Source organism: Oncorhynchus masou, chromosome 20 (assembly GCF_036934945.1).
Source record: "Oncorhynchus masou masou isolate Uvic2021 chromosome 20, UVic_Omas_1.1, whole genome shotgun sequence".
In the NCBI taxonomy this organism is placed as follows: domain Eukaryota; kingdom Metazoa; phylum Chordata; class Actinopteri; order Salmoniformes; family Salmonidae; genus Oncorhynchus; species Oncorhynchus masou.
Genome location: NC_088231.1, coordinates 22976848 through 23048936, shown reverse-complemented (window position 1 = coordinate 23048936; position 72089 = coordinate 22976848). Strand labels below are relative to the sequence as shown.

At 39.6% G+C, this 72089-nt stretch overlaps 3 protein-coding genes across 3 annotated transcripts in view; all 3 read left to right on the top strand.

The window, feature by feature from the left end:
• Positions 1-2405, top strand: part of LOC135506593 (C-type lectin domain family 4 member K-like) — a 29914-nt gene extending 27509 nt beyond the window's left edge. Inside the window, exon 5 of the mRNA XM_064925928.1 lies at positions 997-2405. Coding sequence (XP_064782000.1) covers positions 997-1150 — 154 coding nt within the window. The 3' untranslated portion in view covers positions 1151-2405. The remainder of the gene's footprint in view (positions 1-996) is intronic.
• A 1701-nt stretch (positions 2406-4106) lies between these two features.
• On the top strand, positions 4107-16575 carry LOC135507182 (prostaglandin reductase 1-like). Its single transcript, XM_064926769.1, has 9 exons — positions 4107-4350; positions 6093-6246; positions 9951-10054; positions 10505-10672; positions 11144-11261; positions 12315-12470; positions 12690-12795; positions 13829-13947; positions 15990-16575. The coding sequence occupies exons 2-9, from the start codon at positions 6139-6141 to the stop codon at positions 16098-16100; spliced, it is 990 nt and encodes a 329-aa protein (XP_064782841.1). The 5' UTR covers positions 4107-4350; positions 6093-6138; the 3' UTR covers positions 16101-16575.
• Positions 16576-35669: 19094 nt separating this feature from the next.
• Positions 35670-65926, top strand: LOC135507176 (interferon-induced very large GTPase 1-like). The gene is made up of 8 exons (XM_064926763.1): positions 35670-35732; positions 36184-36586; positions 36730-36788; positions 42905-42995; positions 56730-56785; positions 57013-57096; positions 57813-57888; positions 58210-65926. Exons 1-8 carry the CDS (start codon positions 35697-35699, stop codon positions 62892-62894), a joined length of 5490 nt encoding a protein of 1829 aa, XP_064782835.1. The 5' UTR covers positions 35670-35696; the 3' UTR covers positions 62895-65926.
• The last annotated feature ends 6163 nt before the right edge of the window (positions 65927-72089 follow it).

Here is a 72089-nt window from a genome sequence, read left to right as displayed (position 1 = left end):
CGTGCGGTCTCTGACCAACTCTCTCCCAACCCGGGCACTCAGTTCTCCCACCTCTGGTCTCTTGGCCCTCCCACCTTTTACGGAAGCCCAGTCCAATCTCTTCCACCTGAAGCTAGGACAACGATCTTCCAAAAAACATCTGAAAGCCGACATCTTCAGAAATGAGCTTAAATCATCCCACATAACCCCCCACCACCACACCACACCCACCCACCCAGAAGCCTTTCATGAACTAACACTAACACTCACTAACACTTGACTTTTTCCACCCTTACTAGCTCTTACCTTACTAGCTCTTACCTTACCTTACTAGCTCTTACCTTACCTTATTAGCTCTTACCTTACCTTACTAGCTCTTACCTTACCTTACTAGCTCTTACCTTACCTTACTAGCTCTTACCTTACCTTATTAGCTCTTACCTTACCTTACTAGCTCTTACCTTACCTTACTAGCTCTTACCTTACCTTACTAGCTCTTACCTTACCTTACTAGCTCTTACCTAACCTTACTAGCTCTTACCTAACCTTACTAGCTCTTACCTTACCAGCTCTTACCTTACTAGCTCTTACCTTACTAGCTCTTACCTTACCTTACTAGCTCTTACCTTACTAGCTCTTACCTTACCAGCTCTTACCTTACCTTACTAGCTCTTACCTTATCTTACTAGCTCTGACTTTGCTGATTGATAGCTACTTTACCGAGGAAAAATGTACTTACTATGACTGTGATATGTGGTTGTCCCAGCTAGCTATCTGAAGATGAATTCACTAACTGTAAGTCTCTCTGGGTAAGAGCGTCTGCTAAATGACTCAAATGTAAATGTCATATGTGTTGGATGTCTTTTTACCTTCTGTTTCCCTGTGGTGTTCCATGTGACTTTTTACTGTCTGACTATCTGTGGTGTTGTTCCATGTGACTTTTTACCGTCTGACTATCTGTGCGGTAGCCTGTTTGATTGCTTTTTTGACTACTTTTTGCCATCTGTTTTGTTATAGGTATTGGAGGGATGGGGAACCAAACGATGCAAATCAGGGTGAAGACTGCGCTCATCTCACAAAGATGGCATCAGACCCACTAAAGAGTTGGAACGACGTACCATGCACAACGAATATCCACTGGATGTGCGAGAAGACAACGTCCACATTGTAACTATGTGTTTAGAGTTTTGAAACATGAGACATTTTGATGATCTGTTTTAGATTTTTGTGTTAAGCTCATTCTTGTGAAAATTTGTCAAAGTGATTGGGGGGAAAAAACATAGGTAAATTGACCCTTATCTGAGCATGGTGGGCTAACACAGTCTGGTCTTGCACATATGACCCTGGTTCAAATCCCAGCTGGTGACATAAACAGCCTAAAATGATCATTTGGATATCCAATGTGACTAGATTATGTTTTATTTTGTAATGAAATCCCAACATTATATTATCAGAAACTGTTATGGAGTTAAGTGGACTGGCGAAGCTGCTTAAGTAATAGAAATCCTGATGTATTAGCAAAGAAACGTAACAGCTTATTATTTAACAGTACAAAGTCAGTATAGACCATGTATGCTGTACTGGTAATATTTTAGCTCAGTAGACCATGTATGCTGTACTGGTAATATAATATGTTATTATAGACCATGTATGCTGTACTAGTAATATTTTAGCTCAGTCGACCATGTATGCTGTACTGGTAATATAATATGTTATTATAGACCAAGTATGCTGTACTGGTAATATAATGGCTCAGTATAGACCATGTATGCTGTACTGGTAATAATAGTGCAAAAGCCTTGGTGTACGGGTGTGTAGAAAATAATTGATACTTTGTCTGGACTACTGTCGCCACCTGGCGAAATAGATTGGAGCTTGCACTTCAGTTCCTCCTTCCATCGCTCTGGTCCAGAGCGTTAGTGCGCATTCTCTTATATCTTACGCGTTGAACACACTGACTGTGACCTTGCGTTTTGGGACACCAGAAGTCCATTAATTTCCAATGGAACGCTGCGTTGCCTTTGACAATTGCTTTGCAGAGGCTGTTTCAGTGCGTTCTGTGTGGTTTATACGTTGGATTTATCGAACGCATACGTCAAACTGTATGCGTTAACGGGTTGACAGAAATGGTAACATAAGGTGAATGTTGAACTTTTGTTGCACACATGTTTAGATGACGCAGCGAACTATTTTGCGCAGGGACAGTCGGTGTGTTCAAAGCGTAATCTATGAAGTGAAACGCGCACTAACGCCCTGGACCAGAGCTAGGCCTATGACTATCAGCTACTATGAAAAAAAGTGATTAATCGATTCATGTTGAGGTGGAAGAATAAAATGAAAAATTTCCTACAATATGCTGCCAATATCCCTATAAATAGTATGCCTTAATGTGTGATATTAATAAACATTTAAATAAAAAAATACAATATCCAAATGTAAGTCAATATCATGAACATCATAAATACCACCTTCCCACCACTTTAATGCCCCTTCAACTCGTAATTACTAGTGGGAAATCCCTGAGCTCCAACTTCTCCCACATGTTGACCTCTGATGTCACCTACTAAGGAAATGATCTCGATAAGTGCATTCTAGGCAGTTAAATTTAATACAACATTATTTATAAAAACAATCTACTAATATGTTTTTTGAACACTAATTGGCTTACTCTTGGCCTTCCAAGTTGGCGCAGCGGTCTAAGGCACTGCAGCTCAGTGCTAGAGGCCTCACTACAGATACCCTGGTTCGAATCCAGACTGTATCACAACCGGCTGTGATTGGGACCATATCCCGGCGCACACTTGGCCTAGCGTCGTCTGAGTTTGCCGGTGTGGCAGTCATTGAAAATAAGAATTTGTTCTTAACTGACTTGCGTAGTTAAATATTACCTAGCAGCTTGTTGGCCATTATCTTATCGGCATTTCTCAATGAGGTCAAAGCATGCGAATGCATCCAACTGGTATTTACCACTCCACAACTGTTCATTACACGGCCATCCTCATATTCGTGATCATATCTGTACGTTGATATTCGTGCTTGTAAAAACGTCAATGTTTAACGTGCCTGAGTAGATGTTGGCAAATACCTATCTCCCTGCACGTTTATAGACCAAACAACCTGCAGAGTAGGAGCCGCGGAGGGGTGTGTGTTCCACCTGTGTCTCCTCAACTTGCAGTGGGCGGACAATTTTGCTCTCAGTCAGAATGCGAGTTGGCGTTTCATCTTTTTTTCCTACCCTCACCCGTTTGTTAGATATTAAGCACATTGATAGCTTGATAGCAAACGTCCTTGCCATGTGATTTATCATAGCAGCAGACTAACGTGAATGACCACACCGAAACCACACCGAAACAGAAATGAATGTGATCGGGTGAAATTATGAAGCGACTGGACAGAGATACACAGCTTTACTCTATCCAATCAGAACAGCAGGATCAATATACAGCCCACCCTTCTCTTTACAGACAGGCAAACTAGCCAGTTGAGCTATTTAGATGATGTAGCAGCTCCTCACTTGACTGACTGACAAGAGAAAGATGCGTTTCCGATCACGGATAATAAAGAAAGACTCGGATCATAATCGTATCAAGAGAATTGCTCATTTCCTTCACCATACTTGCTTGTTCGAATACTCGGCACACCTCTAGTAATAACCACCTCCCACTTGGTTATGAATGCAGCATAAATTGACGGAGTAATGCTGCATTCATGTCAAGTGGTAAGTACCAGTTGTGAAGTCATAATGCCAGTTGATGCATTCACATGCTTTGAACTCTTTGAGAAACTGCAACTGGCTAAAAGCCAACAAGCTGCATCAACCATGGACATCAACCATGGACAGACACCATGCTTGTAAACAAATTATAATGTTACAAAACCATATAAATAGATTACTTTTTATAAATAAGGTTTTGTTGCACTTAACTGCAGAAAATGCTGTTCTGGAAGTAATTTTCTTAGTAGATGACGACAAAGGTCAGCATGTGGGAGAAGTCTGAGCTCAGGGATGATAAACGTGTTTTCCTCTAGTAATTACCAGTTGGAGGGGACGTTCAATAAGATGTTTTTTTTCCCAGTCGTACATGGCAAATACAACCTTTCCACGTGGTTATGAACGTAGCATTAGCCTACAACTTCTGTCATCGCACTGTTCAATGATTCTGCTTTTTCGGTCGGTGAGGAAATATTAGGGTGAAAGGTTAGGCAACGTTATAACTCCAATGCCAGTAACAAAGCCCACAGTTCCCTTCCGGACACTGCGACAGATCGGTTACTATACCCAATCCTGAGATCCACCGACGAGCCAACTTTCTCCAGCAGACTTGGGCGAGCCTGAACTGAAACAGCAGACGCGCAAGTACGGACCAAACGGTAAAGTAAACAGACATATCCACACTTTCTACCCTAATATTCAGTGTTTGTCTAGTACAAATGTTTATCGAATTTACAAGTTCCGCGTTTATGAGACGTTGGCCTACACTCATTCAGCCGATTTCGCGGTGGCTTAATTACGCGTTTATTAACGGATGTCGTGCGAGTGAGGATTCGCTTTCGCTAAAAGTAGGACTAGTTCCATTCCGTTATCTGGCTGCTTGGATGAGATGCTTACCAGCACGCATGTAGTTTACGGGCAGGGTTCCTCCGCTCCTCGCCTTTTTGTTGTTGTTGCTGAAGTAGATCTATTCCGCATGTTGACGCCTGAGAAACGTTGAATTAATAACACATATTGATCATTTTTACATTAAAGCATAACGGCTAGCATAGAATAGCTTGATCGTCTGTTTTAAACCAAGAATTCAACTTCAACCACAAACAACGACTATAGGAATAGGAGTTGGTTGCATGTTGGCTACAGTTGGCATACAAATAGATCTGGGACCAGCCTTGGGTTGAGTTGTCTTGTCTGAACACGTGCATATATTGCATTCCATAAAAGCCCATTCATCACAACTATATTTCATTCTGAACGGCTGCTTTAGTTCATTGCTGGAGTGTCATTTCTCTGTATGAAGTGGACATTCGAGATCAAAGTCGTTACAGCCACCTATAAAGTAACCCATAGCAACACTGTTGCAAAGTAGCTGAAATGAAGCTGTCTGAAATCCACAGTGGCAATGCTTAGATCTATTCCATTCAATTACCAAATACTTTAATGGAAAACATAGATGACAATATTTAATCACCTCTAAATATAGCTAGGTAAGGAATGTACTCGATGTACATGGGCTGCTGAGTGGTGCAGCGGTCTAAGGCACTGCATATCAGTGCAAGAGGTGTCACTACAGTCTCTGGTTCAAATCCAGGCTGTATCACATCAGGCCGTGATTGGGAGCCCCATAGGGCGCCGCACAATTGGCCCAGCTTTGTCCGGGGTAGGCCATCATTGTAAATAAGAATTTGTTCTTAACTGACTTGCTTAGTTAAATAAAGGTTCAGCCAGAAAATAAAATGTAGAGTGTGAAGACTAGGATAGCTGGACATACTTCTGTTTTATCAGGGGCGCAACTTTCACTGGGGAGGGGGGGGGGGGCATGCAGATATTTCAATTTTTTCCACCCCAGTTTTATAATTGGAAATGTGATACAAAACGAGGCAAATGTGTGCTTTAGGACCATGTGGACGCCTCCGAGCGGTCGGGTAGGCTGGTAATAATATATGTATTGTTATGCCCCCCCACTTCTAAAACCAAAGTCGCGCCCTTGAGTTTCCGCATATTCAGGTAGAATCAAGTAGAATCATTTGATGTACAATAATAATACTTTATTGTCCGTTATCTTGCAGGAGTGAATGAAAATGTATTTTGCTCCCAACCCAAAGTTGTTTTATGTCACCTGCCCTGCGTAAACATGGCTAAACAATAGTTTTCATGACCTGCCCTGAGTAAACATGGCTAAACAATAGTTTTCATGACTTGCCCTGAGTAAACATTGGGACAAAGTCGTTTTCATGACCTGCCCTGAGTAAACATAGCTGTGATAGGGTTTATTAGCATATGCACAAAGGAATGCAAATATTTACGCTGTGATTTCAACCCAAGACACACAACACATGTTCAATATCTCCCTCTGTCTCTCTCATACACTCAGACCACTGTCTCCTCCTCTTCCCTCCAGCCAGTCTCTACAGATCTACTGTTTTCGACCAGAGGAACAGAGCACCATGGTTGTGTCCAAGGCCTGGACGTTACGCCAGCACTTCCAGGGTTTCCCCAAGGCTAGTGACTTCCATCTGAAGGAGGAGACGCTGCCGCAGCCCAAGAATGGACAGGTGAGGATAGGATAGACTTTGAAGGGCAATTCCACCATTTTCCAACCTTATATCTCCATCATATGCAGCACAATAACAGCGTCTACTACATATGTGGAAATTCTGCATTTCTATGTTTTGTAGAAAAAAAGTTCTACTCGATGACATCATCAAAAGTTAATCTAGAAGAAAAAGAAACGCACACCTATTTAGGCGAGGTGCTGGCTCGCGGAGTAGAAAACTTGAAAATAAAAGAGAGCCGCACACTCTAGGAGCTCAGATGCAAAAATGTAATTACCAATGTTTCGACAGCCAAGCTGTCTTCATCAGGGTATAATCACAAACACTGCAGGATGACTCGTTTATATAGTGTCAAAAGACACAGGTGTCTGTAATCATGGCCAAGAGTGGCCTAACATCATTGGTTAATTTTCAAATATTAAAATGGCACACAAAGAACAACATACAAACAACAAATGGATAGCATACGATCATAAATTCAATTGACTACACAAGCTTACAAACAATTACAATGGCAAAGTCACAATAATCACAAGAATGGCTTCAGATCAAAGTCTACGTTGAGACCGAAGTGAGCAAGGGTCTTTAAGTTAAAGATCCAGGCAGCCTCTCGTTTTAACAATAAATTATTAAGGTCACCCCCTCTTCTAGGGAGGGTGACATGTTCAATGCCAATATAACGCAGAGACGAAATCGGGTGGCCTGCCTCCAAGAAGTGGGCCGCAACTGGGTAAGTTTTTATACCTAATGGTGCTACGATGCTCTGAGATACTTACTTTTAATTTGCGCTTTGTTTTACCCACATCATTTTTACCACAAGGACAAGTTATAAGATAAATAACTGCCTTAGTGGAGCACGTAATAACACCTTTGATTGGGATCGATTTCCCTGTTTGTGGGTGTTTGAAGGATCTACATTTATAAGTGCCATTGCATTGTGCACAGCCATTACATTTGTAGTTTCCATCCAGTAGCGGCGCAAATAGACGTTGTTCAGGAATATCTTGGGTTGGTAAATCAGTGTACCAACTGGTCTCTGAGATTTCTGCCCCGCGAGAATACGACCAAGGGAAGGTCTGAAAACACATTCCCGAGACGATCATCGGATTTTAGAATGTGCCAATGTTTGTGAACGATTCCCTTAATTTGTTCAGAACGTTTTGAATAGCGGGTAGTTAGAACACAAGAATGTGTCTTTTTGCGAGACTTGAAAAAGGTCATGTCTCGTTTTGTTTAGAATTTTCTCAATTGCAATATAAATATGACCATTCTTGTAGCCCCTCTCCTTGAACTTTCTTTGCGTCTCAGCCAATTATCTGTCGAAATCTGATTGTGTTTTGCAAATTCTTTTGATTCGACAGAATTGGCTGTAGGGCAAACTATTTTTCAAGGGAAGTGGGTGACAACTATCAGCCCTCAACAAACTGTTATGATCAGTAGGTTTCCTGTAAAGATCAGTGTATAGAACATTATCTTCACACAAGATCAGAAGATCAAGAACACTGATTAGACGTGTGTCAGATTGCATCGTAAATCTCAGATGCTCAGAACAGGAGTGAAGAAAAGCATGGAACGCCTGGAGCTGTTTAGCATCACTCCTCCATAGAACAAAAATATCATCAATATACCGTTTCCAAATAATGATGTGAGGCAAGAAAACATTTTTGAGAGGATTGAAAATAGACTGTTTCTCCATGTAACCCACATACAAATTAGCATAGTTAGGAGCCATGGGGGATCCCATAGTAGTACCCATAGTTAGGAGCCATGGGGGATCCCATAGCAGTACCCATAGTTAGGAGCCATGGGGGATCCCATAGCAGTACCCATAGTTAGGAGCCATGGGGGATTCCATAGTAGTGCCCATAGTTAGGAGCCATGGGGGATCCCATAGCAGTACCCATAGTTAGGAGCCATGGGGGATCCCATAGTAGTACCCATAGTTAGGAGCCATGGGGGATCCCATAGCAGTACCCATAGTTAGGAGCCATGGGGGATTCCATAGTAGTGCCCATAGTTAGGAGCCATGGGGGATCCCATAGCAGTGCCCATAGTTAGGAGCCATGGGGGATTCCATAGCAGTGCCCATAGTTAGGAGCCATGGGGGATCCCATAGCAGTGCCCATAGTTAGGAGCCATGGGGGATTCCATAGCAGTACCCATAGTTAGGAGCCATGGGGGATCCCATAGTAGTGCCCATAGTTAGGAGCCATGGGGGATCCCATAGCAGTGCCCATAGTTAGGAGCCATGGGGGATCCCATAGCAGTACCCATAGTTAGGAGCCATGGGGGATTCCATAGCAGTGCCCATAGTTAGGAGCAATGGGGGATCCCATAGCAGTACCCATAGTTAGGAGCCATGGGGGATCCCATAGCAGTACCTTTAATCTGAATAAAGAAGTCATTTAGAAACATGAAGTAGTTGTGTGTGAGTACTATTTCAGCCAATGTTACAATGCAGGCACTGGAAGGTAGTTCATTAGTGTCACGTTGCAGAAGAACATTTTCCATAGCTTCGAATACCGCCCTCGTGTGGAATATTAGTGTATAATGACTCAACATCAAAAGTAACCAACAAGGTATTCTCAGGGAGAGGATCAAGAGATTCATTGATAGAGATCATACTGCTGGTGTCCTTTACAAAGGAGGGGAGCTGTTCTGCGAGTGGTCTAATAAAAAAGTCAACAAAAGTAGATAGAGGGGCCGTTACTGCATCAATGCCCGCTACAATAGGAGCCGTTACTGCATCAATGCCCGCTACAATAGGAGCCGTTACTGCATCAATGCCCGCTACAATAGGGGCTGTTACTGCATCAATGCCCGCTACAATAGGAGCCGTTAATGCATCAATGCCCGCTACAATAGGGGCTGTTACTGCATCAATGCCCGCTACAATAGGAGCCGTTAATGCATCAATGCCCTCTACAATAGGGACTGTTACTGCATCAATGCCCGCTACAATAGGAGCCGTTAATGCATCAATGCCCTCTACAATAGGGCGCCCTGGAGGTTTTGTAACATTCTTGTGTAATTTCGGCAAAGTATAGAAAGTGACTAGAATAAACCAATGATGTTAGGCCACTCTTGGCCATGATTACAGACACCTGTGTCTTTTGACACTATATAAACATGTCATCCTGCAGTGTTTGTGATTATACCCCGATGAAGACAGCTTGGCTGTCGAAATGTTGGTAATTACATTTTTGCATCTGAGCTCATCTGAGTGTGCGGCTCTCTTTCATTTTCAATTCATCAAAAGTTAAAAACATTTTTAAAAACAGTGTTTTTCTAACGCTGAGATTTGCAGTGACGTGGGGAGCAAGAAATCACTGTTTTAATTCTACCCTGTGATGTCACAGAGAAAACTTTTTGAGGACCTTCTTCTCTTTTTAACCACGGATCACAGAAACACACTGTTTTCACATGTAGACCCTGGATTGTTGCTGGAGATAAAGAATATGAAGTTGAAAGTGGCGGATTTGCCCCTTAATGTCCCAGAGGGGAAAATTGTCTTTGCGCCCTACCGGAAACTGCATCATTGTTCCATGGCATGTGAAATGACTTGATATCTGTGTTAAAAAACACGTGTTTTCTTTGCAAAACGGTGTCCACTAATGAATATACCCCTTAACAAATTATACATTTTTTTAGCAAAATATTTTCAGTTGCAAAATGTGTGTACTAATGAATAGACCACTGTTCAGGTGCTGTTGGAGGCTGTGTTCCTCAGTGTGGACCCTTACATGAGACCCTACAGCCAGACAATGATGAAGGAGGGAGACGTTATGATTGGATCACAAGTTGCCAAGTAAGGGTACATTATGGGGGAGGGAGGTGGGCATGTGGATGCAAACACATACTAGACTGACTGACAGTCATGTTGACACTATAGACTGACTGACACTCATGTTGACACTATAGACTGACTGACACTCATGTTGACACTATAGACTGACTGACACTCATGTTGACACTACAGACTGACTGACACTCATGTTGACACACTATAGACTGACTGACACACATGTTGACACTATAGACTGACTGACAGTCATGTTGACACTATAGACTGACTGACACTCATGTTGACACTATAGACTGACTGACACTCATGTTGACACTACAGACTGACTGACACTCATGTTGACACACTATAGTCTGACTGACACTCATGTTGACACACTACAGACTGACTGACAGTCATGTTGACACACACACTCACCTCTCTCTGTCTCTATCTCCCCCCTCCCCTCTCCAGGGTGATCCAGAGCTATAACCCCAGCTTCCCGGTGGGCTGCCATGTGGTCAGTGATTGTGGATGGAGGAGTCACTGGGTGTGTGATGGGGCAGAGCTGACCCCTGTGCTTCCCGACTGGCCCCAGGACATCCCCCTCTCCCTGGCCCTGGGGGCCATCGGCATGCCTGGGTAGGATGGATGGATCTCTCTCGATAGATAGATAGATATGCAGACTGCCCTGTGTGGTTGAGAGGTGTGTGATATACAGTAGTGGTTATAACAGTGCTGATGGTGATGATGATATCTCTCTAGTCTGACAGCTCTGTATGGACTAGAGGAGGTGTGTGATATACAGTAGTGGTTATAACAGTGCTGATGGTGATGATGATATCTCTCTAGTCTGACAGCTCTGTATGGACTAGAGGAGGTGTGTGATATACAGTAGTGGTTATAACAGTGCTGATGGTGATGATGATATCTCTCTAGTCTGACAGCTCTGTATGGACTAGAGGAGGTGTGTGATATACAGTAGTGGTTATAACAGTGCTGATGGTGATGATGATATCTCTCTAGTCTGACAGCTCTGTATGGACTAGAGGAGGTGTGTGATATACAGTAGTGGTTATAACAGTGCTGATGGTGATGATGATATCTCTCTAGTCTGACAGCTCTGTATGGACTAGAGGAGGTGTGTGAGATAAAGAAGGGGGAGACTCTTCTGGTGAACGCTGCAGCAGGAGCCGTGGGCTCAGTGGTGGGACAGATCGCCAAGATCAAGGTACAACATTCCCCCAACGTTCCCAGAGCATTCCCAACAACGTCTCAACAGTGTTAGTTACTTCCTGAAGATGAGTTGTGTTCTACATTCCATGTGTCTCTGTGTGTTACCAGTGACTTTCATAATGTATAGTGAGTCTGTGTAATAAGGTCTGTGTGTAGCTGGTGTAGAGAGTCAGGCGCATTGAGTAAAACACATATTTACTCATAATATTCACAACATACAACATAATAAACCGAGCCCACAATAACGGACCGTAATACAATAAACAACAACTCACAAACAAAACATTTTTATTTCATTTTTCTCCCCCCTTTATTTAACCAGGTGGGCAAGTTGAGAACAAGTTCTCATTTACAACTGCGACCTGGCCAAGATAAAGCAAAGCAGTTTGACACATACAACAACAGAGTTACACATGGAGTAAACAAACATACAGTCAATAATACAGTAGAAAAATAAGTCTATATACAATGTGAGCAAATGAGGTGAGATAAGAGAGGTAAAGGCAAAAAAAGGCCATGGTGGCAAAGTAAATACAATATAGCAAGTAAAACACTGGAATGGTAGATTTGCAGTGAAGGAATGTGCAAAGTAGAAATAAAATAATGGGGTGCAAAGGAGCAAAATAAATAAATATAGTAAGGGATGAGGTAGTTGTTTGGGCTAAATTATAGATGGGCTATGTACAGGTGCAGTAATCGGTGAGCTGCTCTGACAGCTGGTGCTTAAAGCTAGTGAGGGAGATAAGTGTTTCCAGTTTCAGAGATTTTTGTAGTTCGTTCCAGTCATTGGCAGCAGAGAACTTGAAGGAGTAATTGGCTTTGGGGGTGACCAGAGAGATAAACCTGCTGGAGCAGAGGTTAAATAATGAACATGTAATTGGGGAATAGAAACTAGGTGTGTAGAAAACAAAGACAAAACAAATGGAAAATGAAAAGTGGCTCAGTGGTGGCTAGAAGACCGGTGACGTTGACCGCCGAACGCCACCCGAACAAGGAGAGGGACCGACTTTGGCAGAAGTCGTGACACTGTGTGTGTGTCCGTCCTCAGGGCTGCAGAGTGGTGGGCTGTGCGGGGACAGATACCAAGGTGTCCTATCTAAAGGAGCTGGGTTTTGACCAGGTCTTCAACTACAAGACTGCCACCTCTCTGGAGGAATCACTCAGGGAGGCCGCGCCACACGGATACGACTGCTACTTTGAGAACGTGAGGTCACTGCACCACTCGCACACACACACTCTTTGTGTGTGTGGACATGCGTGTGTGTGGACATGCGTGTGTGTGTGTGTGTGCGTGTGTTCGTGTGTGTGTGTGTGTGTCCACTAATGAATATTCCACTTAACAAATTATACATTTTTTTAGCAAAATATTTTCAGTTGTGTGTGTGTGTGTGTATCAAAGCTCAATCTCTCTCTCTCCGTCCAGGTTGGGGGGAAGTTCTCCAGTGCAGTGATGCCTCAGATGAGAGAGTATGGCAGAATAGCTGTGTGTGGAAGCATCTCCATGTACAACGACACCACACCACAGACAGGTATACTGTCCACACTACAGACAGGTATACTGTCCACACCACAGACAGGTCTACTGTCCACACCACAGACAGGTCTACTGTCCACACCACAGACAGTTATCCCGTCCACACCACAGACAGGTCTACTGTCCACACCACAGACAGGTATACTGTCCACACCACAGACAGGTATCCCGTCCACACCACAGACAGGTCTACTGTCCACACCACAGACAGGTATACTGTCCACACCACAGACAGGTATCCCGTCCACACCACAGACAGGTCTACTGTCCACGCCACAGACAGGTCTACTGTCCACACCACAGACAGGTCTACTGTCCACACCACAGACAGGTCTACTGTCCACACCACAGACAGGTCTACTGTCCACACCACAGACAGGTCTACTGTCCACACCACAGACAGGTCTACTGTCCACACCACAGACAGGTATCCCGTCCACACCACAGACAGGTCTACTGTCCACACCACAGACAGGTATACTGTCCACACCACAGACAGGTATACTGTCCACACCACAGACAGGTATCCCGTCCACACCACAGACAGGTATACTGTCCACACCACAAACAGGTCTACTGTCCACACCACAGACAGGTCTACTGTCCACACCACAGACAGGTATACTGTCCACACTACAGACAGGTCTACTGTCCACACCACAGACAGGTCTACTGTCCACACCACAGACAGGTCTACTGTCCACACCACAGACAGGTCTACTGTCCACACCACAGACAGGTATACTGTCCACACCACAGACAGGTCTACTGTCCACACCACAGACAGGTATACTGTCCACACTACAGACAGGTATACTGTCCACACCACAGACAGGTCTACTGTCCACACCACAGACAGGTATACTGTCCACACCACAGACAGGTTTACTGTCCACACCACAGACAGGTCTACTGTCCACACCACAGTTATTTATTTATATTTCAGGGCCGTATGTACACACCCATATGATCTTACTGTATCTGTGGAACTGGTTAATATTTGGCTACTGTATGTGTTTATATTTCAGGGCCGTATGTACACACCCATATGATCTTCAAGCAGCTGAGGATGGAGGGCTTCCTGTGTGCTCGCTGGAAACACAAACACCAGCAGTCACTGAGGAGGCTGATGGCCTGGATGACTGAGGTACAGAGAGAGGGTTCTACTAGCAGGGTTCTATTACTATTGTTCTATTACCAGGTTTCTATTACCAGTGTTCTATTACCAGGATTCTATTACCAGTGTTCTACTACCTGGGTTCTAATAAGTGTTCTATTACTAGTGTTATATTACCAGGGTTCTACTACTAGTGTTCTATTACCAGGATTCTGTTACCAGGGTTCTACTACTAGTGTTCTATTACCAGGATTCTGTTACTAGGGTTCTACTACTAGTGTTCTATTGCCAGTTTTCTATTACTAGTGTTCTATTGCCAGTTTTCTATTACTAGTGTTCTATTACCAGTGTTCTATTACTAATGTTCTATTACCAGTTTTCTATTACTAATGTTCTATTACCAGTGTTCTATTATTAGTGTTCTATTACAAGTGTTCTATTACCAGTGTTCTATTACCAGTGTTCTATTACCAGTGTTCTATTATTAGTGTTCTATTACCAGTGTTCTATTATTAGTGTTCTATTACCAGTGTTCTATTATTAGTGTTCTATTACCAGTGTTCTATAATTAGTGTTCTATTACCAGTGTTCTATAATTAGTGTTCTATTACCAGTGTTCTATAATTAGTGTTCTATTACCAGTGTTATATTACCAGTGTTCTACTACCAGTGTTGTATTACCAGTGTTGTATTACCAGTGTTCTATAATTAGTGTTCTATTACCAGTGTTCTATAATTAGTGTTCTATTACCAGTGTTCTATAATTAGTGTTCTATTACCAGTGTTCTATAATTAGTGTTCTATTACCAGTGTTCTACTACCAGTGTTCTATTACCAGTGTTGTATTACCAGTGTTGTATTACCAGTGTTGTATTACCGGTGTTGTTTTACCGGTGTTGTTTTACCGGTGTTGTATTACCGGTGTTGTATTACCGGTGTTGTATTACCGGTGTTGTATTACCGGTGTTGTATTACCGGTGTTGTATTACCGGTGTTGTATTACCAGTGTTGTATTACCAGTGTTGTATTACCAGTGTTGTATTACCAGTGTTGTATTACCGGTGTTGTATTACCGGTGTTGTATTACCGGTGTTGTATTACCAGTGTTGTATTACCAGTGTTGTATTACCAGTGTTGTATTACCAGTGTTGTATTAGCAGTGTTGTATTAGCAGTGTTTTATTAGCAGTGTTTTATTAGCAGTGTTTTATTAGCAGTGTTCTGCTACTAGTGTTTTATTAGCAGTGTTGTTTTACCAGTGTTGTATTAGCAGTGTTCTTCTACTAGTGTTTTATTAGCAGTGTTGTTTTACCAGTGTTTTATTAGCAGTGTTCTGCTACTAGTGTTTTATTAGCAGTGTCCTGCTACTTGTGACAATATTGGACTGGATGACTGATGTACAGGGGCAGGGTTCCATTACCAGTGTTTCAATACCAGTGTTCCATTACCAGTGTTCCAATACCAGTGTTCCATTACCAGTGTTCCAATACCAGTGTTCCAATACCAGTGTTCCATTACCAGTGTTCCATTACCAGTGTTTCAATACCAGTGTTTCAATACCAGTGTTCCATTACCAGTGTTTCAATACCAGTGTTCCAATACCAGTGTTCCATTACCAGTGTTTCAATACCAGTGTTCCATTACCAGTGTTCCATTACCAGTGTTCCATTACCAGTGTTTCAATACCAGTGTTCCATTACCAGTGTTCCATTACCAGTGTTTCAATACCAGTGTTCCATTACCAGTGTTTCAATACCAGTGTTCCATTACCAGTGTTCCATTACCAGTGTTTCAATACCAGTGTTCCATTACCAGTGTTCCAATACCAGTGTTCCAATACCAGTGTTCCAATACCAGTGTTCCATTACCAGTGTTCAGGATACAATCGAAACCAATCCAGTTAAGATTCCTTGTGAAGGTAGTTTTATAGAGTCATGTGAATCCATGAAAATAGTTGTCAAACATTGTGTAAGCATGATGATGATGAGGAATAATAGTGATGATGGTGATGACGGTAATGATGATGCTGACGACGAGGAGGAGGAGAATGAAATGTTTGTGTTGATCCTTCAGGGCAAGCTGAGATGCAATGAACACATCACCATTGGTTTCAACAACATGCCTGCTGCCTTCATGGGCATGCTACAGGGAGACAACACCGGCAAGGCTGTGGTCAAGGTGTGATGACATCACAATCAACATTACACTCCTCCAGAACATCTGGCTAAAGCATTCCAGAACACTCAACTTCATACACTCCAGGTTCTAGAACCAGAATCTGTTTCACCTTAACATTCCAGTATCCTTCCTGAAAATCACACTCTAGTGCTCTGTTCCATGTTTATTCATAGACACGTTTAACAGACAGCTAGACAGGTTTTGGTCCAGTGTAATTCAACAGACAGCCAGACAGGTTTGGTCCAGTGTAATTCAACAGACAGCTAGACAGGTTTTGGTCCAGTGTAATTCAACAGACAGCCAGACAGGTTTGGTCCAGTGTAATTCAACAGACAGCCAGACAGGTTTGGTCCAGTGTAATTCAACAGACAGCCAGACAGGTTTGGTCCAGTGTAATTCAACAGACAGCCAGACAGGTTTGGTCCAGTGTAATGCTATTAACTAAATAAACATGTCTTCACAATATAATGTTTATAATAAATCCAGCCTACTGATGATTTACTGTTTCTACACCAATAACATCATATTTGACTAATTACCAGACAGTCCCCACCACCTGGTTAATACTGACCTTAACCCAACACCTAGCAACCTCATAACCTGGTCTATACTGAGTTTATACTGTAGTGACCTTAACCCAACACCTAGCAACCTCATAACCTGGTCTATACTGTAGTGACCTTAACCCAACATCTAGCAACCTCATAACCTGGTCTATACTGTAGTGACCTTAAACCAACACCTAGCAACCTCATAACCTGGTCTATACTGAGTTTATACTGTAGTGACCTCATAACCTGGTCTATACTGAGTTTATACTGTAGTGACCTTAACCCAACACCTAGCAACCTCATAACCTGGTCTATACTGAGTTTATACTGTAGTGACCTTAACCCAACACCTAGCAACCTCATAACCTGGTCTATAGTGAGTTTATACTGTAGTGACCTTAACCCAACACCTAGCAACCTCATAACCTGGTCTATAGTGAGTTTATACTGTAGTGACCTTAACCCAACACCTAGCAACCTCATAACATGGTCTATACTGAGTTTATACTGTAGTGACCTTAACCCAACACCTAGCAACCTCATAACCTGGTCTATACTGAGTTTATACTGTAGTGACCTTAACCCAACACCTAGCAACCTCATAACCTGGTCTATACTGAGTTTATACTGTAGTGACCTTAACCCAACACCTAGCAACCTCATTACCTGGTTTATACTGAGTTTATACTGTAGTGACCTTAACCCAACACCTAGCAACCTCATAACCTGGTCTATACTGAGTTTATACTGTAGTGACCTTAACCCAACACCTAGCAACCTCATTACCTGGTTTATACTGAGTTTATACTGTAGTGACCTTAACCCAACACCTAGCAACCTCATAACCTGGTCTATACTGAGTTTATACTGTAGTGACCTTAACCCAACACCTAGCAACCTCATAACCTGGTCTATAGTGAGTTTATACTGTAGTGACCTTAACCCAACACCTAGCAACCTCATAACCTGGTCTATAGTGAGTTTATACTGTAGTGACCTTAACCCAACACCTAGCAACCTCATAACATGGTCTATACTGAGTTTATACTGTAGTGACCTTAACCCAACACCTAGCAACCTCATAACCTGGTCTATACTGAGTTTATACTGTAGTGACCTTAACCCAACACCTAGCAACCTCATAACCTGGTCTATACTGAGTTTATACTGTAGTGACCTTAACCCAACACCTAGCAACCTCATTACCTGGTTTATACTGAGTTTATACTGTAGTGACCTTAACCCAACACCTAGCAACCTCATAACCTGGTCTATACTGAGTTTATACTGTAGTGACCTTAACCTCAAAATAATTTCTGATATGTTGTCAGTTTATTACGTAAAACCCCACATGTATATCCAACACAACTCCATCAGATAACCTTAATAAAGGGTCAGTCTGGGAATCAAACAACAAAGCGACCAGACATCCTGTCAGTTAGACAATCTGACCCTTCTTTAACCATGGACCCATAACCATTACAACTAGTGTTCAACATGGATGCGTGTCTGGTTCTGCAAACCCAGTTGATTGTGTCTGGTTCTACAAACCCAGTTGATTGTGTCTGGTTCTACAAACCCAGTTGATTGTGTCTGGTTCTACAAACCCAGTTGATTGTGTCTGGTTCTCACAGACCCAGTTGATTGTGTGTCTGGTTCTACAAACCCAGTTGACTGTGTGTCTGGTTCTACAAACCCAGTTGACTGTGTGTCTGGTTCTCACAGACCCAGTTGATTGTGTGTCTGGTTCTCACAGACCCAGTTGATTGTGTGTCTGGTTCTCACAGACCCACTTGATTGTGTGTCTAGTTCTTACAAACCCAGTTGATTGTGTGTCTGGTTCTCACAGACCCAGTTGATTGTGTGTCTAGTTCTTACAGACCCAGTTGATTGTGTGTCTGGTTCTCACAGACCCAGTTGACTGTGCGTTTCGTTCTCACAGACCCAGTTGATTTTCATAGTGCTCCCTACACTGTTCCAGCTCGTCAATGGATCTGATGACCTTTAGGTGACAATAGCACAGTCCTCCAAGCCAAAGAACAAATTTGGTTTGTTGTTCTTCCTACACATGTAGGTAAAACAGAATCAGCTCTAAAAATCATTCAGTATTAAAAATCATTGTTAGTATTTTATAATTGCTCATGAAGTGTACATGCTATTATTACATCATTATTTTATTATTTGTTAGCATTAATGAAGCACTTCTAAACAAAACATCCTAAACATTTATAACAAATTAATTTATAAACCATTTATAATCGCCTATTCATGAGAGTTGTTGTAAAGTTTAAGCAAATCATGTGGTTGAACAACACAGAGAACCAGGTGGTCCACTCTCTGGGCAGTAAGGGGCTCATGCACACCAGAATCGCCAACAGACCTGCATACAATCACATACACAACCAACACACACAATAAAACCAGTCATTCCAACCTCCAGCCCAGCTGAAGAGAAGGCTTGCTATGTGAATGCACATATAGTTGTAACTGTTCAGAGGAGTGCTAATTGTGCAGGGATGGGTGTATTCTGATTGGCCAATGTCTAGCCTGGTTGATGGACCTCGGATTCCCCCAACCCACACACACTCTAGTCCCTCGAGGAGACCCCCTCTTCCCCAGTCAGACTCACGTTATGGTGCCAGAACAACACTATTATGCCCCCTCTCTGATTGTTCATAGTCAATAACCAACGCTCAGAGCAGACGCTCCCTCTCTGATTGTTCATAGTCAAGAACAAACGCTCAGAGCAGAGCAAAGAATGCTGTGTGAAGACAGATTTAGACATTGCATATCATTTAACAGTATCATTTCACCTCACCTAATTTATTATCATTTACTAGTTTCTCGCAATTATTTATCCCGCGAAAATGGAGTGGGTGTCATGCCTGCTCTCCTGCTCTCCCTCTCTGGCGCTCACACACCTGTCAATATCGTTATGCACACCTGTCAATATCGTTATGCACACCTGTCACTATCGTTATGCACACCTGTCACTATCGTTATGCACACCTGTCACTATCGTTATGCACACCTGTCACTATCGTTATGCACACCTGTCACTATCGTTATGCACACCTGTCACTATCGTTATGCACACCTGTCACTATCGTTATGCACACCTGTCACTATCGTTATGCACACCTGTCACTATCGTTATGCACACCTGCGCTTCATCACCGGTCACCATCACGAGCAGCAGCGCATCATTGGACTCACCTGGACTCCTTTAATTTGTTGATTGCCCCTCCTATATCTGTCTGTTTCTTTGATTAGATCCCTGTGTCAGCATTAACGTTGTTGTGTGTTCCTGTCCAGACGCTGTCCTGTCCCATGTCCGTTGTTAATTACATGTTCACTCCCTGTACCTGCTTCTCATCTCCAGCATCATCCTTACAGTGGGTTGGGCGGAAAATCCCGGTTACCTGGTTCCCGCCATTAAACCAACTAGCATTTCCAGGCAAAACGCTGATAGGTGCAGTATCTGTATCGGCTGTGAATTACAGTAAAAGATGAAAGACAAGTGTAATATTTGCACATTGTTACAGTGCCCTAAAGTATTCACACCCTTTCAGTTGAACCACATTTGATCTGTCAGGGCCCTCAGTCAAGCAGTGAATTTCAAACATAGATTCAACCTCAAAGACCAGAATACAAATATTTGAAAACATGCAGCCTTTTTGCAACTATGGCACTAAAGTAATACTTCAAAAAATGTGGCAATACAATTAACATTTTGTTCTGAATACAAAGTGTTATGTTTGGGGCAAATCCTATACAACACATTACTGAGTACCACTCAATATGTCCAAGCAGTGGTGTCTCCATCATGTTATGGGTGTGCTTGTAATTGTTAAGGACAGTGTGTGTTTAGACAGACAGAACCTCACCCAGAGAGCTGTACATGTCAGTGGTGTCTCCATCATGTTATGGGTGTGTTGTAATTGTTAAGGACAGTGTGTGTTTAGACAGACAGAACCTCACCCAGAGAGCTGTACATGTCAGTGGTGTCTCCATCATGTTATGGGTGTGTTGTAATTGTTAAGGACAGTGTGTGTTTAGACAGACAGAACCTCACCCAGAGAGCTGTACATGTCAGTGGTGTCTCCATCATGTTATGGGTGTGCTTGTAATTGTTAAGGACAGTGTGTGGTTAGACAGACAGAACCTCACCTAGAGAGATGTACATGTCAGTGTGGACAGAACCTCACCTAGAGAGATGTACATGTCAGTGTGTTAGACAGACAGAACCTCACCCAGAGAGCTGTACATGTCAGTGTGGTTAGACAGACAGAACATCACCCAGAGAGATGTACATGTCAGTGTGTTAGACAGAACCTCACCCAGAGAGCTCTACATGTCAGTGTGTTAGACAGAACCTCACCCAGAGAGCTGTACATGTCTGTGTGTTAGACAGACAGAACCTCACCCAGAGAGATGTACATGTCAGTGTGGTTAGACAGACAGAACCTCACCCAGAGAGCTGTACATGTCTGTGTGGTTAGATAGAGAGAACCTCACCCAGAGAGCTGTACATGTCAGTGTGTTAGACAGACAGAACCTCACCAAGAGAGCAGACAACTCCTTCAATTTGGGCAACTAGACCATAGAAAGAGAAATGCCATTCTAGTTCTGGTTAGACAGCTGAAGTTGTATTCTACAAACAACGGAGGATGATTTGTTAGGTCAACTGTAGCTACACTGTCTTTATAATAAATATTGTAACATGAACACATCCATTGATTTTTAGTTGTTGTGTCGACACTCAAGCTGGGCGATGTTTGTGCAATGTCCACATGTAGCCTACACCTGTAGGGATATTAGTTCTGGGACTTGTCTCCCGGACATAATGAGAGACGAGATGAGACAAAACTAGCCAGTTATAGAATATTGTGTTGTAGAACAGCTGAGCTGGCTGAAGACTGCGGGAATTCAACTCGCAATTGTTTATATACTTTCCACGCACAGGTTGCTGGTGGCACCTTAATTGGGGAGAACGGGCTCATGGTAATGGCTGGAATGGAATCAATGGAACGGAATCTAACACATCAAACAAGTTTTCCACGCGTTTGATACCTGTACATTTACTCCATTCCAGCCATTATTACGGGCCGTCCTCCCATCAGCTGCCTCCACTATAAACATGTATTTACATGCGTTTGATACCTGTACATTTACTCCATTCCAGCCATTATTACAGGCCGTCCTCCCATCAGCAGCCTCCACTATAAACATGTATTTACATGCGTTTGAAACCTGTACATTTACTCCATTCCAGCCATTATTACAGGCCGTCCTCCCATCAGCAGCCTCCACTATAAACATGTATTTACATGCGTTTGAAACCTGTACATTTACTCCATTCCAGCCATTATTACGGGCCGTCCTCCCCTCAGCCGCCTCCACTATAAACATGTATTTACATGCGTTTGATACCTGTAGATTTACTCCATTCCAGCCATTATTACGGGCCGTCCTCCCCTCAGCAGCCTCCACTATAAACATGTATTTCCATGCGTTTGATACCTGTACATTTACTCCATTCCAGCCATTATTACGGGCCGTCCTCCCCTCAGCTGCCTCCACTATAAACATGTATTTACATGCGTTTGATACCTGTACATTTACTCCATTCCAGCCATTATTACGGGCCGTCCTCCCATCAGCAGCCTCCACTATAAACATGTATTTACATGCGTTTGATACCTGTACATTTACTCCATTCCAGCCATTATTACAGGCCGTCCTCCCATCAGCAGCCTCCACTATAAACATGTATTTATCGTAACTGCGTTTGAAACCTGTACATTTACTCCATTCCAGCCATTATTACGGGCCGTCCTCCCTCAGCCGCCTCCTCATGTATTTACCCTTTGATACCTGTAGATTTACTCCATTCCAGCCATTATTACTCCACAGCCTCCATAAACATGTATTTCCATGCGTTTGATACCTGTACATTTACTCCATTCCAGCCATTATTACGGGCCGTCCTCCCCTCAGCTGCCTCCACTATAAACATGTATTTACATGCGTTTGATACCTGTACATTTACTCCATTCCAGCCATTATTACGGGCCGTCCTGCCATCAGCTGCCTCCACTATAAACATGTATTTACATGCGTTTGATACCTGTACATTTACTCCATTCCAGCCATTATTACGGGCCGTCCTGCCATCAGCAGCCTCCACTATAAACATGTATTTACATGCGTTTGATACCTGTACATTTACTCCATTCCAGCCATTATTACGGGCCGTCCTGCCATCAGCAGCCTCCACTATAAACATGTATTTACATGCGTTTGATACCTGTACATTTACTCCATTCCAGCCATTATTACGGGCCGTCCTCCCATCAGCAGCCTCCACTATAAACATGTATTTACATGCGTTTGATACCTGTACATTTACTCCATTCCAGCCATTATTACGGGCCGTCCTCCCATCAGCTGCCTCCACTATAAACATGTATTTACATGCGTTTGATACCTGTACATTTACTCCATTCCAGCCATTATTACGGGCCGTCCTCCCATCAGCAGCCTCCACTATAAACATGTATTTACATGCGTTTGATACCTGTACATTTACTCCATTCCAGCCATTATTACGGGCCGTCCTCCCATCAGCAGCCTCCACTATAAACATGTATTTACATGCGTTTGATACCTGTACATTTACTCCATTCCAGCCATTATTACGGGCCGTCCTCCCATCAGCAGCCTCCACAACAAACATGTATTTACATGACGTTTTGTAACGTTGAAGCTAAGTTGCAAGCTACTTTCGTTGAAAGGCATTGTAGAATGAGTGTTATGAAACACATTCCAGACACTGGCTATCTTGCCATAACTGATTTAACATAAATATCAGCTAGCTTGGACAGCCAGTTGCAGCTATCACCCAGTTATGCTAGCTAGCTGCTGTCAGCTTGGCTAAACACAAGGTCAGCGCAGTCTTAAGCCTGGTTTTCAAAAACTGTGGGCGGCAATCTGCCATCACCCTTCACCCTTTAATAATGGGAATTGATGGGAATTGGTGGGAAATGATGTAAAATATATCCCTAGCCACTTTAAACAATGCTACCTTATATAATGTTACTTACCCTACATTATTCATCTCATATGCATACGTATATACTGTATTCTATACCATCGACTGCATCCTTATGTAATACATGTATCACTAGCCACTTTAACTATGCCATTTTGTTTACATACTCATCTCATATGTATATACTGTACTCGACACCATCTACTGTATCTTGCATATGCCGCTCTGTACCATCACTCATTCATATATCTTTATGTACATATTCTTTATCCCCTTACACTTGTGTGTATAAGACAGTAGTTTTGGAATTGTTAGTTAGAATCCTTGTTGGTTATTACTGCATTGTCCGAACTAGAAGCACAAGCATTTCGCTACACTCGCATTAACATCTGCTAACCATGTGTATGTGACAAATAAAATTTGATTTGATTTGAGTTCTCTAGCATTAGCTTCGCCCACAACTGCCTGATGTGAACTACAATACCGACTCTGTGTTTTAACATTTACAAAAAACAATAATCAACCATTATCATCACTTGCATTTCATCAGCGAGAAAGAATTCTTAAAATAAAAAATTGTACACTTACAGTTTAGCAGAGATTGATTCAGCGATGTGCGCCTCCATCTGACAAAACTACTCTTCCCGAGTTATGCTTACACACAGGTGTTCAGAGCGCGCCACATAGCACAGGTGGTCACTTCTTGTCTTCTGTCTGTTTTCTGTAAACTGCTGTAACATGGAGATGTTTCCGTCTGGGAACACTAACCCTAACCTTGAACCTTGTGTATCAATGCCTCCCCCCTCCCTATCTGATATGAAAGATAAGGTCCTTATGCTTCCAAAACCGTACCTCAAGCAATGCATGTTAATGTTCAGACCGAGTGTCTGTTATCTTAACAAAACTCCCCCCTACAGAAGATGCCTTCGTCCAATGACTCTTGTGTAATATAATGGAACTGAGAGTCATGATCATGAACTAGCTTTAGCCTACACATAGAACTGAGAGTCATGATCAAGAACTAACTAGCCAGCTTTAGCCTACACATAACTGAACATAAGACCAGCTTTAGCCTACACATAGTCATGATCAAGGACCAGCTTTAGCCTACACATAGAACTGAGAGTCATGATCAAGGACTAGCTTTAGCCTACACATAGAACTGAGAGTCATGATCAAGGACTAGCTTTAGCCTACACATAGAACTGAGAGTCATGATCAAGGACCAGCTTTAGAACTGAGAGTCATATCACATAGAACTGAGAGTCATGATCAAGGACTAGCTTTAGCCTACACATAGAACTGAGAGTCATGATCAAGGACTAGCTTTAGCCTACACATAGAACTGAGTCATGATCAAGGACTGATACACATAGAACTGAGAGTCATGATCAAGGACCAGCTTTAGCCTACACATAGAACTGAGAGTCATGATCAAGGACTAGCTTTAGCCTACACATAGAACTGAGAGTCATGATCATGAACTAGCTTTAGCCTACACATAGAACTGAGAGTCATGATCAAGGACTAGCTTTAGCCTACACATAGAACTGAGAGTCATGATCAAGGACTAGCTTTAGCCTACACATAGAACTGAGAGTCATGATCAAGGACTAGCTTTAGCCTACACATAGAACTGAATTAGCTGACCATCTTGAGATGGCAAGTCAGTCGGGAGGAGAGAAGTCCTCAACATTGTTCTCTCCATAGCAAAGCTATCTTATTAATTTACCTCGCTGTACTCACTACCGTACTTGTTTGTTGTGATTGAATGGTAGTCACACCCAAGAAGCACCCACGTCTAACCACACCCCCGACACAAATCTCATTTACCTTCAGTCATGGCCGCTAGTAGTTCTTATTGAGCATTGATGGAAAAAAAGCCAAAACAGGAAGTGCAATTGCCCTTTAAAAAAGGTCAGATTGAATAAATAGAAACTAGTCGATCTCAGAAAAGTTACAGCAGTATGAGAATTGACCACTAGATGGTAATCAAATCAAATTTTATTTGTCACAAACACATGGTTAGCAGATGTTAATGTGAGTGTAGCGAAATGCTTGAAAATCTTATTTTCAGTGACGGCCTAGGAACAGTGGATTAACTGCCTGTTCAGGGGCTGAACAGATTTGTACCTTGTCAGCTCGGGGATTTGAACTTGCAACATTCCTGTTACTATCCCAACGCTATCCCAACGCTCTAACCACTGGGCTACCCTGCCGCCCCGTAATCTTGATATGTCATCTGTGGACATGTGACCAGACCAAGTGGGCCTTCAGCAGGATGCAGTGTTTTGGAACATTCAGATAGAAATGTGCTATGTAGAACAAACATGCCTCTCTGACATGTAGAAAAGAAGGAATCATGTCCACTTTACTCATAGCATTTCTATCTGCAACTTAACATCACGTTTCACTACTGAACGTGGCCAGAAACTCTTTATCAATTGTCTAAATATCCATCTTCTCCTTGTCTCCTCTCCTTCATCTGCACTAATTAGAGAAATGTTCACAGGTGAAAACAATATGGTGGAAGGAAGCTCATCATTAGACTGGTTTACCTTTCACCTGGTCAGCTCTTTCAGATCAGTGAAGGAGAGGGACAAGTTTTAGACGACTGAGTAAGAGCCCAAGTGTAAGAAGTTAGTGTTGTGTTGAATTAAGAAGGTAGTCCATTATTCTATAGTTTACAGTACATCTTCATTTACACTACTTCCCTACCAACACCCATTTGTTTTTAGTCAGGTAATACTTTTCTTTTATACTGTGTTTTTTAAATTCCCTGTTTTTTAACTCGTTCAAGTCCTGACAGTGTATAGTTATCAGAGGAACGACTTGTCAACTTGGAATAAGAACTTGGGAATGTTAGCAAAACAATTTATAGTGTTCAAAAAACATAGTTATGTTTAATTTGATAAATCAAGTTTTGTTGTTATATTTAGCTGCAGAAAATGCTGCCATCAAAGTCATTTCTGTGGTAGCTGATGTCAGAGATCAGCATGTGGGGGAAATCAGGGTTCAAAGATGATAACTGAGTTTCCAACTTATGTTTAGGACCTGGAACTTGTTATGAACGTTTTTCTAAGTTGGGATCTGATATTTCATATCAAATTGTATTTGTCAAATACGCCAAATACAACAGGTGTAGACCTTACCGTGAAATGCTTACTTACACGCCCTTAACCAACAATGCAGTTCAAGACATAGAGTTAAGACCTCTACAGGATTGGTGGGTCCTCCGCGGGACGGTTGAGCTAACGTAGGCTAATGCGATTAGCATGAGGTTGTAAGTAACAAGAACATTTCCCAGGACATAGACATATCTGATATTGTCAGAAAGCTTAAATTCTTGTTAATCTAACTGCACTATCCAATTTACAGTAGCTATTACAGTGAAATAATACCATGTAATTGTTTGAGGAGAGCACACAGTTACAAACTTGAAGTTATTAATGAACCAATTAGGCACATTTTGGGCAGTCTTGATACAACATTTTGAACATAAATGCAATGGTTCATTGGATCAGTCTAAAACTTTGCACATACTCTGCTGTCATCTAGTGACCAAAATCTAAATTGCACCTGGGCATTTCTCTTGCATTTCAAAGATGATGGTACAAAAAGAACACAAAAAACAGTTGTTTTTTTCTTTGTATTACCTTCTACCAGATCTAATGTGTTATATTCTCCTAAAATTAATTTCAAATTTCCATGAACTTCAAACTGTTTACTTTCAAATGGTATCAGGAATATGCATATCCTTGCTTCATATCCTGAGCTACAGGCAGTTAGATCTGGGCTATTTTAGGCAAAAATTGAATAAAAGGGGTGGATCCTTAAGAGGATTTATTAAGCAAATGTTTACTCAATAATCTAAAGTAAAAAATAAAATGAAATGTAACACAATAAAATAACAATTACAGGGCTACGTATAGGGAGTACCAATACCGAGTCAATGTGCTGGGGTAGTTCGTCAAGGTGATTTGTACATATAGGTAGGGGTAAAGTGACTATGCATCGATAATAAACAGTGAGTATCAGCAGTGTAAAAACAAAGGGGCGGGGGGATTAAAGTACAATTACTCAACAAGCTCAAGGCCCTGGGCCTGGACACCACTGTCTGCAACTGGATCCTGGACTTGCTAAATGGCAGGCTGTGAGGATTGGAAACAACACTTACTCCACAATGACTCTTAACACAGGGCCCCCCCATGGTTGTGTACTCAGCCCTCTGCTGTACTCCCTGTTCACCCATGACTATGTGGCTTTGCACGACACCAACTCCATCATGAAGTTTGCTGATGATTCTACGGTTGTAGTAAGGCAACTGGCAATGTGGTGCCAGGACAATAACCTCTCCATCGACGTCAGCAAAACAAAGAGGTTGAATGTCGACTTCAGGAAGCAGAGGACACACCCCGATCCACATCGATGGGACTGCAATGTAGTGAGTCAGCAGTTTTAAGTTCCTCTGCGTCCACATCACCAAGAACTTGACATGGACCAACAACACCTCCACTCTTGTCAAGAGGGCGTAACAGCGCCTCCACTTCCTAAGGCGGCTGAAGAGATTTGTCATGACCCCCTCCCCGGGTCCTCTCCATATTCTACCTCTGTACCATCGTTAGCATCCTTACTGGCTGCATCATGGCCTGGTATAAGAAGTGCTCTGTTCACAACCACAAGGCCCTCCAGTGGGTGTAGATGACCTAGTACATCACTGCTCTGCTCCCATCCCAGTCAGGACGTGTACTCAAAGCGGTGCCTGAGGAAGTCCTCCAGCATCATCAAGTACCCCAAACGAACAGAGACCATTTCTATCGGCAAACCATCAGAGTGAACACTTGAACTAGACTGACCAACTGCACTCACTCATTCACACACCCACAAATACGCACACACACACACACACACACACACACATACACACACACATTCACACACAACCACACATTACCCCCCCCCCCCCCCACACACACACACATACAAGCTAAATGGCATCATGAACTTTACCAAGTACCAGAACATTTTAGCCAAAATCCACAAAAAATCGTTAATTGACAATGGCCATCTCAGTCTCCAGACTCGAACCCCATTGAAAACCTGTGCTTTGAATTGAAGAGGGCAGTCCATAAAACAGATGAAGGATATCAAGGATCTGGAAAGATTCTGTATGGAGGAACAGTCTAAGATCCCTTCCAACATGTTCTCCAATCTCATAAAAACATTTTAGAAAAAGGCTCAGTGCTGTTATCCTCGCAAGGGGATAGAGTATTGAAAACAGGGGTGCCAATAACAATGACCCCTATCTTTGAGTATTTTTAAAAAATACATTAAACAATGTATACATTAAAGAATGTATTTCTTTCTCTGAGAAATTCTATTAGTATAAAATTGTATAATTTACAATGTTTTCAAGAATACAATATAACTAAGTGTTTGTATTACTTATTTTATATAGTATTTTTTTGCTCATCTTTATCAAGGGTGCCAATAATTATGGACCTGACTGTACATTCATCCTAGACACAACTGCTGCTACTGGACTTTAGGTTATACTTTCTCACCAATCCCCTTGCCTGACACACGTGTAAATGTATTATAAATTGTTGAGCGCGTGTCTGTATTTATACATGCTAAATAATTATTATATTCTACCTAGCCCATTGACTTTAAATGTTTTATTTGTATATTTTATTATTTCTTAATGGTGTCACGTTATTGAGTGTGAACCTGCAAGTAAGTATTTTGTTGAATGGTGTATACCATGTGTATCCTGTACGTACAACAAATACACTTGAACTTGAAATCTAATAGGATGTGAATGCGGGGTATGTAGCCCTAGATACTAATGTTCCACATAGGCCTACAGCTGATGAGTGGGTTATTGTGTGTTCTATGCATACCCATGGGATTGTACACAAGGCTTGAACTTATTTATTTCTTTAGCATCATGCGTGATTCAAGAGTGGGCTTTGAACCTTCAGAGGACTTTGGACCATCTAAAGGATATGGGCTTTTCTATCAGCCTATTCCTTGTCTATCACAGGCTATTACCAAGTTTATGATGTGACCGAGCCTGAGTACGTGACTGTTTCTGCAATTATTAACCTACCTGTTATACTGTTTGGAAAGGTACGTTGGGTAAAGCAGTAACAAACTGTCACCCAGGCTTTTAAAAACAAACCTAATAAATTAGATAATGTAAAAAATATATAATATTAATAATAAGTGCATTTCATTCCTGGATTAAGATAAATGGACAGTCATATTGCACTGGATAATTTCTCAGCCAAATTTGCCTTGAATTGCTGGAACTGTCACTTTCTAAATCAAGTGTCAAATCCGGGACATGCTTCTGTGCAAATCAAACTGTAAGGGTCCTGTGTGTAGCTGGTGTAGAGAGACAGGTGCAGGACAGCAGATATGAGTAATCAATGTTCTTTTACTGAAAAAGACAAATATACAAAGTATCACCACCAGCCCACGAATACGGACCAAACTACAACAAACAATCACCCACAATCAAACATGGGGAACAGAGGATTAAATAATAAACAGGTAATTGGGTGAGTGAAACCAGGTGTGTAAGACTAAGACAAAACAAATGGAAAAATGAAAAGTGGTTCGGCGGTGGCGAGAAGGCCGGTGACGTCGACCGCAGAACGCCGCCTGAACAAGGAGAGGGACCGACTTTGGCGGAAGTCGTGTCACAAACTCACTTTTGAACGTCATTATCTGCAATGGATTGAATCCCAGCCTTTTATTTTTTGGTGATTATAATGTAAGACAGTTGTACTAATCTCAGTAAAGTGGCCATCAAATATATTGATTAATAACTTCGTCCGAGTGTCATAACCTTGGCTAAACAACCCATTTAAGCAGTAACTAAAGTATTGTTATGGACACGATGAGCTAAGTGTACTTTAAAACATTCTAGATAAGGGTGACCTATCACACTACCATGTCATAAAGTACAGAAGTGGGCGGGGGGACCATTGGGCGATGTGAACATGGCGTGGGAGCTTGAACAGGACGGGACTTAAGTTGGGGGAATCTGAACTTTATGCAAATACTTTGCGATATCTTGGCACGATTGACCAGTAAAAGTTCACTATGGATTCCAGCACCAACTGGATTGGCTGTTGATATCTAGCGCTACCTAGCATGCTGTGGGTTTGCTAGCAGCCACATTACTAGCCACTCTGGCCGAAGCTAGAGTAGCTGGGCGAAGCATTGCTGTATATGGATAATACAGCCATAATTTTTCAGTTTGAGTCACCTAAAATGACCTTGGATAAACAACCCATTTAATCAGTAACTAAAGTATCATTATGTAACTGTGGAGAGCGTGATTTACAAGAAATCCCCTGACTGACTAGAAAGGAGCAGAGTGAGCTATATGTGTCTGTTATAACATAAATGTAAGATGGTTATCCGGATGTAGTGGTGTTTATGTGTAACTGTTACCTGTGTGCCTGTTGGAGATGTGGACTCCAGTGACGTGACCAGAGTACCACCATACATTGATGGCAATTCTGTTGCTGAAAGCAGAGAATCACATCGGTTTATATGGTTTATATGGGAAATTACCGTAGAAAAAGTATGTTCTGCCTAGTGCCGCTGCATCGACTGAGCACTGTCCTATATTCATCGACCAAGCCCTGTACTATATTTCCAACGCGTGTCGCTTGAAAATATGTGCCCTGAGCAAGAGTTTCCATTCATGTTTATCTTCAGCCAATCACAGACTTCTCAACACGCATGTTAGTGGGTAAAAAACAACACTCAATTCTAATTGGAGATTCCACAATGTCAGACAAACTGTAGCTGTAGTATCTACTCTGACCCCTCTTGCACTGAGATGCAGTGCCTTAGACCGCTGTGCCACTCAGGAGACCATGATTTGGATGGTGTTATTGGTAATGATGATTCAAAAAATATTTATTTCATGATCTGTGAAGTTTAATATGTAGGTGTATGTCCTGTACTAGTCAGTTGCAGATTCAGGTATAGGCGACATGGGCATCCGCCCAGGGCGGCATCTTGCCGGGGGCGGCACGGGCGTTCCCACAAAAAATTTGGAATGGTGACATTGGTTTTCTATCACTCATTTGCACGTCACGTCAATGATATCATGTCACCGTGTGGGACTGTGGGTCAATTAACCTTGTCGGAGTGGGCGCCCTGATTCTAGTTTGTGAGCTAGGCAGGCTACTGCCTGGGAAGGTCTCCCACTCAGAAGTACGAGATGGGGAGGGGGGCGGGGTAGGTTGACCTCAGGTCTCCCCACTGGAAGCCCGAGGGAATTTATCAAATAGCGCACCTCTAACTTTGTACAGTACTAATGCAATTTGTAAATTCATTCACACTACCAAATGCTACTTAATAAACCACAATTCATTCATAATGCTGTGAATATATAGATTCAGACATATTGTTGCATTTTTTACTGGTTTATGCGAAATCGTTAAGAACAATATAAAACCAGTCTGCACACCAACAAGGTGAATTGGTTTTGTCTTGACTCTTGGTTGACAGTGTTGGGGGATGAGTAATGTAGTCTTGACTCTTGGTTGACAGTGTTGGGGGATGAGTAATGTAGTCTTGACTCTTGATTGACAGTGTTGGGGGATGAGTAATATAGTCTTGACTCTTGATTGACAGTGTTGGGGGGTGAGTAATGTAGTCTTGACTCTTGATTGACAGTGTTGGGGGATGAGTAATATAGTCTTGACTATTGATTGACAGTGTTGGGGGATGGGTAATATAGTCTTGACTCTTGATTGACAGTGTTGGGGGATGGGTAACGTATTGATGCTCGAGTGCCAAATCAACACAAATGGATAAGAAAAGGTCTAAGCCATCAGGTGCCCAGTTTAGGAAAAAGAGGAAAGAAGAAGATGAGAAAGGCACAAAAGATAAAGGTAAGCAGCTATGTCAATTCTTGATAAGTATAATATTATGCATATAATGAAATAGGGTGGTAAAAAACTTGTGTTTGTTGGCCTATGTTGCTATGTTGCTTGCTATGCTATCACACATAGGGCGACAATGTTCAGTTTTCTGTCCAACTAGCTTCCATAACATTGGATATAATTTCACACAGTTTCATCATGATAATGTGTGTGGCCTGCAGCAGAACGATTACATCCTAATGTGCACATTATTGATTTGGTTAACTTTCATTGAGGTGACATCATAAAGGTTTTCGGTGATTCTATTGACTAGGTCCTGAGCTCAGTAAGGTGGGGGCACGCTGAAGTGGGGGTTTGCCCAGGGAGCCATACAAGCTAGAACAGCCACTGGTACTAGTAGTCACTACTAGGAGTCCCACTGCAAGGAAAACAGAAAATATAACCTACATTTAAAAATTCCATTCAAAACCCAATATTAGGGACTTGACCTGAGCTCAGGAACTTGAGACTTGCCCATTATTACTTGGGGAACTTGACTCGAGACTCTTCTCTTTTAATTTTACCAACAAACAAAATCACTTATAGTCTAGTTCAGTCCCATGTGAAGTGCATTCGGAAAGTATTCAGACCCCTTCCCCTTTCCCACATTTTGTGATGTTACAGCCTTGTTCTAAAAATGAATGAATTATATTTATTCCTCAATCTGCACACAATACCACATAATGATAAAGTGAAAACAGGTTTTTATACATTTTTGCAAATTTATATGTATAAAAAAACAAACAGAAATACATTATTTACACAAGTATTCAGACCCTTTGCTGAGTCTCGAAATTGAGCTCAGGTGTATTCTGTTTCCATTGATCATCCTTGAGATGTTTCTATAACATATAAGGTCCCACAGTTGACATTGCATGTCAGAGTAAAAACCAAGCCATGTGGTCGAAGGAATTGTCTGTAGAGCTCTGACACAGGATTGTGTCGAGGCACAAAAAATATCTGCAGCATTGAAGGTCCCCAAGAACACAGTGGCATCAATCATTCTTAAATGGAAGAAGTTTGGAACCACCAAACTCTTCCTAGATCTGGCCGCCTTGTCAAACTGAGCAATTGGTGGAGAAGGGCCTTGATCAGGGAGGTGACCAAGAACCCGATGGTCACTCTGACAGAGCTCCAGAGTTCCTCTGTGGGGATGGGAGAACCTTTCAGAAGGACAATCATCTCTGCAGCAGCACCAATCAGGCCTTTATGGTAGAGTGGCCAGACGGAAGACACTACTCAGTAAAAGGCACATGACATCCCACCTGGAGTTTGCCAAGAGTCACCTAAAGGACCCTCAGACCATGATAAACAACTTCCTCTTCTCTTCTGGGTTCCCATTCTGGTCTCATAGACTTGACGTAACACAGTAAATGTAAATCCGGGACACACAAATTAGTATGATATGTTACGTTTGGTATGGTTACATATGACAAAGTTACTTAATAAGTCAAAAACTAAATGAGGGTGGGTGGGCGTATAACGCGGACGTCTAGCAACCCAAAGGTTACATTTTCCAATCTCATGGACAACTTGTGCATTTGACCTAAATAGCAACTTTTCAACTACTTACTTATTTTTAGCGACTTACCTACTAATTAGCATGTTAGCTACCCATTCCCCTAACCCAAACCTTAACTCTTTTAACTAACCTTAACCCTTTAAACTTACTCGTAATCTTAACCCTAACCCATAGCCCAGCTAATGTTAGCCAGCTAGCTAATGTTAGCGTAAGCCACCTAGCTAACTTTAGACAGCAAATTACAATTCGTACCATATCATACGTTTTGAAAATTCGGAACATATTATTTGTTTTTCAAATTCGTAACATGTTATACAAATTGTCACAAATTACAATCTATCAATACATTATATATTATTGTCTTCATGATAGTAGAAGCTGTTATTTCTCTTTTTGCATCTGTTCTCTCTCTGCTGTCAGGTTTGTTTAACTGGTCTTGAACTGACCTTTCTCCCTGCCTCCCACTGCTGGCTTGCTCCCGAAGCTAAGCGGGGTTGGTCCTTGGATGGGAGACCAGATGCTGCTAGAAGTGGTGTTGGAAGGCCAATTGGAGGCACCCTTTGCTCTGGTCTAAAAAACATATCCAAGGCCAGTGATTGGGGACATTGCCCTGTGTAGGGTGCTGTCTTTTGGATGGGACATTAAACGTGTGTCCTGTAGGGGTGTTAACGTTGGTTTCTTGGCTAAATTCCCAAATTGGCCCTCATACCATCACCGTCACCTAATCATCCACAGCTTACAATTGGCTTATTCATCCCTCCTCTCCCATGTAACTATTCCCCAGGTCGTTGCTGTAAATGTTTTGTCAGTCAATTTACCTGTTAAAATAAAAAGTCACCCATCGCTCCTTTATCTGAAGATCAGAAATAGCACAACACAACAACACTTATGTAAACACATGTACTACCTAAACATGTATTGAATCATACACATCCAATATATGTTACTTTATTGAGTTTAAATAATATTTTTTCTATGTCAGTTTGAGTCACCTAAAATGTCCTTGGGAAAACAACCCATTTAATCAGTAACTCATTATGTAACTCATTATGTAACTCTAGCAGTGAGCATGATTTACAAGAAATCCCATCATTTACTAGAAGGAGGGGAGGGGGGGGGGGTCTGAGCAAGTCAGTTTCTAGTCAGTCAAGGGATTTCTTGTAAATCATGCTCTCTGCTGTATTTAGTACCAATAATTTACTGATTAAGACAAGATAACCTTATTCATATCACTGACTCATTGTCACTCACATCATGACATATGGCATATATTATAGGAATACTGTTTGTGTTCTACTTGTAGCCCTGGTTGTCCTGAAAAGAAAATGGTAAAATACTTAATTGTGAAGCTAAATATGAGGGCTTTACTTGCAGATAAATGAAAGTCAGATAATTGAAAATACAGTTTTTGCTGGCATCTCAGTACTGATAAGGTTAGTCATGTTCTGATGACGTTGCTTTTGACCTTTGATTACACCCACATCTTTATAAAACATCAGCTGCATCTCCACCTGTAGACATATGACTGTAGGTCCCCAACTCAGCAGGCAGGCAAAGGTAAGGACATCTAGAACTGTACTATCTCAACACCAATTATATTGGTGTGTGTGGAAATACAAATGGCTATTTTTTGTATTTCCAAATTGACGTTAAAAAAAGTTTACTTCATTTTATACAACTACTTCTGTAATAAGTTGTATGAGTAATATGCGTAATGAGATGTTATGTTCATTGTAACAAGAATAACTGATGTAAACGTGTCATTTCTATATTATTAAAATAATATAGGCAACACATGCAATATGATGTAGGCATTTTGTCCATTCATCAAATGGACAAATGGGATCGGTGTCCCATCCATTTGACTAATTTTAGATCTGTTCTTAGTGTTGGTTGATCATCCACTCATTTTCTTTTTTTTTGTGAGAGAGTAAACCACTAACAATGTTTTTTCTTTTTTACCTTACTTTGAGAAACTGTAAAAACTATATTATGTTTCCCCTGTCAGACTTTAGAAGACTGCTGCAGCCCGTCCATCTTTAGGTGGTGGGATTCCCCTTCTGGTGGGGCTAAAGTGATGGAGAGGCCTGAAGATGAGGGGTCACCAGGTGCAACAGGTGGTGAAGGGGATGGAAGAGACACCACACCTGTTCACAACACTGGTACTCCTGATGGCATGGCAGCACTAGGAGTCATGCTACAGGGCTTCATGTTAAATCAACAGCAGTCAATGCAACAGCAACAGCAGTCAATGCAACAGGCAATGCAATCCATGCAGCAACAGATGCAGCAGCAGATCAGCCAGTTACAGGAGGAGGTGCAGAAAGGAAAGACAAAGCAACAGTGTGTTGTGACCCCTTTACAAGCAGCAAACACAGACACTCTGTCAAGACCAGCTCCTCAGTCTCAAGGTGAGTTGTTCATCAAAAAGATGCAGCTCTTTGAGTATAAATATACAATACACAACAATTCAACAGTTCATAAGCAGTCTGCAAACTTGCCACTTTCTGCATGTATGCTGATCTACAGTACTATATCTCAACCTCCATTCTAGACCCAGCAGAGGAGGTGTTAGGTGAACACGTTGACAAGAAGGAGGAGACAGCAGAGATGGTAAGACACAATTAGAGAAAAATAAAAGGTCCTAAGAAAGTATCACATTATGATGTCATCTAAAGTTATAACTGATATTTAAAACCCCTTATGAATTTCCATCCAGGGGCCTCTACATGTTTGTGAAATTCATGGTAATTGAGAGATCACAGGGTTATACTTTGTATTTTTTTTATTTAACCTTTATTTAACTAGGCAAGTCAGAACAAATTGTTATTTTCAATGACGGCCTAGGAACAGTGGGTTAACTGCCTGTTCAGGGGCAGAACAGTCTTCACAGTCAGTAATAAACCATGTATAACCAGACAGAACAGGGTAATACTGTGTATTAGACATCAGTAATAAACCATGTATAAACAGTCAGTAATAAACCATGTATAAACAGTCAGTAATAAACCATGTATAAACAGAGAGAACAGGGTAATACTGTGTATTAGACATCAGTAATAAATCATGTATAAACAGTCAGTAATAAACCATGTATAAACAGTCAGTAATAAACCATGTATAAACAGACAGAACAGGGTAATAAAGTGTATTAGACATCAGTAATTAACCATGTATAAACAGAGAGAACAGGGTAATACTGTGTATTAGACATCAGTAATAAACCATGTATAAACAGTCAGTAATAAACCATGTATAAACAGTCAGTAATAAACCATGTATAAACAGACAGAACAGGGTAATAAAGTGTATTAGACATCAGTAATCAACCATGTATAAACAGAGAGAACAGGGTAATACTGTGTATTAGACATCAGTAATAAACCATGTATAAACAGAGAGAAATCAAATCAAATTTTATTTGTCACATACACATGGTTAACAGATGTTAATGCGAGTGTAGCGAAATGCTTGTGCTTCTAGTTCCGACAATGGAGTAATAACTAACAAGTAATCTAACTAACAATTCCTAAACTACTGTCTTATACACAGTGTAAGGGGATAAAGAATATGTACATAAGGATATATGAATGAGTGATGGTACAGAGCAGCATAGGCAAGATACAGTAGATGGTATCGAGTACAGTATATACATATGAGATGAGTATGTAAACAAAGTGGCATAGTTAAAGTGGCTAGTGATACATGTATTACATAAGGATGCAGTCGATGATATAGAGTACAGTATATACGTATGCATATGAGATGAATAATGTAGGGTAAGTAACATTATATAAGGTAGGATTGTTTAAAGTGGCTAGTGATATATTTACATTATTTCCCATCAATTCCCATTATTAAAGTGGCTGGAGTTGAGTCAGTGTCAGTGTGTTGGCAGCAGCCACTCAATGTTAGTGGTGGCTGTTTAACAGTCTGATGGCCTTGAGATAGAAACTGTTTTTCAGTCTCCCGGTCCCAGCTTTGATGCACCTGTACTGACCTCGCCTTCTGGATGATAGCGGGGTGAACAGGCAGTGGCTCGGGTGGTTGATGTCCTTGATGATCTTTATGGCCTTCCTGTAACATCGGGTGGTGTAGGTGTCCTGGAGGGCAGGTAGTTTGCCCCCGGTGATGCGTTGTGCAGACCTCACTACCCTCTGGAGAGCCTTACGGTTGAGGGCGGAGCAGTTGCCGTACCAGGCGGTGATACAGCCCGCCAGGATGCTCTCGATTGTGCATCTGTAGAAGTTTGTGAGTGCTTTTGGTGACAAGCCAAATTTCTTCAGCCTCCTGAAGAATACTGTTTATTAACAGTCAACAATACACCATGTATAAACAGTCAGTAATAAACCATGTATAAACAGTCAGAACAGGGTAATACTGTGTATTAGACATCAGTAATAAACCACGTATAAACAGTCAGTAATAAACCACGTATAAACAGTCAGTAATAAACCATGTATAAACAGTCAGTAATAAACCATGTATAAACAGTCAGTAATAAACCATGTATAAACAGTCAGTAATAAACCATGTATAAACAGTCAGTAATACACCATGTATAAACAGTCAGTAATAAACCATGTATAAACAGACAGAACAGGGTAATACTGTGTATTAGACATCAGTAATAAACCATGTATAAACAGTCAGTAATAAACCATGTATAAACAGTCAGTAATAAACCATGTATAAACAGTCAGTAATAAACCATGTATAAACAGTCAGTAATAAACCATGTATAAACAGACAGAACAGGGTAATACTGTGTATAAACAGTCAGCAATAAACCATGTATAAACAGTCAGTAATAAACCATGTATAAACAGTCAGTAATAAACCATGTATAAACAGTCAGTAATAAACCATGTATTAACAGTCAGTAATAAACCATGTATAAACAGTCAGTAATAAACCATTTATAAACAGAGAGAACAGGGTAATACTGTGTATTAGACATCAGTAATAAACCATTTATAAACAGTCAGTAATAAACCATGTATAAACAGAGAGAACAGGGTAACAGTCAGTAATAAACCATGTATAAACAGACAGTAATAAACCATGTATAAACAGAGAGAAAACAGGGTAATACTGTGTATTAGACATCAGTAATAAACCATTTATAAACAGTCAGTAATAAACCATGTATAAACAGACAGTAATAAACCATGTATAAACAGTCAGTAATAAACCATGTATAAACAGAGAGAACAGGGTAATACTGTGTATTAGACATCAGTAATAAACCATTTATAAACAGTCAGTAATAAACCATGTATTAACAGTCAGTAATAAACCATGTATAAACAGACAGTAATAAACCATGTATAAACAGAGAGAACAGGGTAATACTGTGTATTAGACATCAGTAATAAACCATTTATAAACAGTCAGTAATAAACCATGTATAAACAGACAGTAATAAACCATGTATAAACAGTCAGTAATAAACCATGTATTAACAGTCAGTAATAAACCATTTATAAACAGACAGTAATAAACCATGTATTAACAGTCAGTAATAAACCATTTATAAACAGTCAGTAATAAACCATGTATAAACAGACAGTAATAAACCATGTATAAACAGTCAGTAATAAACCATGTATAAACAGTCAGTAATAAACCATGTATTAACAGTCAGTAATAAACCATTTATAAACAGACAGTAATAAACCATGTATAAACAGACAGTAATAAACCATGTATAAACAGTCAGTAATAAACCACGTATAAACAGTCAGTAATAAACCATGTATAAACAGTCAGTAATAAACCATGTATAAACAGAGAGAACAGGGTAATACTGTGTATTAGACATCAGTAATAAACCATGTATAAACAGTCAGCAATAAACCATTTATAAACAGTCAGTAATAAACCATGTATAAACAGACAGTAATAAACCATGTATAAACAGAGAGAACAGGGTAATACTGTGTATTAGACATCAGTAATAAACCACGTATAAACAGTCAGTAATAAACCATGTATAAACAGTCAGCAATAAACCATTTATAAACAGTCAGTAATAAACCATGTATAAACAGACAGTAATAAACCATGTATAAACAGACAGTAATAAACCATGTATAAACAGTCAGTAATAAACCATGTATAAACAGAGGGAACAGGGTAATACTGTGTATTAGACATCAGTAATAAACCATTTATAAACAGTCAGTAATAAACCATGTATAAACAGTCAGTAATAAACCATGTATAAACAGTCAGTAATAAACCATGTATAAACAGAGGGAACAGGGTAATACTGTGTATTAGATATCAGTAATTAACCATGTATAAACAGTCAGTAATAAACCATGTATAAACAGTCAGTAATAAACCACGTATAAACAGTCAGTAATAAACCATGTATAAACAGTCAGTAATAAACCATTTATAAACAGTCAGTAATAAACCATGTATAAACAGACAGAACAGGGTAATACTGTGTATAAACAGTCAGTAATAAACCATGTATAAACAGTCAGAACAGGGTAATACTGTGTATTAGACATCAGTAATTAACCATGTATAAACAGTCAGTAATAAACCATGTATAAACAGTCAGTAATAAACCACGTATAAACAGTCAGTAATAAACCATGTATAAACAGTCAGTAATAAACCATGTATAAACAGACAGTAATAAACCATGTATAAACAGACAGTAATAAACCATGTATAAACAGTCAGTAATAAACCATGTATAAACAGAGAGAACAGGGTAATACTGTGTATTAGACATCAGTAATAAACCATGTATAAACAGTCAGTAATAAACCATGTATAAACAGACAGTAATAAACCATGTATAAACAGTCAGTAATAAACCATGTATAAACAGAGGGAACAGGGTAATACTGTGTATTAGACATCAGTAATAAACCATGTATAAACAGTCAGTAATAAACCATGTATAAACAGTCAGTAATAAACCATGTATAAACAGACAGTAATAAACCATGTATAAACAGTCAGTAATAAACCATGTATAAACAGAGGGAACAGGGTAATACTGTGTATTAGACATCAGTAATAAACCATGTATAAACAGTCAGTAATAAACCATGTATTAACAGTCAGTAATAAACCATGTATAAACAGTCAGTAATAAACCATGTATAAACAGACAGAACAGGGTAATACTGTGTATTAGACATCAGTAATAAACCATGTATAAACAGTCAGTAATAAACCATGTATAAACAGTCAGTAATAAACCATGTATAAACAGTCAGTAATAAACCATGTATAAACAGACAGTAATAAACCATGTATAAACAGTCAGTAATAAACCATGTATAAACAGAGGGAACAGGGTAATACTGTGTATTAGACATCAGTAATAAACCATGTATAAACAGTCAGTAATAAACCATGTATTAACAGTCAGTAATAAACCATGTATAAACAGACAGAACAGGGTAATACTGTGTATTAGACATCAGTAATAAACCACGTATAAACAGTCAGTAATAAACCATGTATAAACAGTCAGTAATAAACCATGTATAAACAGTCAGTAATAAACCATGTATAAACAGAGAGAACAGGGTAATACTGTGTATTAGACATCAGTAATAAACCATGTATAAACAGTCAGTAATAAACCATGTATAACCAGACAGAACAGGGTAATACTGTGTATTAGACATCAGTAATAAACCATGTATAAACAGTCAGTAATAAACCATGTATAAACAGTCAGTAATAAACCATGTATAAACAGACAGTAATAAACCATGTATAAACAGTCAGTAATAAACCATGTATAAACAGACAGTAATAAACCATGTATAAACAGTCAGTAATAAACCATGTATAAACAGTCAGTAATAAACCATGTATAAACAGACAGTAATAAACCATGTATAAACAGTCAGTAATAAACCATGTATAAACAGAGGGAACAGGGTAATACTGTGTATTAGACATCAGTAATAAACCATGTATAAACAGTCAGTAATAAACCATGTATTAACAGTCAGTAATAAACCATGTATAAACAGTCAGTAATAAACCATGTATAAACAGACAGAACAGGGTAATACTGTGTATTAATAAACCATGACATCAGTAATAAACCATGTATAAACAGTCAGTAATAAACCATGTATAAACAGTCAGTAATAAACCATGTATAAACACATCAGTAATAAACCAGTAATAAATAAACCATGTATAAACAGTCAGTAATAAACCATGTATAAACAGTCAGTAATAAACCATGTATAAACAGAAGAACAGGGTAATACTGTGTATTAGACATCAGTAATAAACCATGTATAAACAGTCAGTAATAAACCATGTATAAACAGAGGGAACAGGGTAATACTAACATCAGTAATAAACCATGTATAAACAGTCAGTAATAAACAGGTCAGTAATAAACCATGTATAAACAGACAGAACAGGGTAATACTGTGTATTAGACATCAGTAATAAACCACGTATAAACAGTCAGTAATAAACCATGTATAAACAGTCAGTAATAAACCATGTATAAACAGTCAGTAATAAACCATGTATAAACAGAGAGAACAGGGTAATACTGTGTATTAGACATCAGTAATAAACCATGTATAAACAGTCAGTAATAAACCATGTATAAACAGAGAGAACAGGGTAATACTGTTTATTACTGACTGTTAATACATGGTATTACATTTTTTCAAGTTCAGTTTAACCAATGTTATTTATTGATTTAACTGTTTTGTTAGAAATTGGAAGATGTCCAACAGCTTTTGTCCGATGATAAGTCAAAACCAGAGACTGATGGCTCTTCAGAAGGAAACAGAGAAACAACCAAAGGTATTGTCTCCTGTTTTAAAGTTCTTTACACCACCTTCTTTCATTGCCCTTACACTTCATGTCTGTTAAATGACTCAAATGTACATTTTGTCAATGTAATAACTCATCAAACTATTGAAGTTGGCACAGTAATGGGACGTTATGTAGTAGTAGTAGTAGTAGTAGTATTAGTAGTAGTAGTAGTAAAAGTAGTAGTAGTAGGTGTCTCTCATTATAGTAGTAGAAGTGGAATCAGTAGTAGTAGTATCAAATTATGTAGTAGTATATACAGTAATTATATAGTAGTAGTAGTATCAAATTATGTTGTTAGTAGTAGTACCTAATTATATAGTTGTGGTAGTAGTATTTAATTATATAGTAGTAGTATCAAATTATGTTGTTAGTAGTAGTACCTAATTATATAGTTGTGGTGGTAGTATTTAATTCTATAGTAGTAGTAGTAGAAGTATCTAATTATATAGTAGTAGTAAGATCTAATTATATAGTAATAGTAGTATATACTTATATAGTATTAGTAGTAGTAGAAGTATCTAATTATGTAGTAGTAGTATATACGTATATAGTAGTAGTATATAATTATATAGTAGTAGTAGTAGTATCTAATTATATACTAGTAGTAGTAGTGTATAATTATATACTAGTAGAAGTATCTAATTATAAAGTAGGAGTAAGATATAATTATATAGTAGTCGTAGTAGTATATACTTATATAATATTAGTATTAGAATTATCTAATTATATAGTAGTAGTTGTAACGGCTTTCTTCTGTGGACAAAGGAGAGGACCAAAGTGCAGCGTGGTTAGTGTTCATCATGTTTTTAATAAAGACGATAAACGTGAACACTACAAAATACAAAACAACAAATGTGAAAACCGAAACAGTTCTGTCTGGTGCAGACACACGAAGACAGAAGACAACCACCCACAAGACCCAACACAAAGCAAGCTACGTAAATATGGTTCCCAATCACAGACAATGACTAACACCTGCCTCTGATTGAGAACCATATCAGGCCAAACATAGAAACGGGAAACCTAGAAACACAACATAGAATGCCCACTCAGCTCACGTCCTGACCAACACTAAAACAAAGAAAACACAAAAGAACTATGGTCAGAACGTGGCAGTAGTAGTATATAATTATGTAGTAGTAGTAGTAGAATACAATTATGTAGTAGTATATAATTATATAGTAGTAGCAGTATATAATGATATACAGTGCCTTGTGAAAGTATTCGGCCCCCTTGAACTTTGCGACCATTTGCCACATTTCAGGCTTCAAACATAAAGATATAAAACTGTATTGTTTTGTGAAGAATCAACAACAAGTGGGACACAATCATGAAGTGGAACGACATTTATTGGATATTTCAAACTTTTTTAACAAATCAAAAACTGAAAAATTGGGCGTGCAAAATTATTCAGCCCCTTTACTTTCAGTGCAGCAAACTCTCTCCAGAAGTTCAGTGAGGATCTCTGAATGATCCAATGTTGACCTAAATGACTAATGATGATAAATACAATCCACCTGTGTGTAATCAAGTCTCCGTATAAATGCACCTGCACTGTGATAGTCTCAGAGGTCCGTTAAAAGCGCAGAGAGCATCATGAAGAACAAGGAACACACCAGGCAGGTCCGAGATACTGTTGTGAAGAAGTTTAAAGCCGGATTTGGATACAAAAGGATTTCCGAAGCTTTAAACATCCCAAGGAGCACTGTGCAAGCGATAATATTGAAATGGAAGGAGTATCAGACCACTGCAAATCTACCAAGACCTGGCCGTCCCTCTAAACTTTCAGCTCATACAAGGAGAAGACTGATCAGAGATGCAGCCAAGAGGCCCATGATCACTCTGGATGAACTGCAGAGATCTACAGCTGAGGTGGGAGACTCTGTCCATAGGACAACAATCAGTCGTATATTGCACAAATCTGGCCTTTATGGAAGAGTGGCAAGAAGAAAGCCATTTCTTGAAGATATCCATAAAAAGTGTTGTTTAAAGTTTGCCACAAGCCACCTGGGAGACACACCAAACATGTGGAAGAAGGTGCTCTGGTCAGATGAAACCAAAATTGAACTTTTTGGCAACAACGCAAAACGTTATGTTTGGCGTAAAAGCAACACAGCTCATCACCCTGAACACACCATCCCCGCTGTCAAACATGGTGTTGGCAGCATCATGGTTTGGGCCTGCTTTTCTTCAGCAGGGACAGGGAAGATGGTTAACATTGATGGGAAGATGGATGGAGCCAAATACAGGACCATTCTGGAAGAAACCCTGATGGAGTCTGCAAAAGACCTGAGACTGGGATGGAGATTTGTCTTCCAACAAGACAATGATCCAAAACATAAAGCAAAATCTACAATGGAATGGTTCAAAAATAAACATATCCAGGTCAAAGTCCAGACCTGAATCCAATCGAGAATCTGTGGAAAGAACTGAAAACTGCTGTTCACAAATGCTCTCCATCCAACCTCACTGAGCTCGAGCAGTTTTGCAAGGAGGAATGGGAAAAAATTTCAGTCTCTCGATGTGCAAAACTGATAGAGACATACCCCAAGCGACTTACAGCTGTAATCGCAGCAAAACGTGGCGCTACAAAGTATTAACTTAAGGGGGCTGAATAATTTTGCACGCCCAATTTTTCAGTTTTTGATTTGTTAAAAAAGTTTGAAATATCCAATAAATGATTATTGATTCTTCACAAAAAATACAGTTTTATATCTTTATGTTTGAAGCCTGAAATGTGGCAAAAGGTCGCAAAGTTCAAGGGGGCCGAATACTTTCGCAAGGCACTGTATTTGTAGTAGTAGTATCTAATTATATACTAGTACTAGTAGTAGTAGAAGTATCTAATTATATAGTAGTAGTAGTTATAGTAGCAGTAGTATCTAATTATATAGTAGTAGTAGTAGTGGTAGAATCTAGTTATGTAGTAGTAGTAGTAGTAGTAGTAGTAGTAGTAGTAGTATCTCATTATTTATTAGTTGTAGTATCTAATTATATAGTAGCAGTAGTAGCAGTAGTAGCAGCAGTAGTAGTAGCAGCAGTAGCAGCAGTAGTAGTAGTAGCAGCAGTAGTAGCATTAGAAGTAATTGTAGCAGTACTGGAAGTTCTAGTAGCAGCAGTAGTAGTAGTAGAAGTAGTAGCAGTAGTATTATCTAATTATATAGTAGCAGTAGCAGTAGTAGCAGTATCTAATTGTAGTAGTAGTATCTAATTATATAGTAGTCATATCAAATTATATAGCTGTAGTAGTAGTAGTGGTATCTAATTATATGGTTGTAGTAGTATCTAATTATATAGTAGTAGTAGTAGTATCTAATTATATAGTAGTAGTTGTAGTAATGGTTAGAAGTATCAAATGATATAGTAGATGTATTATTATTATTATTATTATTATTATTAGTAGTATATATTTATATAGTAGTAGAATCTAATTATGTAGTAGTAGTATCTAATTATATAGTAGTAGTAGTAGTATCTAATTATGTAGCAGTAGTAGTATCTAATTATGTAGTAGTAGTAGGAGTAGTATCTAATTATATAGTAGTAGTAGTAGTATGTAATTATATAGTAGTAGTAGTAGTATGTAATTATATAGTAGTAGTAGTATGTAATTATATAGTAGGAGTAGTATCTAATTATATAGTAGTAGTAGTAGTATGTAATTATATAGTAGTAGTAGTAGTATCTAATTATATAGTAGCAGTAGTATGTAATTATATAGTAGGAGTAGTATCTAATTATATAGTAGTAGGAGTAGTATCTAATTATATAGTAGTAGGAGTAGTATCTAATTATATAGTAGTAGTAGTAGTATGTAATTATATAGTAGTAGTAGTAGTATGTAATTATATAGTAGTAGTAGTAGTAGTATCTAATTATATAGTAGTAGTAGTAGTATGTAATTATATAGTAGTAGTAGTAGTATCTAATTATATAGTAGTAGTAGTATGTAATTATATAGTAGGAGTAGTATCTAATTATATAGTAGTAGTAGTATCTAATTATATAGTAGTAGTAGTAGTATCTAATTATATAGTAGTAGTAGTAGTATCTAATTATATAGTAGTAGTAGTATGTAATTATATAGTAGTAGTAGTATGTAATTATATAGTAGGAGTAGTAGTATGTAATTATATAGTAGGAGTAGTATCTAATTATATAATAGTAGTAGTATCTAATTATATAGTAGTAGTAGTAGTATGTAATTATATAGTAGTAGTAGTAGTATGTAATTATATAGTAGTAGTAGTAGTATCTAATTATATAGTAGTAGTAGTATGTAATTATATAGTAGGAGTAGTATCTAATTATATAGTAGTAGTAGTATCTAATTATATAGTAGTAGTAGTAGTATGTAATTATATAGTAGTAGGAGTAGTATCTAATTATATAGTAGTAGGAGTAGTATCTAATTATATAGTAGGAGTAGTATCTAATTATATAGTAGTAGTAGTATCTAATTATATAGTAGTAGTAGTAGTATGTAATTATATAGTAGGAGTAGTATCTAATTATATAGTAGTAGTAGTATCTAATTATATAGTAGTAGTAGTAGTATGTAATTATATAGTAGGAGTAGGATCTAATTATATAGTAGTAGGAGTAGTATCTAATTATATAGTAGCAGTAGTATGTAATTATATAGTAGGAGTAGTATGTAATTATATAGTAGGAGTAGTATGTAATTATATAGTAGGAGTAGTATCTAATTATATAGTAGGAGTAGTATGTAATTATATAGTAGGAGTAGTATGTAATTATATAGTAGGAGTAGTATGTAATTATATAGTAGGAGTAGTATGTAATTATATAGTAGGAGTAGTATCTAATTATATAGTAGGAGTAGTATGTAATTATATAGTAGGAGTAGTATGTAATTATATAGTAGGAGTAGTATGTAATTATATAGTAGTAGTAGTATGTAATTATATAGTAGGAGTAGTATGTAATTATATAGTAGGAGTAGTATCTAATTATATAGTAGGAGTAGTATGTAATTATATAGTAGGAGTAGTATGTAATTATATAGTAGTAGTAGTATCTAATTATATAGTAGGAGTAGTATGTAATTATATAGTAGTAGTAGTATGTAATTATATAGTAGGAGTAGTATGTAATTATATAGTAGTAGTAGTATGTAATTATATAGTAGGAGTAGTATCTAATTATATAGTAGGAGTAGTATGTAATTATATAGTAGTAGTAGTATGTAATTATATAGTAGGAGTAGTATCTAATTATATAGTACTGAGTAGTATGTAATTATATAGTAGTAGTAGTATGTAATTATATTGTAGGTGTAGTATGTAATTATATAGTAGTAGTAGTATGTAATTATATAGTAGGAGTAGTATGTAATTATATAGTAGTAGTAGTATGTAATTATATAGTAGGAGTAGTATGTAATTATATAGTAGTTGTAGTATGTAATTATATAGTAGGAGTAGTATGTAATTATATAGTAGTAGTAGTATGTAATTATATAGTAGGAGTAGTATGTAATTATATAGTAGGAGTAGTATGTAATTATATAGTAGGAGTAGTATGTAATTATATAGTAGGAGTAGTATGTAATTATATAGTAGGAGTAGTATGTAATTATATAGTAGGAGTAGTATGTAATTATATAGTAGTAGTAGTATGTAATTATATAGTAGTAGTAGTATGTAATTATATAGTAGGAGTAGTATGTAATTATATAGTAGGAGTAGTATGTAATTATATAGTAGGAGTAGTATCTAATTATATAGTAGGAGTAGTATGTAATTATATAGTAGGAGTAGTATCTAATTATATAGTAGGAGTAGTATGTAATTATATAGTAGGAGTAGTATGTAATTATATAGTAGGAGTAGTATGTAATTATATAGTAGGAGTAGTATGTAATTATATAGTAGTAGTAGTATTTAATTATATTGTAGGAGTAGTATGTAATTATATAGTAGGAGTAGTATGTAATTATATAGTAGGAGTAGTATGTAATTATATAGTAGGAGTAGTATGTAATTATATAGTAGGAGTAGTATGTAATTATATAGTAGTAGTAGTATGTAATTATATAGTAGGAGTAGTATGTAATTATATAGTAGGAGTAGTATGTAATTATATAGTAGGAGTAGTATCTAGGCTCCTTATGGGGATGCAGAGGTATCCACCTTTAATTTAACAACAAAACAAAGCATTAATAAATACCTGTACCCTAAAACACATACACTGAGTATTCAAATCATTAAGGACACCTGCTTTTTTCATGACATAGAATGACCAGGAGAAAGTTATGATCCCTTATTGATGTCAGTTGTTAAATCCACTTCAATCAGTGTTGATGAAGGGGAGGAGACAGTTAAAACATATTTTAAGCCATATCAGAGGCAGAGGAGACCGTTCACACGGTCCCAGAACCCACGGGACTGAGTGTCTTTAATTTATCAAGCAAGATATTGAGTCCTGCCCATGTCTCTTTGCTTAATAAAGGGTTATCTTTTGTGCCTACAACTCAGTGCAACGATTTTGATGTTAAGGTAGACATGTTTAAGTTTTTCAGAAACATCCGTTTAAGGGAATACTTTAGCTCCCCTAATTCTGACACTTCTATTGAACCAGTAGGTTGCTCTCCTACACATACTCCGACACCTTTTAGAAGCAAGAGTTATTTTATACCTCCAGCCAATCGCAATCACTCTATCGAGACATATTGCAGACTTGTGGAAAATGATGTTGGACATCTCCTTAAGAATAAACAGGGATCCAAATCTTTCCATAATTTACCCAAGAATGAAAAACAAGCTTTGCTTGATTTACAATCTGATACGTCAGTCCTTATTCGTCCTGCTGATAAGGGTGGGTCGGTTGTACTCATGGATAGGACAGCTTATGTACATGAGTGTCATAGACAGCTGCTTGACAACACCTTTTACAAGAAACTCAGAAGTGACCCCACTTCCCAATTTCAGAATACTATCTTGTCTGTCCTAGATGGGTATTTAAGTTCTGGTCAGATAACCAAAAAAGAACATGCTTTTTTGGTTATTCAACACCCTAAAATTGCCACTTTCTATACTTTGCTGAAATTACACAAGAATGTTACACAACCTCCAGGGCACCCTATTGTAGCGGGCATTGATGCAGTAACGGCCCCTCTATCTACTTTTGTTGACTTTTTTATTAGACCACTCGCAGAACAGCTCCCCTCCTTTGTAAAGGACACCAGCAGTATGATCTCTATCATTGAATCTATTGATCCTCTCCCTGAGAATACCTTGTTGGTTACTTTTGATGTTGAGTCATTATACACTAATATTCCACACGAGGGCGGTATTGAACTACCTTCCAGTGCATGCATTGTAACATTGGCTGAAATAGTACTCACGCATAACTATTTCATGTTTCTAAATGACTTTTTTATTCAGATTAAAGGGACTGCTATGGGATCCCCCATGGCTCCTAACCATGCTAATTTGTATGTGGGTGACATGTAGAAACAGTCTATTTTCAATCCTCTCAAAAATGTTTTCTTGCCTCACATCATTATGTGGAAACGGTATATTGATGATATTTGTGTTCTATGGAGGAGTGATGCTAAACAGCTCCAGGCGTTCCATGCTTTTCTTCACTCCTGTTCTGAGCATCTGAGATTTACTATGCAATTTGATACACGTCTAATCAGTTTTCTTGATCTTCTGATCTTGTGTGAAGATAATGTTTTATACATTGATCTTTACAGGAAACCTACTGATCGTAACAGTTTGTTGAGGGCTGATAGTTGTCACCCACCTCCCTTGAAAAATAGTTTGCCCTACAGCCAATTCTGTCGAATCAAAAGAATTTGCAAAAAACAGTCCGATTTCGACAGAAATATGGCTGAGACGCAAAGAAAGTTCAAGGAGAGGGGCTACAAGAATGATCAGATTAATATTGCCATTGAGAAAATTCAAAACAAAACGAGACATGGCCTTTTTCAAGGTCAGTCTCGCAAAAAGACGCATTCTTGCATTCTACTTACCCGCTATTCAAAGTGCTCTGAACAAATTAAGGGAATTGTTCACAAACATTGGCACATCCTAAAATCCGATGATCGTCTCGGTAATGTGTTTTCAGACCTTCCCTTGGTCGAAATTGATCCCAATAAAAGGTGTTATTACGTGCTCCACTAAGGCAGTTATTTATCTTATAACTTGTCCTTGTGGTAAAAATTATGTAGGTAAAACAAAGCACAAATTAAAAGTATGTATCTCAGAGCATCGTAGCACCATTAGGTGTAAAAACTTACCCAGTTGCGGCCCACTTCTTGGAGGCAGGCCACTCGATTTCGTCTCTGCGTTATATTGGCATCGAACATGTCACCCTCCCTAGGAGAGGGGGTGACCTTGATAATTTATTGTTAAAACGAGAGGCTGCCTGGATCTTTAATTTAAAGACCCTTGCGCCCTTCAGTCTCATCGTCGACTTTGATATGAAGCCATTCTTGTGATTATTGTGACTTTGCCATTGTAATTGTGCGTAAACTTGTATAGTCAAATTAATCTATGATCTTATGCTATCCATTTGTTTGTATGCTGTTCTTTGTATGACATTTTAATATTTGATTATTAACCAATGATATTAGGCCACTCCTGGCCATGATTACAGACACCTGTGTCCTTTGACACTATATAAACGAGTCATCCCGCAGTGTTTGTGATTATACCCTGATGAAGACAGCTTGGCTGTCGAAACGTTGGTATTGAAATTTTTGCATCTGAGCTCCAAGAGTGTGCGGCCATCTTTTATTTTTATTTTCAAGTTTCTACTCCGCCAGCCAGCGCCTCGTCTTAATAGGTGTGCGTTTCTTTTTCTTCTAAAACATATTTTAAGCCTTGAGACAATTGAGACATGGATTGTGTATGTGTGCCTTTCAGAGCGTGAATGGGTAAGACAAAAGACTTAAGTGCCTTTGAACGGGGTATGGTAGTAGGTACCAGGCACACCGGTTTGCGTCAAGAACTGAGTTTTTCATGATCAACAGTTTTCCATGTGTGTCAAGAATGGTCCACCACCCAAAGGACATTCAGCCAACCTGACACAACTGTGGGAACCATTGTAGTCAACATGTGCCAGCAATGCCTTGTAGAGGCTATGCCCTGACGAGTTGAGGTTGTTCTGAGGGCAAGAGGGGATGCAATTTCAAATTTAGGAAGCTGTCCTTAATGTTTTCTACACTCAGTGTATATGTATACCTAGGTACACACACCCGGCCTGTGTTAGGGCAGAGTCCTCACCGTGCAGTGTGGGATAGTCTCCTGGTTGCTATACTGGATGGCTTCCAGCACGGGGAGCCCACTATGCCTCACAAACTCCTCTGCAAGCTGAGAAGAAGCACTGCTTCATCAACGTCATCGTCTAGCTGCCCGTGCTAGTTTGTTTCTGCCAGATACAACATTTTACAGCCCCTTTCTCCATACATTAGACAGCAGATAAACAACGCAAGACTGCACAATAAACAGTGTTTATGACTAACAACAAACTATGGGGGTGGCGGTGAGGAGGGAGAAAGATTTTAATTCAATCTAAATGTCACATCCTTTAACCAGACCCGAGTGAAACTGCCGATGTCTATAGTGTATGGCTCATATGGCCGAGCTCCAGAGTGTGAAGGGAGTGATGTAATACTGCTGCTGAAAATAATTGTATATTAGTAGTAGTAGCATCTAATTATATAGTAGTAGTAGTAGTATCTAATTATATAGTAGTAGTAGTATCGTAGTAGCAGTAGTAGTAGTAATAGTATAATAGTAATAGTAGCGGTAGCAGCAGCAGTAGTTGCAGTAGTAGAAGTAGAGGCAGAAATAGTAGTAGTAGCAGCAGTAGTAGCATTATAAGTAATAGTAGCAGCAGTAGAAGATGCAGTAGTAGTAGCAGTAGTAGTATCATATTTATATAGTAGCAGTAGTAGCAGTATATAATTATACAGTAGTAGTAGTAATTGTAGTATCTAATTGTATAGTAGTAGTATCTAATGATATATTATTTGTATTAGTGGTAGTAGTATATACTTATGTAGTAGTAGTAGTAGTAGTAGTAGTAATATCTAAATCTGTAGTAGTAGTTTGTAATTATATATTAGTAGTAGAAGTAGTATCACTAGTAGTAGTAGTAGTATTTAATTATACAGTAGTATTAATGGCTTTAGTAGTAGTAGTGGTATCTACTTATATAGTTTTAGTTGTACTGGTAGTAGTATATAATGTCTTAGTTCTAGTAGTATTAGTATCTAATTGTATAGTAGTAGAAGTAGCAGTATTTAATTATATTGTAGTTGTAACAGTTTTCTTCCTGGGAAAGAGAGGAGGACCAAAATGCAGCGTGGTTATTTGTAAACATCTTTAATGAAAGATGAAAATGTGAACACTATACAAAATAAGAAAACGTGGAAAAACCGAAACAGTCCTAACTGGTGCAAAACACAGAGACAGGAACAATCACGCACAAGATACCTAAAGAATATGGCTGCCTAAATATGGTTCCCAATCAGAGACAACAATAAACACCTGCCTCTGATTGAGAACCACTCCAGACAACCATAGACTTACCTAGAACACTCAACTGAACACACCCCATAAACTGCAAAAACCCCTAGACAAAACAAGACCCATAAATCACCCATGTCACACCCTTGCCTAACCAAAATAATACAGAAAACACAGAATACCAAGGCCAGGGCGTGGCAGTACCCCCCCCCCCACAAAGGTGCGGACTCCCGGCCGCACCCCTGAACCCATGGAGGAGGGTCTGGGTGGGCGTCTGTCCACGGTGGCCGCTCTGGGACGGGACGCGGACCCCACTCCAACACAGTCTTAGTCCGCTTACTTAGCGTCCCTTGAGTGACGACCCTCGCCGCCGACCTTGGCCTAGTAACCTTAACAAAGGGCCCCACTGGACTGAGGGACAAGGGGCAGCAAGGGGCAGCTCCGGACTGAGGGACAAGGGGCAACAAGGGGCAGCTCTGGACTGAGAGACACCTCGGGACTGAGGTAGCCCAGGACTGAGGGGTAGCTCAAGACTGAGGGGTAGCTCAAGACTGAGGGGTAGCTCAAGACTGAGGGGTAGCTCAGGACTGATAGGTAGCTCAGGATTGAGAGGTAGCCCAAGACTAAGAGATAGCTCAGACAGGTTGACGGCTCTGGCAGATCCTGGCTGACTGGCGGCTCTGGCGGATCCTTGCGGCTCTGGCGGATCCCGGCTGACTGGCGGCTCTGGCGGCTCCCGACAGACGGGGGACTCTGGCGGCTCACGACAGACGGGGGACTCTGGCGGCTCACGACAGACGGGGGACTCTGGCGGCTCACGACAGACGGGGGACTCTGGCGGCTCACGACAGACGGGGACTCTGGCGGCTCACGACAGACGGGGACTCTGGCGGCTCACGACAGACGGGGACTCTGGCGGCTCACGACAGACGGGGACTCTGGCGGCTCACGACAGACGGGGACTCTGGCGGCTCACGACAGACGGGGCTCACGACAGACGGGGACTCTGGCGGCTCACGACAGACGGGGACTCTGGCGGCTCACGACAGACGGGGACTCTGGCGGCTCACGACAGACGGGGACTCTGGCGGCTCACAGACACTCTGACGGGGACGGGGACTCTGGCGGCTCACGACAGACGGGGGACTCTGGCGGCTCATGACAGACGGGGCACACGGCAGGCCTGGTACGTGGTGTCGGCACTGGTGGTACTGGGCCAAAGACACGCACAGGAAGCCTGGTGCTGGGAGCTGCCACCGGAGGGCTGGTGTGTGGAGGTGGCACTGGATGGACCGGACCGTGAAGGCGTTCTGGAGATCTTGAGAGCAGGGCTGGCACCAACCGCCCTGGCTGGATCTTCACCCTAGCCCGGCAGATGTGGGGAGCTGGGATGTAGCGTACCGGGCTAATCACGCGTACTGGGGACACCGTGCGTTCCACCACATAACACGGTGCCTGACCAGTACCACACCCGCCACGGTTAGCACTGCTAGGAGCACTGTAGCGCTGAGCTGGCACAGGACGTGCAAGGCTAGGGAAGTGCACAGGAGGTCTGGTGCGTGAGGCTGGCACAATCTTCACCAGATGACTAGCACGCACCTCAGGACGAGTATGGAAAGCTGACCCAGGTGCCATCAAATCCCCGACACGCTCTGTCGGGCGAATGCCGTGCCTCATGCACCAACACAGCAACTCCCTCATAACTCTCTCCTCCAATTTCCCATTAACTCCTTCACGGTCTCTGCTTCGCTCACCTCCAACACTGGCTCTGGTTCTGGTTTCCTCCTTGGCTCCTACGATAAACAGGGGAGTTGGCTCAGGTCTGACTCCTGACTCTGCCTCACTCTCCCTGTGCCTCCCCCAAGAAATTTTTGGGGCTGACTCTCGGGCTTCCAACCACTCCAACCACTCCAGGCAGCCATAGACTTACCAGAACACTCAACTGAACACAACCCCATAGACTACAAAAACCCTAGATAAGACAAAACACATAAATCACCCATGTCACACCCTGGCCTAACGAAAATAATAAAGAAAACACAGAATACTAAGGCCAGGGCATTGTAGTAGTAGTAGTAATCGTATCTAATTATATAGTAGTAGTAGCAGTAGTACTATTAAATAGTGGTAGTAGTAGTATTAGTAGTAGTGTGTATTAGTAGTTGTTGTACTATTATAATAATTATTATGTAGTTGTTGTAGTAGTAGTAGTGCTAGTATTAGTATATAATTACCTATATAGATGGTAGTAATAGTGGTATCTAATTAACCCTTTCACATGTACCATCACACGGGTGTGATCGTTCTACAGTGGTCCCTGAAGCGTACGATCACACCTGTGTGTTTAGAACACTCATTGAGAACTCTTATTTAGAACGGCCAGTTTCGAATGACACAACAATCAGCATTTGAGCTGGCCACACTTTTTCAGAAACTATTTACACAAACACAGTCCTTACAAAGTTATGTCCAGAATGTGAGCAGTTTATTTTTGGATGCAATGTTCAGATATTCACAGAAATATCTATAGCATAAAACAATCATCCTAACCAGAAAAATGTAGGCTACATTTGTCCTAGCGCTAACTGAGGAAAGATTGAGCAACACAAGCGGTCATATTTTCTAACTCTCGGTTTACGAACTACAATATGAATTGGCTAATAGCAATTACTATGTACAGTTGAAGTCGGAGGTTTACATACACCTTAGCCAAATAAATTTAAACTCAGTTTTTCACAATTCCTGATATTTAATCATAGTAAAAATGCACTGCCTTAGGTCAGTTAGGATCTCCACTTATTTTAAGAATGTGAAATGTCAGAATAATAGTAGAGAGAATGATTTATTTCAGCTTTTATTTCTTTCAACACATCCCCAGGGGGTCAGAAGTTTACATTCACTCAATTACTATTTGTTAGCATTGCCTTTAAATTGCTTAACTTGGGTAAAACGTTTTAGGCAGCCTTCCACAAGCTTCCCACAATAAGTTGGGTGAATTTTGGCCCATTCCACCTGACAGAGCTGGTGTAACTGAGTCAGGTTTGTAGGCCTCCTTGCTCGCACACGCTTTTTAAGTTCTGCCCACAAACTTATCTACGGGAGGTCAGGGCTTTGTAAGCCAGAGTCGTAAACACGGTTTCAATGATCTCACTGCATCTCCCTTCTGCATCTGAGATAGTGCCATCACTAAAGTATTATATCTCAACCTCTATTCCAGGTGCAGCAGAGGAGGTATTGGGGAATCACAATGACAAGAAGGAGGAGGAAGAGAGGGTAAGACACACTTTTACATCCTCAGTGATCATGCTGATCATGTTCCTGTAATGTGAGATGTTCCATTTCAAGGTTAAAGCTAAATGTTATATAACGTTGCGTTCCAGCTGGTTTCTGTGTAATATACATTTTGAAAATAAGCTATGTAAAGTGAATAACAATAAAAGAGTCAATTTAATCTGAATCTAGTGAAATCACTAATTTGTGGATGTATTCTTGACCCAAAGCCCCATCCAGAGATTCCATCTCCTTCCAAACCACTGAAGGGCTGGGAAGAGAAGATTCACCAGGGAGAACAAGGAAAACTAAAAGTGGGTGTTGACTAGGGTTGTGCTGTGTAGGCTACTATGAACATATTTACTTACATAACATCCAAGAGTGCAGCCAACCACTGTTGTTGTGCGATCACATTGTGTGATCTTGCTCTAATTAAGTCTAGTGGGTGAGATCTTGAACTTTCTAGGGGTTCACTTTGAAAAAGTTGAATAGTTTATCATGGACAGTTTGATGTTATGGCTGCTGCTTTAACAGGGATATACTGGATCTTCAAATATGATTTAATACCTGTGTTAACAAAAGGCTAAGCTTGTGTTTGAATATATTTACTTCATGTCATTTGCGATTTTCATGAATAGGAAAAGTTTCTAGGGGTATTTATGTCCGCTGCGTTATGCTAATTCGTTTGAGGCTATGATTACGCTCCCTGATCCGGGATTGCTCGTCGCAAAAGGTTAAAATGGGAAGATACAGGACATATTTATTTAAAAAGTGTAAAGTCACTTTCCTTTTTCCAACTATACTGCCTATATCCTGATGCAACATTGGCTATGTTTGTATGATAGGCACCACAACAAGGCAACCACATCCTAATGTGAATTAAACCGAAGCTCGGCATGACAGACTAGGCATTATAACGTGCCATTATTTGAAATGGAAGCTATTGTGCTTTATCCTCAACAGACCAGAATTGTAGATTCAATGTCATAATATATTAAACATGTTAACCTGTGAATTCAACTTTTTATAGAATATTGAGCCAGTGCCAAAAGCCAGAGATGAGTTGAAGCCAAAGAAGGAGGGTTCCTCAGAAGACACACCCCAAGGTACCACGACACTTCACTTTCAATAGCATTATTAATAAGCATTTTGGTTTGACATGTGTGCACTGCTCCAGCATTTATACACATTTGTAATCATTATAAGTATTTGTTAAGAATTGTAAATGTGTCTTTTCATTTCTGAATTCACATTGAAATGTTAGCTTCCATTTTTGTGAGTCATTGAGTCACAGAGATGGTCTGCCTCTGCCTTCTTTAACCTTATCCAAAGTACAGTGTAAAACACCTGTTGGTGTGCTTTTCTGCTATACTTTGAAGAGGAAATTGTATTTGTTATCATGGTTATCTTTTCATTTCTATTTACAGGACCTTGTGTCAGGGAGCTGTTGTCAAAGGCTGGACTAGAAGATCATTATGAAAACAAGCTGACGTTAAGTACTGTCCTTGAGATAAATGCTGATACTACATCAGATGAACCTCTTACCACTACGCAGTCACTTCCAGGGGCCTTCCTGAAGAAATTAATGATGGCAAATGTAAATGCCAGGAGTGTGAAATGTCTGACCACTGACCAGGAGTTTTCCTATTATGGTGTAGACAACCTGGACACTGACACTGATAGTAGCAATGCAATTCATCCACTGGACCTGATAACTGCCTTGTTTCTGTGTTCAGATGGTTTCCTGCAACAGGAGATGGTCCAGAAAATGTCCATGTGTCAGTTTGCTGTTCCTCTTCTGCTGCCCAACTGTGACACAAAACAAAGCACTTTGATGCTGTGGGCCTTGAGGGACATAGTGAGGAAATTTAGACCCTCTTCCCAAATGGCCACAAATGCTTTTGTGGAGGAGAGAATAGTTCTCTCTGATATTCCCATGGTGTCCTTTGTTAGGTTAGGACAAAGCAGCTTGTCCAAGTCTCAGATTTTGAACAAGTTGCTTAGTAACCCTCAACAGTACCATGATACATTTGTTCATCATGATATGGAATGTGGCGATGTCTCTCGGCAAATCTCAGATGGTCTGGTTGAAATCAGCTGGTACTTTCCATGTGGGAACAGAAACATAGACATGTTCACTAAGCCTGTGGCGGTGGCCAATCTCAGAGGAGACATCAGGTCCTTTAAAACACAGTTCTCCTTTCTGTGTCAAACATCAGCTGCAGTTTACATTTTCATTGATGATTTTGAGGCAGATTTCAAGGTTTTGGAAGCAGAAATCACAAAAGCAGAGATATTTCTGGTTGTCAACTCTCAGAGAAAAACATTCAGGGTGGACACATTGAAGAAAATGATCACGAACTACAGTATCAACCCAACAAATGTGATTGTGAAGAAGAAGCAGAATGATGCAGAATTTGTCAAAACCCTGCAGTCATCTGTGGGTGACACCATCGAAAAAAGTAAAAACAGATTGACAATTGAAAACATGGCTGACGTGGCTCATCAGATGGGGATTCTGGTTGATGAAGACGGTGAGTGTCAGAGTGCCAGGAAGAAGGCAAAAGAAATCACCAGTAACTTCAAAGACACAATGAAATTCAAACATGAACAGCTACCCTTACAAGGAACAATCTGGAAAGAGCTTTCCCAGTTGGAAAAAGAGATGTGTAGACTGAGAAAAGCAGGAGATAAAGACATTGAACACTACAAGAGCTCTCTGAAGAAAAAGGAGAAAGAGCTGAGAGAGAAGCAATATACATTTGACATGTCAGATTCAATGGCAAGCTTCATTTTAGGATTGTCAAGTTCAGGAGCTGAGCGTTCCTATTTCCTCAGATGGATGCGGATAAATCTGGACAATCTGTCACGTCAGAACCTGTCTGGATTGCGGGACCGGTACAAAGATCTTTGCCAACATTCTCCGGAGAAAAAAGACGACATTAAAGATTTGGATAAGCAATTATCTGACTGTTCCCTGGGACTTGAACACTTCCTGCGTGAGTTGGGCCAGTTATATGAAGCTTCCTGCTCCCTTCCTGAAAGTAGCCTACAAAGGAAACAGATGGAGCATCTCCCTGGATTGTGTGCTCAGATGCTGTTGGATGGTTTCCCCGTTGAGCTTGTAGATGGAGATGCATCAAATATCCCTCTAAAATGGATATCAGCTGTTCTGACTCAGCTTCATACTCTTGTCCAATCCAACAGCAAGATCCGGGTGGTCACAGTTTTAGGGGTCCAAAGCACAGGGAAGTCCACTCTCCTCAACACCATGTTTGGGGTCCAGTTTGCTGTCAGCAGTGGAAGATGCACCAGAGGGGCCTTCATGCTGCTGATTAAAGTCAACAAAGAACTCAAGGAGGAACTGAAATGTGACTTCATCATGATTATTGATACGGAGGGGTTGAAATCACCAGAGTTGGCTCAACTAGATGATAGCCATGAACATGACAATGAACTGGCCACACTGGTAATAGGACTCAGTGATGTCACTATCATCAACATTGCCATGGAGAACTCCACAGAGATGAAAGACATTCTACAGATTGTTGTTCATGCTTTTATCAGGATGAAGGAAGTGGGGAAGAAGCCAGTATGTCATTTTGTGCATCAGAATGTGTCAGACATGTCTGCTCATGACAACAACATGAGGGACAGGAAGAAGTTGTTGGAACAGTTGAATGAAATGACCCAGGCAGCAGCCAGAATGGAGAAGAAGGAGAATATCACCAAGTTCACTGATGTGATGGAGTATGATCCAGACACAAGCAGCTGCTACATCCCAGGACTGTGGCATGGGACTCCCCCTATGGCTCCAGTCAATGCAGGATACAGTGAGGCAGTATGCGGCTTCAAGAAGACCTTAATTAAAGATTTCATAAAATGCCAGAGAAATGATGACTTGACACATTTCCTGAAGTGGACACAAAGCTTGTGGAAGTCTGTGAAATTTGAGAAATTCATCTTTAGTTTCAGAAACAGCTTGGTTGCAGATGCATATTCCAAATTGTGCTCTGAGTACAATGGTTGGGAATGGGCCTTCCAGAAGGAGATGTACAACTGGATGATTGGTGCTGAAACAAAAATTAACAATATTGGCATGACAGATAAAAATCTTGGGCGGTCCATAGGAAATGTGCTAAATGAATTGATGGCAGAGGCATCTGAGAAACTGTCATTGGGAGAAAAGGAAATCCAAGACAATCTGGTGAAATACTTTGAAAATCAAGATGGCCATGTCAATCTGGTGGAAAAATACAAGGAGGACTTTGTGTCCAGTGCCAAAACACTGAGACGAGAGACAGAAAACACAGTGAGAAACAAACTTCAAGGAGCTGTTGAAATCAAAGAGGGAATGACAGAACTGGACAACATCAAGAGTTCTCAGGCAAGTACAATGGAAAAGAAGGTTCTAGATTTGCTTCAGAATTGTAGACAGAAAAAATCTGTTCTTTCAGATAAGGCCCTCAGTAAAGAGTTTGAAAACATGTGGAGTAAAACTCTGTCTGAGATACATTTCAAAGGACTTCCTAAGCGAGATGTTTCCCAAGATGCCTTTATCATGTTGAGAGGCAATCTGTCAACAAGGGGCAGTCATGTCAACAGTCTGTTGGTTGGAACCAGACTGGTGGATTGTGGGAAGGCAGCCTTTGTTGTGGAATCAGGGGGGTTGTGGGAGAAGACTAAAGGCTTTGTGGTGCACAGGGATCATGACCATCACAGGAAAAAGCTGCAAGACTTCTGTAATGACATCATAACACAGTGTCAGGACTTTATAAGACAGAAGGTGGAGCACAAAACAGATTATCATGACACTAACATCAAAGAACTTCTTAACAAGATTGATGAAACATTGCAGCAACAAAAGAAAATGAAAGTCGGTGATGAATGTGAGGTTAATCTGAAGCTACACATCTGTGGCATAGCAGCAAGACAGTTCCAAAAGATGCATGATGATTTCATTGCACTCAATGACCCAAGGAAGTGTCTGGAACAGTCAAAGGACAACTACTATACTGACTTCATGAACTTGTTCCATGAGCGAGACCAGTGCCAAAAGAAAGCTGAGGACTTCGCAAAGCTCTGTTTGCGGCCAGCTGTACAGGACTATGTGACCAAAAGGATTGGTCCTGATGTGGTTGATGAAGTGGTGACCGGTGAAGGGTCAGAGGATTACAGCACAAGAACGGCTTTCCAGTTCTCCATTTTAAAAGAACTCCTGACTGATGAAAATTATGAGAAATATAGCGAGTACATACACTTTTATAAAACATTTGTGAAGCAGTGGTTATTTGATCAAATTGTCAAGCAACTCTCAAAAGAGAGGAGACTGCAGAAAATGGAGAACAAACATCTTTCAAATATAGTCCGGAAAATTACTGATAACATTTCAACTGTCAGTAAAGCATCTAGCACGGTAAACAACATTAAGACGTTCATTGGGATAATTTGCAATATGTTGGGAGAGCATCTCGCCTTTCCCAAGGATGCTTTGGATTCCATTATGATTCTGAACACGAGCACAGCAAACACAGAACAGTTTGCTAAGTATCTCACAGAGTTTGTGAGGGAAATGGAGAAGTCACTGGCATCTGTTTATGACCGGAAAACTGACCTTAGATACATCACAAAAAGGCTCAGACTTCTGCCATTCAAGCCTCAGGACAAGATGTTCACCAGTCTGTTTGGCTGTGGGGAGGTATGTCCCTTCTGTAATGCACCCTGTGAAGCAGGAGGTAAGGAGCATACCAAACACTTCACCTCCATTCATCGTCCAAAAGGGCTCAGTGGTTGGAGGAATAAGCAGTCAAATGTGTTATTAACTAACATATGCTCCTCCTCCGTGATAGGCAATGGGCTGTTCATTAATGATCTAACAGGAGATGATGGTCACCCTTACAAGAAGTACCAGACATACTATCCTGACTGGATCATAACTGGAGACACCAGTATTGAGGCTTCAGACTATTGGAAGTATGTGATGGCCATATTCAATGAGAGAATTGCTGAACGCACTGACTCACTTCCTGCCGATATCCCAGAGGACTGGAACATTTTAACAGCTGAGGATGCAATGAAGAGCTTGAAGGGCTCATTCAATGTGAGTGAATAGGGGAAATCTATAATGAGGCTCTGAATTGTAGGCCAAATATATTATTGGCCGTTAAAACATGTATTAAGTTGACAACCACAAATACCTCACACATGGTATATCACAGAATCAAAATATGAGGAGCCAGTTGTCTCAAACCAGAGTTTTGCAAAAACTGTGCATATCTGACAATACCGAATGCAATTTTGAAAATAACTGCAGCACAGAAAATAATATTTGCAAATACAATTCATAAACTATGACTTCTTGCTATTTACAGATCAGATGTTCTATAATGGAATAGCTTTCACTTTGAATATACACTGAGTATACCAAACATTAGGAACACCTTCCTAATATCGAGTTGCACCCCCTTTCTTTTGCCCTCAGAACAGCCTCAATTCGTAGTGGTGTGGACTCTTCGAAAGCGTTCCACAGGGATGCTGGCCCATGTTGACTCAAATACTTCTCACAGTCGTGTCAAGTTGGCTAGTTGTCCTTTGTTTGCTGGATCATTCTTGATACACACGGAAAACTGTTGAGCATGAAAAACTCAGCAGGTTGCAGTTCTTGACATAAACCGGTGCACCTGGCACCTACTACCATACCCTGTTCAATGAAACACAAACAATCCATGTTTCAAAGGTTAAAAATCCATCTTTAACCTGTCTCCTCTGCTTCATCTACACTGATTAAAGGATTCACCTGGTCAGTCTGTCATGGAAAGAGCAGTTGTCCACTCAGTGTATGAGAAAGGAATGCCAATATTCTTATCAGAGTAAAACAATAATTAGATGTAGATGTAAGTAAACTGTTTTAAGCTATTTCTAAAATCATACAAAAAGTAAGAAAAGTATATCTCATAAATTAACAGAATACACAGGCCATATTGATGAGCTGGTCCTCCATTTCTCATTTTTAATTATAATAAATATATTTCTCTCCAATTATAATCTAGCCTATAGCTTGATATGCCTAAATCACTGATTAATGATTAGAAGGGCTGCGCGGTTTAGTAGTAAACTTTTGGCTTGGCTTTTGTTTCTGTTATTTTACATTTTCATCTTAATGTGATTTTTCTTGTTTAAAAAATCCATTTGTTGTTTCATATACAGGTGTTACACATTTATTATACTTTTAATTAAATGTTGTGCAAATTGTTATTTGTTTTTATTGAACCACACCTTAATAGGGATTTGTTCGCACACCTCATTGCTTTGAACACATTTGATTGGAGAAAGTGTAATTCATGATCAGTGCACAGCACTAATGCAACTTCATTAGTGCTCAGTTATTAAGTTACTAAGATTTAGTTTGTTGATGATTTTTATGTGTTGATAAGTGAGTAAAATTATTTTATTTTTGTTGTTGATTAGGTTGTTGCTGTTGTTATCGATGAAGATTATTTGTTTGTTCTTGACGATCATTTTCTTTTTGTTCATGAGTATACTGATAATAAGTTTCCCTCTACTTGTTATTGCTTGTGATGATGATAATGAGTTTTCCTCTTGTTGTTATTGATGAGTATAATGATGATCGTTTTCCTCTTGTTGTTATTGATGGGTATAATGATGATAGTTTTCCTCTTGTTGTTATTGATGAGTATAGTTTTCCTCTTGTTGTTATTGATGAGTATAATGATGATAGTTTTCCTTTTGTTGTTATTAATGAGTATAGTTGTCCTCTTGTTGTTATTGATGAGTATAATGAGTATAGTTGTCCTCTTGCTGTTATTGATGAGTATAGTTTTCCTCTTGTTGTTATTGATGAGTATAGTTTCTCTTGTTGTTATTGATTAGTATAATGATGATCGTTTTCCTCTTGTTGTTATTGATGAGTATAATGGTGATAGTTTTCCTCTTGTTGTTATTGATGAGTATAGTTTCTCTTGTTGTTATTGATGAGTATAATGAGTATAGTTGTCCTCTTGTTGTTATTGATGAGTATAGTGAGTATAGTTTCTCTTGTTGTTATTGATGAGTATAATGATGATCGTTTTCCTCTTGTTGTTATTGATGAGTATAGTTTTCCTCTTGTTGTTATTGATGAGTATAGTTTTCCTCTTGTTGTTATTGATGAGTATAGTGATGATCGTTTTCCTCTTGTTGTTATTGATGGGTATAATGATGATAGTTTTCCTCTTGTTGTTATTGATGAGTATAGTGATGATCGTTTTTCTCTTGTTGTTATTGATGAGTATAATGGTGATAGTTTTCCTCTTGTTGTTATTGATGAGTATAGTTTCTCTTGTTGTTATTGATGAGTATAATGAGTATAGTTGTCCTCTTGTTGTTATTGATGAGTATAGTGAGTATAGTTTCTCTTGTTGTTATTGATGAGTATAATGATGATCGTTTTCCTCTTGTTGTTATTGATGAGTATAGTTTTCCTCTTGTTGTTATTGATGAGTATAGTTTTCTTCTTGTTGTTATTGATGAGTATAGTGATGATCGTTTTCCTCTTGTTGTTATTGATGGGTATAATGATGATAGTTTTCCTCTTGTTGTTATTGATGAGTATAGTTTTCCTCTTGTTGTTATTGATGAGTATAGTTTTCCTATTGTTGTTATTGATGAGTATAATGATGATAGTTTTCCTCTTGTTGTTGTTGATGAGTATAGTGATGATCGTTTTCCTCTTGTTATTGATGAGTATAATGATGATTATGATACGTTTTTCTCTTGTTATTAATAAGTATAATGATGATGATTATTTTTGTAGTTAGTGGTGATGATGATGATGATGATGTGAGTTGAACTCTGAGCCTGCAGGGAATGGTTTTCAGTTGGCCAAGCTATATAATGACGGCCAAGTTGGCCAAGCCAATATTCAGTTGGCCAAGCCAATATGATGAAGACAAAAAAAAGTTGAGTTGTACTGTTCAAATATATTGATATTGTTTGTGGTCCCTTACAAATGTTATTTTTTCCTCTGCAGTGAAAAAACACAGACTGTACTTTGCAGACATATTGTTGCAATTGAAAATACAAAATATTTGTCCATTATCGTGTTACTAGAGATGTTTAATAAAAATCTATAATTTAAAAACATGAGTTGGTTTAAAACATGTTTTGGTTTAAGAACATGATTTGATCTCATGAGAAATACTGTCCATCAAAATAACATTATTGCTTGCTCACTTGGAGTCTGTTGTAGACATTATTAAGCAGCTATTAGCTAGATAAATCAAGGCACACAATGTGCGTCTCAGAGGTGCTGTTCTGGCTAGGATCAGGTCCTCCCTGTTCATGTAATCTTATTCTATGGCTGCATTTAAACAGGCAGCCAAATTATATATTTTTCAGCTCTGAAAAAGATCTTATGTGATTGGTCAAAAGAGACCAATTAGTGGAAAAAATATCAGAATTGGGCTGGCTATGTAAACAGCCAATGTGATGAAAAAGGTTCTTGACATAAACTGGTGCACCTGGCATCTACTACTATACCCCGCTCAAAAAAAAACATAAATCAGTGATGTTACTCTAAGGCCGCATTTACACAGGCAGTCCAATTCTGATATTTGTGCTGAACATGATCTAATGTGAAAAAATCTAATGTAATTGGACAAAATACCAATTAGGGCTGTAAACACAGCTTCTGATACTTGATACATTTGTCCGCTAGTGGTCATAAACACCAGAATTGATCACTAGATAGATGGCGGTGTTGGTATGGCATCAGTGGAAATGTGACCAGACCAATTACATAAAAATCCCTCCTCTCCTTCCAATATGGTGAAAGGACTCATCATAAGGTTGGCTTTCACCTAGAGGGGTATACTACAAAGCAGGATCAATGAGTTAGCCAACTAACTTGCCTAAATATTATTTTTTAGAAAGACAAGCTTGAAATGGGCATGGTGTAATTGACTGACCCAAAAACACATATCCTGTTCTAAAATGAACGTAGCCTTGAGATGCTTTTGAGAAACCATGCCGAGGTCAGTTCTTTCAGTTCAATGAAAGAGACGAGGGAGAGGACAGGGGTGTAATCATTAGTCCAAACAGTTTTAAAACAATTCTGTTTCTATTGGACATATTCAGGTAGGTTTTTCAGACCATGAGACATCCTGAAAATCACGTCCGAACGGCCTACAACCTATTATGACCACACTATTTGGAAAGGGGAGACTCTCACGAATGCGAGGATGTCCTCTGTTTTGTTCTTCGATCCTCACAAGTGTCATGGGACTCATCTGAAGTCAGTAACGCTGATGTGCCAACTTCTGTCTGTTCTGAACCGTTTGAGCTAGAAACGAATATGTGTCACGGGACTCGTTTGACAGTAACCCATACAAGTGAATGCAAATATGGAGGTAGTTTAGTGCCAACAAACATAAGGGATTAAATATGTCCAATATGTCTTGAGCTTTCCTATATTTCCTTCAAAATCTTCAATCTTTAAAATCTTATTCCTTAGGATTTTTTGGGGGGTCTTATTTGCCATTTCTGAATGTTGTTGAATGCGTTTCTATGGGCTATAGAAGTAAAGGCCAAATTCAAGATTTTATCAATTATAATCATTACATTGTTTTATACCTAAAGGGGTCCTAAAATTCAAAATCAAATAGCTAAATGATCCAAGGTACGACCAACTTAAAACAATTCCATCTGTTAGTTTCGCCCCCCCCCCCTCAAAATATCAGAATTGGGCTGCCTGTATTGTGATGTTGAATTAAAGAAGTAGTCCTTGGTTATTTAGTTTAAAGCTACATTCTGGGATTTGAATGACAACAAAACCGCGTCCCGCAATGTTCTAGACATCTACACTACTATAACATGTTAGTTATCTGGTGATAGTATAGTATTGACATCTACACTACTATAACAGGTCAGTTATCTGGTGATAGTATAGTGTTGACATCTACACTACTATAACATGTCAGTTATCTGGTGATAGTATAGTGTTGACATCTACACTACTATAACATGTTAGTTACCTGGTGATAGTATAGTGTTGACATCTACACTACTATAACATGTTAGTTACCTGGTGATAGTATAGTGTTGACATCTACACTACTATAACATGTTAGTTACCTGGTGATAGTATAGTGTTGACATCTACACTACTATAACAGGTCAGTTACCTGGTGATAGTATAGTGTTGACATCTACACTACTATAACAGGTCAGTTATCTGGTGATAGTATAGTGTTGACATCTACACTACTATAACAGGTCAGTTATCTGGTGATAGTATAGTGTTGACATCTACACTACTATAACAGGTCAGTTATCTGGTGATAGTATAGTGTTGATATCTACGCTACTATAAAAGGTCAGTTACCTGGTGATAGTATAGTGTTGACATCTACACTACTATAACAGGTCAGTTATCTGGTGATAGTATAGTGTTGACATCTACACTACTATAACAGGTCAGTTATCTGGTGATAGTATAGTGTTGACATCTACACTACTATAACAGGTCAGTTATCTGGTGATAGTATAGTGTTGACATCTACACTACTATAACAGGTCAGTTATCTGGTGATAGTATAGTGTTGATATCTACGCTACTATAAAAGGTCAGTTACCTGGTGATAGTATAGTGTTGACATCTACACTACTATAACAGGTCAGTTATCTGGTGATAGTATAGTGTTGACATCTACACTACTATAAACAGGTCAGTCATCTGGTGATAGTATAGTGTTGACATCTACACTACTATAACATGTTAGTTACCTGGTGATAGTATAGTGTTGACATCTACACTACTATAACATGTTAGTTACCTGGTGATAGTATAGTGTTGACATCTACACTACTATAACAGGTCAGTTATCTGGCAAAAATTGCTCAGATACACGAATACGATATAAGATTCAAAATGGGTGAATCTTGCCTTTAACATTCCAGAATCCTTCCTGAATCACACTAGTGTTCTGTTCCATGTTCAGCCATAGACATGTTCCACAGACAGCAAGACTGGTTTAAATAAACAGAATGAACAGATTGCAGCACACTATGTTCGTTATTAACACAACAAACATGTTTTAACTATACAATGTTTATTATACATTGACTACAGATCATTACTTTTTCTGTCCCAATGACATAGGATTTGACTAATTACCGAACAGTCCCCATAACCTGGTTTATACTGTAGTGACCTTAACCCAACACCTAGCAACCTCATAACCTGGTCTATACTGAGTTTATACTGTAGTGACCTTAACCCAACACCTAGCAACCTCATAACCTGGTCTATACTGAGTTTATACTGTAGTGACCTTAACCCAACACCTAGCAACCTCATAACCTGGTCTATACTGTAGTGACCTTTACCCAACACCTAGCAATCTCGTCAAAGGTTTTATATCTCCTGGTGTAACTACTAAGGTGTTGGTTTGACAGTCGCTGGATGAGGGACGAGTCCCCACATTCACTACAATACATTACACAATGGTGTACATGTATTCTTCACCACTAATATAACACCTGCTAACTTCTATTATATATTTAGTGCACTAGATTACATACATTTCTGATATGCCAGTTTAATTAGAAATAAAAACAAACTGCTTAAAACTTGAAATTGATATCCAACACAACTCCATAAGATGAGGTGTCCCATCAACCCACTATTTATACATTTACTTTTGATACTTAACTATATTCAAAACCAAATACTTTTTTACTTTTACTCAAGTAGTATTTTACTGGATTACTTTTATTTAAGTCATTTTCTATTAAGGTATCTTTACTTTTACTCAAGTATGATAATTGGGTACTTTTTCCACCACTGGTCCCATCAACCCACTCCCAAACTCCCTCTGTATGGCTGAAGTCCAATCCAGACCTCCCTGCTCAAGCCATGGATAAATATACCTGTCATTTTGGCGCAAGGAAAATATAACACATCCAGATAGACTCCGCGAAATGACATGCCACGGACCGGAGATATTGAGATGAACGAGATGCAACACTTCGCAGTCACACACAGTATCTGCGCATGTGCACAGGTTCGCATCACGCTGTTTAAAGTGTGGTATCCAGGGCACCAGAACAGCAAAGAACACTCTTAGTTGTTGTTGTAATTGACCCACTATGCGGTTTACTCTCTGCATCTACGTCATATTGCTGAGTCTACTTTTTTAGTTAACATTTCACAACAGAAATGCTTTCAAACAATTATTCTGCCACATTCATTCACACAAATGCATTTTGTAATTATCATAAAAAATAAACATTTAGTATGAGACGCAGTGTAATGATGTTAGGAATGGAGGTAGATGAGTGCCAATATCACCCTTCTCCTGTAGTGTGCACTTGTTCACTTCCCTTCTTGGATACCTCATTTACACACACTGTATATAGACTTTTCTATTGTGTTATTGACTGTATGTATATTTATTCCATGTGTAACTCTGTGTTGTTGTTTGTGTCGTACTGCTTTGCTTTATCTTGGCCAGGTCGCAGTTGTAAATTTGAACTTGTTCTCAACTGGCCTACCTGGTTAAATAAAGGTGAAAGAAAATGTAAAATTGGAAAGAAAATGCCAGGTATGGAAACTTGTTCCATGGTCTATGCCTAAACCAATCCAATGCTTTTAAACTTGTCGGGAGGATAGAGAGATTGGGATGAGTCTATTTCCACGTCTCACATCCTACCACTAGGGGGAAGCAGCAGCCAGGGCCAAGTTCCTGTTGGACTGGGCCTTTAAGAAAGTGATTTCGCACCAGGTTTTGTTTCAATTCCATTTCAATACAGTGAATAAACTGAAATAGTTAGTAATTAGTCCGAGTTAATTTAGTAACAAAACCTTAGACACTGTTCTGATAACTGATGGTTATGATCCAACCCTTCATTCTGGTGTTGCCTCCACAAACAAGAAGTTAACAAGATATTAGTTAAAATGTAAACAGTAACATTCACTCTGTCTTAAAAGGCACAATGTCTTATTTACAAAAGTTTTTCTTTCTTCAAGTTTAGGAGTTTAGACCTTTAAAATGTACACTGTAAAATTCACTCTGTCCTAAAGAGGCAGGGAGATGTCTTGTCCTTCTAGATTACAGATGTTATGCCCCTATTTATACACACTTTGACATACAGTATGAATACATGATTGTGTGGCAGCTTGTGCAGCAGACAGTAGTCAGTCATGTTGCTCCTGGTCACGTGATGCGGCAGCCCAACCTGCGACTTCAACAATCAGCGTCAGCTCTCGGCCCAAGAGGGAATTACCTCCTTATCTAATGAAGAAGTTGGTTTCTCCTGTGGGAGACTCAGGTTCAGATCAGCGTCTTCGTGTGTGTGTGTGTGTCTGTCTGAATGTGAACATTTGTTTCTCTCCCACCTGTAGTTCAGAGTACCATTCTATCAAATCACACCAGTCTTCAGACCATCATTAACATACAGTAGAGAGTTAATTAAAAGTACATATGAGAAGCCTATTTCTCACAGATCCATTCTTGTGAAAATGAACATCCCAAATCCCTCCATACGCCTTGGCCTGACGATATGTAATAGATTTCCCCACAGTTCTGGTACGTACCACCACCAGGCTCTCCACTCCACCAATACCTGCAGTAGAAACAACAGAGTTAGACTGACTTCTCTCTCAGAACCTAGAGTATGAACAACACAGAGTTAGACTGACCTCTCTCTCAGAACCTAGAGTATGAACAACACAGAGTTAGACAGACCACTCTCTCAGAACCTAGAGTATGAACAACACAGAGTTAGACGGACCACTCTCTAAGAACCTAGAGTATGAACAACACAGAGTTAGACTGACCACTCTCTCAGAACCTAGAGTATGAACAACACAGAGTTAGACTGACCACTCTCTCAGAACCTAGAGTATGAACAGCACAGAGTTAGACTGACCACTCTCTCAGAACCTAGAGTATGAACAACACAGAGTTAGACTGACCACTCTCTCAGAACCTAGAGTATGAACAACACAGAGTTAGACTGACCACTCTCTCAGAACCTAGAGTATGAACAACACAGATTAGACTGACCACTCTCTTCCACTGTGGTCAGTGTTATTAGAGCAGTAGTCTCTTACCTTGTTGTGGTCAGTGTTATTACTGAGCAGTAGTCTCTTACCTTGGGTATGAACAACACAGATTAGATCAGCAGTCTCTTATCTTGGGGTGGAACAACACAGAGTTAGCAGTAGTCATCTTCAGAACCTCAGTGTTGAACATAGAGCAGTAGTCACTTACCTTGAAAGGTATGTTACAGATAATCAGTCCTTATC

Coding starts and splice junctions, on each gene's coding strand:
- LOC135507176 (XM_064926763.1), top strand. CDS start 35,697: ATGACTGTAGGTCCCCAACTCAGCAGGCAGGCAAAG. Junction 36,587..36,729: donor ACCAGCTCCTCAGTCTCAAG/GTGAGTTGTTCA, acceptor CCTCCATTCTAG/ACCCAGCAGAGGAGGTGTTA. Junction 36,789..42,904: donor AGGAGGAGACAGCAGAGATG/GTAAGACACAAT, acceptor CTGTTTTGTTAG/AAATTGGAAGATGTCCAACA.
- LOC135507182 (XM_064926769.1), top strand. CDS start 6,139: ATGGTTGTGTCCAAGGCCTGGACGTTACGCCAGCACTTCCAGGGTTTC. Junction 10,055..10,504: donor ATTGGATCACAAGTTGCCAA/GTAAGGGTACAT, acceptor TCCCCTCTCCAG/GGTGATCCAGAGCTATAACC. Junction 12,471..12,689: donor ACGACTGCTACTTTGAGAAC/GTGAGGTCACTG, acceptor CTCTCCGTCCAG/GTTGGGGGGAAGTTCTCCAG.